This window comes from Haliotis asinina, chromosome 10, assembly GCF_037392515.1.
Source record: "Haliotis asinina isolate JCU_RB_2024 chromosome 10, JCU_Hal_asi_v2, whole genome shotgun sequence".
NCBI classification, from domain to species: Eukaryota; Metazoa; Mollusca; class Gastropoda; order Lepetellida; family Haliotidae; genus Haliotis; species Haliotis asinina.
In genome coordinates, this window is record NC_090289.1 from 55,305,350 (window position 1) to 55,377,438 (window position 72,089).

General features: G+C 39.3%; 2 protein-coding genes across 3 annotated transcripts; both read right to left on the reverse strand.

Moving 5' to 3' along the window:
* Window positions 1-694: 694 nt before the first annotated feature.
* Window positions 695-12,679, reverse strand: LOC137298793 (putative uncharacterized protein DDB_G0289263). The gene is made up of 2 exons (XM_067831068.1): window positions 12,657-12,679; window positions 695-2,258 (listed from the first exon to the last, which is right to left on the reverse strand). The coding sequence occupies exons 1-2, from the start codon at window positions 12,677-12,679 to the stop codon at window positions 695-697; spliced, it is 1,587 nt and encodes a 528-aa protein (XP_067687169.1).
* Window positions 12,680-15,466: 2,787 nt separating this feature from the next.
* LOC137298845 (motor neuron and pancreas homeobox protein 1-like) lies at window positions 15,467-44,052 on the reverse strand. Of its 2 annotated transcripts, none has more exons than XM_067831171.1 (3): window positions 43,453-44,052; window positions 24,381-24,538; window positions 15,467-17,213 (listed from the first exon to the last, which is right to left on the reverse strand). In XM_067831171.1, the coding sequence occupies exons 1-3, from the start codon at window positions 43,919-43,921 to the stop codon at window positions 16,869-16,871; spliced, it is 972 nt and encodes a 323-aa protein (XP_067687272.1). In that variant the 5' UTR covers window positions 43,922-44,052; the 3' UTR covers window positions 15,467-16,868. The 2 variants fall into 2 exon arrangements, with proteins under 2 accessions (XP_067687272.1, XP_067687271.1); XM_067831170.1 differs by having other exon boundaries at window positions 16,864-17,213; window positions 24,381-24,553; window positions 43,453-43,921.
* Between the last annotated feature and the right edge of the window lie 28,037 nt (window positions 44,053-72,089).

Below are 72,089 nucleotides of genomic sequence, written 5' to 3' on the forward strand. Positions count from 1 at the left end.
GCTCCTCTAGGTGGCGTCTTGGTCACGTGAGCTGTCGTGTTGTGCACATTTCAATGGCGATGTCACGAATGGCGACTGGAGTTTAGACAATTTGCGCATTTAGTTTGAAAGATTGCATTAAATGAGTTGGAAAATCATGTCAATTCATTAAATTGGTTTCCATTTCACTGCTGTGCTGTTTAGGTCCCCTGAGCTTAAAAAATTCTCGCTGCTTGAATCCTCTTTATTGGCCGTTGCCTCTTTGACAGTTTTGTATTAGCCGATGACGGAGAGGAGAGTTTCTTAAAGACATTCATATTATGCTCTCCGATTCTTTATGTGAGAATTTCCTTCCGCGGTGGCAAGAGGAAACAGAAAATAAATAGCGCGTTCTAATCATTAAACCGGTGGCCTGTCAGAGGTTTAGCCCTAACAAGTTGAAATGTAATCGTCATCTAGCGCCCTATAGGTAACTTTCCTTAACCAGAGGTCTATACATAACGTTCTTTTAACGAGAGTTCCACAGTTATTTTTTTAACTTTGCCCTACACTCAACTCTCGTTCATTAGCTTGTCTTGTGTCATTGTTTGAACTAAACTCGTTTTTAATGACCAAATAATTTATTTTGATTTCGAAAAATGTTTGTATGTAATCATCTTTTTGGTAATGTTATATTATTCCTCAAAGTTGGGACTGTACATATCACTTGTACAGGTTACTGTTTCTGTTTTGTGTTTGTGAATGTAATCTGATTGTTGTTATTGTACAGCGTAATGTCATACCAGCGGTTCTGATTGTTGTTATTGTACCGCGTAATGTCATACCAGCGGTTCTGATTGTTGTTATTGTACAGCGTAATGTCATACCGGCGGTTCTGATTGTTGTTATTGTACAGCGTAATGTCATACCGGCGGTTCTGATTGTTGTTATTGTACAGCGTAATGTCATACCAGCGGTTCTGATTGTTGTTATTGTACAGCGTAATGTCATACCGGCGGTTCTGATTGTTGTTATTGTACAGCGTAATGTCATACCGGCGGTTCTGATTGTTGTTATTGTACAGCGTAATGTCATACCGGCGGTTCTGATTGTTGTTGTTGTACAGCGTAATGTCATACCAGCGGTTCTGATTGTTGTTATTGTACAGCGTAATGTCATACCAGCGGTTCTGATTGTTGTTATTGTACCGCGTAATGTCATACCGGCGGTTCTGATTGTTGTTATTGTACAGCTTAATGTCATACCAGCGGTTCTGATTGTTGTTATTGTACAGCATAATGTCATACCGGCGGTTCTGATTGTTGTTATTGTACAGCGTAATGTCATACCGGCGGTTCTGATTGTTGTTATTGTACAGCGTAATGTCATACCAGCGGTTCTGATTGTTGTTATTGTACCGCGTAATGTCATACCGGCGGTTCTGATTGTTGTTATTGTACAGCGTAATGTCATACCAGCGGTTCTGATTGTTGTTATTGTACAGCGTAATGTCATACCGGCGGTTCTGATTGTTGTTATTGTACAGCGTAATGTCATACCGGCGGTTCTGATTGTTGTTATTGTACAGCGTAATGTCATACCAGCGGTTCTGATTGTTGTTATTGTACCGCGTAATGTCATACCGGCGGTTCTGATTGTTGTTATTGTACAGCGTAATGTCATACCAGCGGTTCTGATTGTTGTTATTGTACAGCGTAATGTCATACCGGCGGTTCTGATTGTTGTTGTTGTACCGCGTAATGTCATACCAGCGGTTCTGATTGGTGTTATTGTACCGCGTAATGTCATACCGGCGGTTCTGATTGTTGTTATTGTACCGCGTAATGTCATACCAGCGGTTCTGATTGTTGTTGTTGTACAGCGTAATGTCATACCGGCGGTTCTGATTGTTGTTATTGTACCGCGTAATGTCATACCGGCGGTTCTGATTGTTGTTATTGTACAGCGTAATGTCATACCGGCGGTTCTGATTGTTGTTATTGTACAGCGTAATGTCATACCGGCGGTTCTGATTGTTGTTGTTGTACCGCGTAATGTCATACCAGCGGTTCTGATTGTTGTTATTGTACAGCGTAATGTCATACCGGCGGTTCTGATTGTTGTTATTGTACAGCGTAATGTCATACCGGCGGTTCTGATTGTTGTTATTGTACAGCGTAATGTCATACCGGCGGTTCTGATTGTTGTTATTGTACAGCGTAATGTCATACCGGCGGTTCTGATTGTTGTTATTGTACAGCGTAATGTCATACCGGCGGTTCTGATTGTTCAGTGATGCTCTAAATGGCAGATACAATACACGTTTCTGTAGACCTTTCAACCAGAACGTATGTGCAATAGATGCAAAAGAATGTGTCCTTAACGATATGTACAGCTAGTGTAAAATCACGTACCTCGTCAGTATGTGCAATGCGTGTACATCAAACGTTTAATCTGTATTTTTGAAAATTAAAATAATATCTTCAAACAAACACACCAAACCATTATTCTGTTTGCAAATGTAGTTCGTAAGAATACTTCAAGCTGTCATTCAATATGTTGATACATAAAGACATAAAACTATTATCCAGTATGCAAATGTAGATTTGTGATGAATTCAAGACATTATTTGATATGTAACTCAAGTGCATATATTGATCAAACCATTATGCAGCTTGTAAATATAGTTTGTATGAAGGTTCAAGCTATATTTCAATTTGTAACAGTGAAATACAGGTACTTGTAATTGTTTGATCGGCATTCAAGAAGTTGGTGCCTCAGAATACAACATACAACTCTATGGATGACAACTTGTGAGGTCTTGCATAGAGTGAAGTACATATAAACATGAAACCATTATTTTGCATGTAAAGCTTGAATCAAATGATCATACATTTGGTAAATATAGCTTTCTGACGACTGCAAGCCATTATTCAACATGTAACTGTGAAATACTAAATATATAACCGTGAAATGCATATAGACATCAAACCATTATTCAGCATGCAATGTAGTTTGTATGACGACTTCAAGTCAAACTCAGTGTGTAATGGGGAAATGCAAAAAGACATCAAACCATTAGTCAATATGCACCTATATCTTTTACTTTAATTAACGTGTATGGTGACAGCACAGCACATTAAGACGTATTTTCACATGTAACATTAATGTCTTATTAAGATTCTCGCTATACTGTTGTACAACGTCTTGATCATAATATTGAACAGGATCAGACCAACATGAAACAGTAAACTCAAATATGCATGAAACCTTAAAAGTACTGTTGTTAGAAGAAAACACGACACTGTGGCATGAATCACTGCACTGTTGTAATATAGACAATACTCCACTGCTGTAACATACATGACACTGCACTGTTGTAATATAGACAATACTCCACTGCTGTAACATACATGACACTGCACTGTTGTAATATAGACAATACTCCACTGCTGTAACATACATGGCACTGCACTGTTGTAATATAGACAATACTCCACTGCTGTAACATACATGACACTGCACTGTTGTAATATAGACAATACTCCACTGCTGTAACATACATGGCACTGCACTGTTGTAATATAGACAATACTCCACTGCTGTAACATACATGGCACTGCACTGTTGTAATATAGACAATACTCCACTGCTGTAACATACATGGCACTGCACTGTTGTAGTATAGACAATACTCCACTGCTGTAACATACATGGCACTGCACTGTTGTAATATAGACAATACTCCGCTGCTGTAACATACATGACACTGCACTGTTGTAAATTACATAAAACTGGATTGCTGTAAGGTGCATAAACTGATTCTGTTTTGGAAACATGCATGTCAAAATCCATCAAATAGCCTATTACCTATTACTGAATCGCCCCTATAAAACTAACATTAATTAAACAAACTGTTTTATATTTAGAACTACATCTAAAGATTCGGAGTGAACTGAAAAGCACTCTCCACAACGCTGTATGACAAAAACGATGATTCCAACTTTCCAATAGTCAACATTCATTGCATGTCGAACCACGTTGCATTTTCCCAACTCTTGAGGTACAAAAAGTGCCCCAGTAGAACTATCAATACATTTTGTGGTGGACATGAGAATGGCATATCTAAATGTGATGCAACCATGACATCCCTGTGATTCCCTACTTTGTACTGTAACAAACCATCCCCATTATATTTACGTGAACAGATGACAAACATGTGTTTATAACATGTGCGATCGGTTGAGCAGGATGAGTTAAACTTAATGCGATTCATAAACACATACTATGTTATCGCGTCTTTTGATTCCGATCTCTGAATTGCCGGCTGCATTTTCGATTCGATGGTTTTAAGACCCCGTCGTACTGCCGCATTACTGCAGAATTACCTACTCATGATTAAGTCAGAGTAAGCTTTAAACAGATGCCTTTTACTACTTCTGAAAGGGTTTTGTCGTTTCCATTTACATATATCATTTCTGACTGCTGTTTAACTCGCATAACACTGCACGGTTGTGACGGACGTGTCACTGTGCTCTTGTTACATACATAACAACCCACTGTTGTTACATATTAGCCCTACACTGTTGTTACATGACACAGCAATGTTGGTACATTGTAGTTAATGAAAATTCATTTGATATTTTATAAGTTGCATCAACTGGGCATCCAAAGAAACATCTGGGTACTACTGCACTGCAGTTATACAAATAATCATTCTTTGTAAGATATAAGGGTGAGAATTCTGACAGGTATCATGTTAAGCAAGGTGTTGACCAAGGCAGAGTCATATCGCCCTGGTTCTTCTTAGTGTTTATCAACGTTTTGATTTCTTTTCTGATACAGGCTAGTAATGGCATACTATTTGTATGGTCTGTGTGCTCCGGATATCTATTGTTTGCTGACGACATAACACTTGTTAGTTCTTCATCAAAGGAACTGCAAATAGCTCTCGATATAGTGCATACATATGACACTATATGCCACTTATCATACAATCCTGCAAAAAATGTAGTCATCATTTTAATAAAAGTAAACGTAAACTTAAAACTGTGAACTCTACTCTTGACAAAGAAACCATTACAGAGTATTAACTGACTTATATGCTTGGGACTAAATAAAACTGACAAACATCCGGCTACCAGTATTAAACTATGAGCAATACTTACTTTGAAAATCAGTTTATGTGACTGCGAACTATTGTCTGACACTAAGGGCAGGAACTTTGTTCGCCAAAAAAAATCCACACAGCGGTACATTGCGTGCGACGTGCAGGGACTAAATACGACATCTCCTTCTGAATCCACTATTGCAAACTTAGGATTTTGGACCATAGTTGGTTACGTTAATAAAAGTAAACTCCAGTTCTTGGGCTTTATATGCAACACTAGTTGTGACAATCTCAAAAACACATATTCTGTGGTTCCGTGCTTAAATACGCTCTCCGAAAATCAACTGTTTGTGGAGATCTTCAGTCTGTCTTGTGCAAATACAATCTTAGAAACTACTTACATGTATATAGTTATTTTTACCATGGTTCATTTTCCCCAAACCACCAATGGAGAAGGATTGTAAACAATCAAGTACATAAATATGAGGCAAATACGTAACAACGTATCACTTCATGCAGGACTGTCGTTACATGCGAGCTCATACACCACTGACATAATATATACGTTTTAACTAATGCAGGACTGTGTCGTTACATGCGAGCTCATACACCACTGACATAATATATACGTTTTAACTAATGCAGGACTGTGTCGTTACATGCGAGCTCATGCACCACTGACATAATATATACGTTTTAACTAATGCAGGACTGTGTCGTTACATGAGAGCTCATACACCGCTGACATAATATATACGTTTTAACTTAGCATTTTTATATCTTGAACACAGTGTAGCCTTGCAACTACGCTTGACCATTTAGTCACAAAAAATCTGATTGCTTTGTAACAAACACGCTTATGATTATGACACCTGTATGATACAACCCTGTGAAAAATCATTAACTCATCAAAGTAACTTTTTCTCATCTTTCATTGATCTACTTGATACTGAAACTTTTGAAAGTTGGGAGACAATGAAATTTTGCCGCTGCTCCAAGAACACGATCCCTAGTCCCGGGCACATATCATGCTGTCATTATAAACTTGGCAACATATCTTGAGTTTGTATTTTAATGGCGACACTCTGTGTTCAAGTCCATGTTTCATTATACTTCTGTTCACATCCATTGTTAACTATGGATGACGTTGTCCTGTCTGTAAATGATGTGTTTCAGTTCACAAGTAAGGCCTTAACCGAAGACATCTGTATTTGAGAAGACGGTCTTGAGATTATGTAACAGTGAAATATTTAGGAGACAGACATCACGTGTTGGCCTATTTCCGGCTGTTATTGAGTAGCTAAGCCTCGGGAATTCATTTGGAACCGACGGCTCTCGTCTTGGTATTTGGAACTGCTCACTTGTTACGTCATTCCGACTTTACGTCACAATCTGACGTCACCACAGCACAATTATAAGCGTTGTTTCTACACGTCAGTACGCAGCGAATATTCGTGCAGTTTCTGGAAATCGAACACCATTCGATCATGTTTTTTAACCAATCAGATTACAGAACACGGTGACTTTTGGTTTACATTCTACCATGACTTCAGTAAATACTGGATTGTGATTGGTTAATCAAAGTCATCCAGAGGTATATAATCACGTTATATACCTCTGATTTTCAAACACATCATGTACTTGTTTAAAATCTGAATAACACGGTTATGGTAGAATGGAGATAAACGTATTGTGGTGGAAAATCAGCGGTATATAACGAAATTATAATAGCTCTAAATTTTGTATTTTAAACCTCATGCTACGCGTTCGGTTTTAAATCAAATTTAGAGCTATTATAATTTCGTTATATACCTCTGATTTCCCAACACAGTATGTTTATCTCCTAATTATATTAAGTTACAATATTTCATCATATATATTTGTACATATTAAGAAATACAAAATCATAAAAATGATAGAATTAAAAGGCTAGGTTTTTTCTCAGACACACAGTAGCTTTCACAAATTAGTTAAAAAGCACAAAATAGCATGTGTATCTAATCTGAATTGCGAATTTTCATTTTCAGTCGTGGCTGCACATATAAGGTATATAATCACGTTATATATATATATATATATATATATATATATATATATATATATTTCTACGTACATTTCAGACATATATATATACACACACATACATACACATACACACACACACACACACACACACACACACACACACACACACAATATTAGCAATTGTAAGAGGTTACGCTAATGTTCCATTTCCACGCTGTACATTTGTACGTTATAACACCTTCAGACACCACCCAGACATTTGTAAAGATAAGATACACTAATTTGGATATACACTATCAATAAAATGTGCCACAGGAAATAATTAATATAATATATGTATGTCCGTGTGTGTGTTTTGTTTCAATTTTCGTCACGTCTACACACAATACCGATATCTGTGTTGATAACCATAGATATGTGTGTGACGGCGGTGATGGGAACACTCAAAAAACACAAACTGGATCTTTCTCAAATTGTAAATATTTTTGTCAAAGAAGATAGGTACTTGATATGAGTAGATTGATCATACTCCTCATCAACTGTAGTTCACACGTCAAATTCAGGCTTGCTATGACTGCCAGATGTCGTTTCCCCTTTAACGTCTCTCACTACACAATAACGACAATACTCTCTTTGTCTCGTCGTTAGTAGCAGTAAATCAATATGCTCGGACAGCTTGTTTAGGTTTGTTTCGATGCTATAGCGGGTGCACTCCTCTTGTCATTCTCACTCACACTGAAGGACAAATAAATCACTATATTAGTATGACTTAGTATGACTAGTATTATCATTACTTAGTTTTTATACAATACAAATGTATGGGAATGGGGGAAAACATGTATAGTCTGGTTCATAATTATTGAGAATTTTTCTTCTTACTTTGAGCTATCCTAACACCTCAACTGATTCACTGATACTTAAAACTAAGTAATGGTATAAGGGAGGTAACTCTTCTTGGCCTACTGAGTATAGTACAATTAGAGTTACCTCCCCTGAATTTGTAGCAGACGTCATTTTCCTCAGCACTGTCAACAATGTCTGCTGAAGATAAAAGAAGGTTGATTTTTGAGTTGTGTAATCAAGGAATTGATGATGTAAATACGTTGGCAGAGAGAACAGGAACTCCTCTTTCTACTGTGTATAGGATTAGGAAGAATTTTAAAGAGGGAAAGGATTTGGGGCACCAGAAAGGAGCAGGGAGACCCAGAAAATTGGACTTCTCAGATCGCGTCCGGCTGGGAATTTTAGCGTCTAAAAAGCAAAGGGCAAGCATCTCCAACATCAGGTATGAAATGATAGAAAGGGGATCAACAGTTGTATCAAAATCTACAGTTAGAAGAAATTTGATTGATCTTGGATGGGAGAAAAAGACTGGAATTCCTTCTCCTCTCATGAAACAAGAACATAAAGACAGGCGTCTTGAGTGGTGTTTGGCACATGAAAACTTTGACTGGGAAAATGTGATTTTTACTGATGAAAGCTCAATATGGGTATATCCCAATAATGTGAAAATATGGACAAAGTCTGCGTCAGCACCGTTGTATCGACGACCTAAATACAGCCCAAAGTTTCATGTATGGGGAGGGATATCCTTATTAGGAACGACCCCGCTGTGTGTGTTTGAGGGAAATCTGACAAGTCAACGCTACACTAACATATTAGATAATTTTCTCCTTCCAAGTGCACATGTGTTTTATGGAAATGACTGGATTTTGCAGCAAGATAATGATCCTAAACACACCGCAAAACATGCCAAGCAGTGGTTTCAGGAGAAAAATGTGACTGCATTACCATTTCCTGCATATAGTCCTGACTTACATCCCATTGAGAACATTTGGGGGATGATGAAGGAATGTGTGAATCAAAAGGGGTTGACAAAAATTGAAGACATGAAGAGAGAAGTGGTCCGATACTGGGACAGTATAACTCACGAGACACTAACCTCTCTGATAGGAAGTATGCCTACCCGTCTTAGACTGTGCCGTGAAGCTCAAGGAGACTTGATAAAATATTAAATTGTTACCTACACAACATGAAAAGGTCAGTTCACTTTCACAATACATTCAATTTTATCTGATTTGTTCTCGTTTAATAATATGAAATGCTTTAGCTATTCTCAATAATTTTGAACCATACTGTACATCATATATAAAACTATGATGCCTTATATAGAAGTTTATTTCTAATACTTTGAATGAGTGATAGCAAGCATAGGGTGAATCGTTTGCAGATCGAAGACTTCTGTACGAAATTATTACTGTTAAGTTGTCTGTCTGTGTGATATATGTATGAATCTCGCGTGAAACTCCCTGATGCGAGGTGGCAGTAATACAAAAGTTAAGACCTTTGACAATTGTTAGGAAATGTGGTGGAAGACACGTTTCAAAACTAAGCAAAGTGATGTCCGAAGCATTTGCATATTTGACGTAAGTTTGCCTGTGTTTCTAACGGGTGTCGGTGAACATCTGTTGTCGTGACTATTTTACAGTTATGCCTGATCAAGGTTATCTCATCTCAGTATCGGGACAGTGCTCGATGCCTTTGGTAGAAAATTCATATTACTAAATGGTGTTTGTTGGTTTTTATCAACAAGGCAGGACATTTATTATTTGTATACAAATATACTACTTTGTTGCACATTATTAGAAATTTGGAAAGAACATAAGCCTTCATAAAATATATTGTAGCTTACATTCTAACACATGATTAAGGGAAGAATAGTGTCAACAAATGTATGTGTAACGTGTATACCAGCATAGAAGTGTTTTGCAGGCACCATCCGCTTCCTGGAAGTGTGCGATAGATCAGCGTCTTTCTGCTGCCCCTGTCACTTACAGCAAGCTGCACCATCAAGGTATTAGGAAATCAGGCATGTTACATCGACATTGTCTTAGCTGTGAAATAATTATGTTATTTCACTTTTAGCTCTGATAAAATAGCTTAGACTCATGAGAACTGATGACATACCTAAAAATAACATTGTTTGATGGAGACTGATTAAAGCAACAAATCCTGTGTTCATTTGTCAAACGTGTCTTATGATTTACTGTGCTGTAATCAAGTGTTGCTGCAGTCTACAGTGATGGCGACCTCTTCCCGAATGGGGGAACCTCTTCAGATTAGCTGCCGGAGTGTTTGTCAGTGTTTCCTGATGGCAATATGTAACACAGTGTTTTGAAGACCGGCGTTTAGCAGAGTGTTACCGGAATGTTAGCAGAGTGTTAGCTGAGTGTTAGTCCCTTGATGGCCCAGGATGCCGTCCCGACATTATCGCTCTCTGTATTTTGATCACGAGAAATTGCCCATTGTGGATCATTTCACTTTCATCTTGTGTGATTTCCCGGCGTTCTCCTCCCGATCAATCACCACCACGCTAGCCCATTCCCCCGACTCGCCCGTCGTCTTTACGTGTGTGTTTTCCAATCTTTTCATGCTTGACTTGGGGTCCAGCGGCTACTGTTAGCTTTATAGTCCCGTCCAAAGAATTCTAATGGCCCCTTGTCAGCGCGGAGCCCATTTGTCTATGAGGGATAAGGCAATGATTGTATCGGATTCCTATTTATTTCTAATGCTTAGCTGGGCAATATTTTGGTTATGATTTTACACGAACTTTCCCAGAATTAAAGCACTTAAGATGTAGGCTGGTGCCATCCTTGAAATGATTTGTAAGCAATTCTATAAACTTGTTTTGGCAATTTACAGCGATCACGTAGGCAACAGAGGACTAATTAGTTCGATTCCGTTCGCACTAATCGGCGGCGGGATGAATCTACACAAGTGGTTGCACATTGATATTGGTATAAATATTCACGCCCCTCTACATATATCTTTACATCCTTCCAACTGTCTCCACATCACAGTAAGTTTACGATGCGTATGAGTGGAATTGTGAGCTAAATGTACCCGTGTGAGTATACATCAACCTCTTCCGCTTAAATACTTTAATATCCGGATAGTACAGAGACTTAACAAACCTATAAGCTAAGTTATACTCTGCGCGGTAATGTGTAGATCGGCAATATGTTGTCAACAAAAGCTGTTTTAAAAGAATGCATTAACAATATATCACAGTTTTATATGAACGAAGGTGGATGCTGATCGCGGTCTGTTCCAGGAACTTACATATAGTTCGATCACACCAGGAGTAAACCCAAGCCTGTATTTGCATGATGCCACAGTATGAGGTGTGTAACTATTACACGTGTCATTTGATAAAGACGTAATATAACCATATATTATCAGAATAAATCCCTCGAATCAGACTCGTATATGGATAGGCTAGGTGAAATCCTAGTTCTGAGCTTTTGGAAAGACAATAACAAAAGTAAATAAACCGTATAAGTCTAGATTTAAAAGCAAACGAGATGAACGGGGTATATGTGGTATAAAGATAAATCACAACGTATGTCTTTGCACGTTAGATAACGGCACTCGCTGTGTTTCAGTTGCAAGGCGTGTGTGTGTGACGAACCTGCATCGAAATGAGCATTTACTTTAGATGTAATCAATGTCCAGTATAAACTGCAGATTCTGCAGAAAATTCTATTACCGTGGATGCCTCTCGCGTTGTGAATGAAAGCGAGAAAACATATCTTTAATCAACCAGTAATCATTATCCATAAGTTTCGAATCTCGATAGCATGATTGCTACCCAGCCATGTGTATATGAATCACACTTGGTTCCAAGTGTTAAGAGAAACCTACAGCAGGTGATGGACTTCTGCACACCCTACTCTGTTGGAACCTTGTATCATACACCGTAGATATTGGCTGTTTAAACACGCATAGCGAGTACAAAGTGACTGACTGAGTCAGTATGATTTTACGCCGTTTTCAGCAATATTCCTGCAGTACCACGGAGGGGAACGCCGAAATGAGCTTCACAAGGGTTTCCAATGTGGGGCATCAAATCAGGGTAAGAGCGTACGCATTAGCCATTCGGCACGCCGACACTTCCGGGTACAACAATTCTGAGTCTCCTTACGAGGGTTTTATTCTATTTTATTTTTTTATCAAAATGAAACGCGTATACGCGGAAATAAAATAAAGCCTCAGGGCTCTTCTTTCTTCTAATTACATTTCTTACACACCTATAGCAAATGTTAGAGAGGTAAAGACAATGGCTAAAAAGTTTAGTAAATGGACCAACCAAATGGAAAACAGAACTCTAATTTGATAAGATTGTATTTCCCAGAACGTGTCAGACTTACTTCAATACGTTGATGGTGATGGTGATGGTAAAACTCCCTTACTCACCCACTCATCAATGAAGAAATATAAAGAAAAACCTGTGAATGCCCCAGTGGATATTTCCTTCACCTAATGTATACGTGGTATGTTATAAACCCGTCATCAAAGCAGCGGTAAAACTGACTGTGCGGCTCTGCTGAACACTGTGAGATACGTATGTATGCCAACAAATAGTTTTTTCATTAGAATTAGACTGAAAAAAACGTCTCGACCTCTACGCGGGCGACTTGACTCCTTCGGGACCTGGCAGGCACGGGCTATATATTCCTCGGCAGCTTTAATGGCGGAGGGTTCGAATCCCAGAGGTCCTCACCTCTCAAGCCGCCGTAGTGACATTCTCGTTAATCTCAGAGACTTTTCTCGTTACTTTAACTTAATGGTGATGGGCTAAGTATTGGCGGTGCTACTTCACTCTGATCTCCGTCGATTTCGGGTCTCGTGTGGCGAATAACTATCGACGAATAGGTAAAGTGATCGCAATTTGTAGGCTAATATTCTGTCGATACGATCAGAGAAGCTGCAAGTGTCGAAGAAAATATCTTTAAAAGTGCCGTCTTCTACTTTAGAGGTCAGTGCGAGATCGGAGAAATTCCACAGTCAAATAGCTATGGACGTCTAAAAACTCTTATGGAATTAGAAGCATACAAAAATAAGGAGAAGTGGCGTAAAATGACGATGTTATGTGTCTGAAGAAGTTTGATTTTATTGAGAAAGAATAAAACCTGCAGTGGAGTATTCCGCATAGATGGAAACTGTCGCCAAATGTTATCTAATGCTATGTGCAAGTGCTGTGTAATATAAGCGAAGTATCGCCACTACTTAAATAAACAGCAAACGTGTTATATTAGGAAACTATGAAATTATTGATCTCGATTACATTGGATTCGGTTGAATTATTGGGTCCCAAAATGAATGGTTTTCCTGCTTTGATTTAGATCAAAGTTCAAAAACAGTCCGTGTAATAAATGTCAGTTGATGAAATGTCGCAAGTAATATTTAACATGGGATGGGTATAAGAGGATGCGAGGAAGAGGATCAAGTAGATGGTAAAGCGTCTTACGATGGAAAAGACATTTTATAATAAAATAGCGTTCTCGTGACAAGGCGGGGAGTTCAGGGATGGAACAATTGTAGCCTGAAGGTGACGATCATGAAGATTTAGAGAAGGACTGTTTAAGTTGGCAGTTAATGTCATAATAGAGTGATCTATCCTGCGACTACATGTCTGCATTGTAGTACGAGATTATCTTCATGGCTTCAGAAGTCGATAGATTGGTACAGTAAATGATACTACAGGGTTACGTGCAGTCTAACGACTACAGTTTTAAGTTTAGTTTTGCCAGCAGCATCACTGATGGAGTACCGACTCTTGTGCACTTTGATGCATATGCTGATGTGAAATTTCATTTCAACTCCTCTTAAACCTGATTGTATTATAGATAAATGATAGTAGCCGTACTTCATTTGTGTGTAAATACATGTGTATTGCTAACGTATGTCTATCAAGAGTGTAAATAAGTAGCTTGCGTACGATCAGTGTAACCATGACAAAGTGCGAATGTAACACGTGGCGTAGCTGTAACAGGACTGTGACCTGATGCAACCGTGATGCCGATGTAGCAAGAGTGTATCCGACATGTCTACGTAACAAGAATGTAACCACCATGCCAATGCATTAGAACTGTAACCAGTGATTCCAATGGGAAAGGAACGTAATATGTGATGCAACAACACCTATATCAAACACCAGAACTACTCGGATGACTTCACTGGTTTTACAGTTTCATTATCTTGCCCTCAAGCCCTTCAGAATTTTACTTCAAATCACCTTATCATCCTAGCATTTTAGAACTTTATAGCTATCTATCTATTGAGCAATTTGGCATCGTCCTCTGCTGTCTGCCAGGTCACGTCGGCATAGCAGGTGACACAAAGGCCGATGCTGCAGCTAAGGCAGCTCTTGACAAGCTTTATCTTCACTGGTGATCCTGTACAGTGACACCAAACCCACTGTCAAAAGTTATACTCGGGGTTTATGCAAAAAAAGGAGGGACGCCCAGTTAGGAAGAAATAAACTTCATGAACTGAAATAAACAGTTGGTTATAGGTACTTGGGTTGGGAGTCAAGACGTGGTGAAAACGTTTTATGCGATGTATTGGCCACGGCCGTCCTACCCATGACCGTCTGCTGAGGTGATGGACCTCTCATGTATGTCTCTTGTGATGAATTGTTCACCATCAAGCATAGTTTTGAGCTTTTCAACTGCAAGGAACTTCCACTATGTTGCAAGAAATCTGGAAGATCTCTTTTCCCGTGAGCGGGCATCTGATCTTAAATTACCCGAGGAAAGCTGACGTGTATCATAATTTTGTAAGGAGAATAACAAATTACTTGCTTTTATGCTTGATGCTGTGACATTTTCTGCTTTTAAAATGGTAGTGAAATGAAATTATATGTTTCTGAAGCAAAACGTTTTTGGACCATGGCCTTAGAACGGTATTGTATGCAAACTTGATCTTATCCGAATAATGCCGATGTGATGTAAACTCAGCTGTAACCCGTGATGCCGATGTAACACCAGTGTAACTATGATGCTGAAGTAACAAGAATGTAACCAATGATGAAACTGGGTTGTAACCCGTCATTCCAGTGTAAGGGCGGTGTGACCTGTGATGCCAATGTAGTAGGATTGTAACCCGTGATGCTGATGGAACAATAGCGTAACCCATGATGCCGATGTAATAGGACTGATACAAAACCCTTGATGATGTAACAAGAGTGTAACCTGTGATGACTTTGTAACATGAGTGTAAACCTTATATTCATGTAACAAGATTGTAACCCATGCATTGGTAACCAATGTGGTTCTCGGGCACGAGCCTCGGTAACAACACGTGATGCCGATGTTTCGGTAACCAAGGTGGTTCTCGGCCACGAGCCTCGGTTACAACACGTGATGCCGATGTTTCGGTAACCAATGTAGTTCTCGGCCACGAGCCTCGGTTACAACCCGTGACGCCTTGGTTACAGTGTGACCAAGAACAACGTGTACACAATATACATCTGCATGAAAAGAATGTCGCAGAACCTTCAACAGAACACAGACTGAGTCACAAACAATGACGTAGTTCTACATATCAATTTATTTAACACATAATATCCGACTGCCATGCATCGGAAAATATACACATGATAACAACAGCTAGCAGTGAGAGGGCTCGTAGCTCACCTTCTTCAATCATTTAGATCATATATACATGGAGCATTACTGCTACAAAGATTTGTAAGTCCTCTATCCCTTAATTTCAAAGAACATCCTTCTAAGACTGCAATAATTCGGAACGTTCCACCTCTTGGTCGATGCTCAAATGCAACAGGTGTCTTAAACCCTGAGAAAGATATCACCCACACTTTACAATCTTTAGACTTTGTGAAGTGGTTGCAAATGACTAAATGTTGCAAAAGCTACAATGAGAAACAATACATACTGCCTGCCAAGCCGGGAGAAATACTGATTTGGGTGACGTCATCACGTTGGCACTGATGATATTAAGTAATCGTTCAAGATATTCATCATCTCTCATCGAAAGATTGCTTTCCAGCAGACGTCATCTTGAACCTTCTAAAATCAAGATCTGTACGTTAGGATTTGCTTACTCTGTTAGGTCCTACATTGTTCATGCACATAATCGTTGGTTCTAACGTCACATTGTCTTGAGCAGAACAGGCCATCACTGCGTTTGCTAACGTCATTTTGACCTGATCCACAGACCACACGGCTCCTTGTGTTAACGTCATCTGGATCGGATCCACACAGCCTACCACTGAGTCTGCAGACGTTCTCGTAGCCTGTTTCACATACGACACGGCTGCGTGTGGTAACGTCATCTTGTCTTAATGCACACAGCCTACCACTGAGTCTGCAGACGTTCTCGTAGCCTGTTTCACATACGACACGGCTGCGTGTGGTAACGTCATCTTGTCTTAATGCACACAGCCTACCACTGAGTCTGCAGACGTTCTCGTAGCCTGTTTCACATACGACACGGCTGCGTGTGGTAACGTCATCTTGTCTTAATGCACACAGCCTACCACTGTGTTTGCTAACGTCATTTGACCTGATCGACAGACAACATGGCTTCTTGTGTTAACGCCATCTTGTCCTCATCCTCCGTAGACTTGTACTTATTCCTCAGTTTGTAGTCCACGTGGCCAACTACAAACACCTCCTGCTGTGTGTGATGCTGTCTTCCAGATCAAGACGAGACACAGATGCTGATGATAACGTCAGCACGGCCTGTTTAATCATCTACATGTTTAATTGTGTCTGTCAGACCTGAGACACACACTGCAGTCGTGTGTCATAGTGTTTCTGTGAGATTCACTTTGTCATGGAAGAATATGTGTCCTCCTGTAAAGACAATGCTGTAGTCCATCCAGATTCAAGGAACATATTGCATTGTCTCTCTTTATCATGGAACCATGATCATCAAAGAAACCGAATTCGCATTGCATCCATCTGCATCAAGCATGTGCAGGCTGAACTACAGAACAGCGGCCATTTGACGTTGGTATTGACACGCCGGAAACAAGGTCAGAGTTTGTGGAATTCTGGGACACACACATTTCGTTATCACTGTCCTCGTTGTCGTCTATTTCCGTCTCCGCGGAATCATCCATATCCACTTCCGTAACGTCAATGTTATCACCGTTCATGTCGTCCCCGGCGTCCGATAGTTTGTGTGGATCTGAGCGTGTATCTGTTCCATCTAACCTCGCCTTGTCCTCCTCCTTTCCACCCTTAGCTTCCATGGCGGCCTTCTTGCTCCGCTTCCACTTCATGCGCCGATTCTGGAACCAGATCTTTACCTGCAACACGAAACACTGTATTAGGCTAAATAAAAAAGTGTAATGTTTCTCTCACATCGGAGAGTGATTTGTTCGCGTAACACTTTTTTATTGCCATTTTGCAAAAAAATAATTTTGACTTTGCCACATCCCGACCATCATTAAGAATCGGCGTCTGTAAGAACTACTGTGACTGAACCTACAACTTATTAAAACGTGCTAAACGTTCCAAACTGTATTTCTGAGAGATAAAAAACAAAAATGTGTTCCTCCCTCGTCACTTTTTACCTTTCAAAAGTCTACAAAAAGTCCAACCGCCCTCGTCACTTTTGAAATAAATGTGCCTAAGAAGCATTTATTTTTTTATGGAACCTTATATATCTACATGTGTTTAGAAAGAAAGCGATATTTGTCATGTTCTTGTTCTGCTTTCATGACTATTGACATCAGGAATGAGTATCTAAAGAACAGACAACTCATTCATTTCAATCTTTCAAAGAATTTATACAAACTTCATAAAATCACTTCCATAAATGTGACATTTAGTGTTTCTTGCACCACGCGTTTTTAAGATTTTTTTATAAAAAACTTTTCATTTTCATTTTTTTTTTTAATTTATCTATTTTTTGGGGGTGGTGGTGGTGTTGTTTTATTTATCGGAAGTATCTATTTTTTATAATATGTGTGTGTGCTTTGTGCTTGCCTGTATTTGGCTTTGACTTTTTATACCATAAGTACTGTTTCGCATTGGTTTTTGAAAGTTTACTTTGTCGTCGGTTGTGATGAAGACTGGGTAGTGGGGGTGTTGGAATTGATTAATGAAAGATCCAATCCTTATCACTGGAACCAATCATTTATTTTCAAAACAAGTGCAAATATTCCTGGGGTCCCATTTTTGTCCGGAGTCATGATAATCAGATTCTGATTAGAGCGTCCAGTGAGCAACTAGTCAGATGGATACTAGCAGCCATCACGTGTCCGAGGCAGTAAGCGCACATTAATATTCCCTCGATGCGGTGTGTTTATATATACGAGATGCCGCTGTTGCGCCATGCAAGCCTCCACATACCACTCTCGCATAGTTGAGGCCATTAAACCTACACCCCCTAATACTTTTCAACTACTAACCCTAAACAATAAATCTGATTCTAAACGTCAGTAAACAATCAAGGCAAAATGTCGAGTAATTTATCTAAATGTTGCCTTCATTTGCGAAATAAGTACTGGTTTGTTCTACTGAAATTTCACACCTCCATTATGGCGTGACAACGCCTCCGTAAAGGTGTGAGATTGAGTGATAACCCGCCACCTACCCCTCGACCTGCTGTGGCGAGTGTTAACCGAGACATTATCAACGTGCCATTTATCCCCCGGGTGAGTGAGATCGGTTTGAGTGTGGAAACTCGGCGACCTATACGTATGAAGGTTCATAATGTAAGCTTCTGTTCAACACACGGACAAGCATATATCCTTTATTGGGCCCGAGCTTTTGTTGAAAGTCTGCCCAGTTATTTAGTTAGGACTTACACGTAATGCCTTGTATCGGCGAATAGGCCCATTTATCGTTAATTGTCCACAATTTGTGACATTCGCTAATTCTAACAACCCGATGATAGCAGCCATCAGCTGTAGCTAGTTGCGGGTCTGAGGCTGGGTGCCGCAGCACAGGTGTGCGACAAGGAGCGGGTGTCTATCAGACAGATCGGCTTTCTCTCCGTGCTTGAACCGGGGAGATATCCCAGGTCTGGTAAGAATCTATTATTGTGGGTGTTACCTCTGCTTACACGCCGTGCGTTGTCGGGGTACCGCTTGTCAAAAAGCAAACTAAGGCGCTAATCCTACACGATAAACTAGCAATCTTAACTGTTGCGGGTTTTAATTAATCCAATTAAGAGTGTAATTTCTCTCCTTAGCCCTTGTAGGCGAGATAAGGCATGCCACATGCTATAGACGAGAGGCACAACATCGGTGGCCATATGTGCTGGAGTTAGCCCTGAGATTACATCCTGCAAGTAGGAAGACATCACTGGTGTTTACCACCGTTTCTCCACAACCTCCAATAATCTACCTCGCCCTTGTTGTTAAACCATGTATACAAGAGATTTTGATTAACAAGTGACGGCCGGGTATGGTATTTAACACCTTGAGGAGTTTATCAATTTATTAAGCCTTGAAGTAATCCATTTAAATGCATCATATAGGGGATCAGAGCGATTAATCAGCAGCTGTTTACAAGGTTCGCCGCTCATCTATCTCTGACTTGAGCGTACAATATGGGCGCTCCACCACAGGCAGGTTATACACATAACCTCAGAATTGCTTCAGAGAAGACAGCAAAATCTGTCACTGTAACCCATCCTTATTAATTGTTAACCACCCGACTCTCTATTTCAATCAGTACCTAGACCGTGTTGTTTAATTCCTATGTGTATGCATGCCCTGTCTAATGGACCAATGACTCCACACTATACACATTGTCTGAATATTGTTTTGGCACACATGCAATGTACATGTATTTATATGTGATACTTCAATAAACGTGTTTCTTATTATCATTTCTTGTCTTCCACACATGCGATGTTGTTACATGGCAATTAGAAGGGTTGATTATATACAGAGGATAACCTACGAAACATGGTATCAGGTATCGACTGTTATCAAAACATAGTTTTCTTCATCGTACTATAGTTAATTTGTCATGGCAAAACATAGTTTCCTTCATTGTACTATAGTTAATTTGTATGGCAAAACATAGTTTCCTTCATTGTACTATAGTTAATTTGTATGGCAAAACATAGTTTCCTTCATTGTACTATACATAGTTAATTTGTCATTTCAAAACGAAACGAAGGGAGTGACAGCTTCAAATCGTAATATGAAAGAATCCGGTATTGTTCGACTCCATTAAAGATGTATATACATTTGTATGTGGAAATGATATACATATCTGTATGTGGACATGAGACACGTGTGTGTATACATGTATATCGTTTCCACATACATACATGCATATCATTTCCACATGCATGTCTGTATGTGGAAATGATATACATGTCTGTATGTGGAAATGATTTTCATATCTGAGTGTGGACATGATATACTTGTCCATATAAAGAATGTATGCATGTAGAACGGATGTGCATGTCTGCATGAAGAAATGACACACTCGGACATGTGTACACGTGGGAGTGATATACATGTATATATGTTTTGTTCAAAGCCATACAAAAATAAGCACGCATTGGTTTAAAGTTTTGGTTATATGGCTACGTGGCTCGACAGGCGATCTATGACAGATACTATTGGTCCTAGACAATAGCTATTCATTATTGCCTCACACATCATTAACCCCGTGATGATGTACATGATCTCCATTCTATGAGATCTTCATAACCTGAATGATTATTCGCGTTCAAACAACTGAAATAGTCATCATTATCAAAAGCATGGCGCCTTGTCTGTTAGGAGGAAGATTTACCAGTTTGACTGCAGCTCTATGGCGGAGACAGAGCATCATCTAATCATCCCCGAATGATGAAGCTCTTTCAGGTTTTACATCCGTCAAAGTGCCAAAAGGAAACGATTCTGTGAACAGGATATAATTTGTTTACCGGGTGAAATTGACTGCCCCTAATTCAAGCAATGGAGCAACGACTCCAATAAGGGCTGGGTTTTCATTAATTGAAATTTGATCGTCGGTGAGGGCACGGCGAGATGGGTATTACAGCGAACCTCCATTCCTCCTCAGATCTGCAGCACTAATTAATTGCCCATTGAGCAAAAATCTGATTGAGCGAAGACGCCTATAACCAATTAGTAAATTAATTTGCGCATTGTAAATATTTCCTCACTAGTGTTATGTTGTACTTAATTAACCATTCCAATTGCATCCGTATCGCGGCACGCAGGTTGGTGTCGCGAGAGCGTCTCTGTCTGTTTGCTTAACTCATCAAACATTCCCAAATCGTCAAAATTGATCAAAATTTAATCCGTGAATCTTATCATAATCACCTATGATCTGCCACGTCATTTCGCAATCACCCTGTCGTTCTCTTCTCGTTTTCTGAGTCTGTTTAGAAACGCCTGCAATTTGCATGAGAACTCTTTTGATCTCGAAATAATTTTGTAAGCAGGATCAAAATGTTTCACCAATGGGTTTGTGAATAATTTCTCGGTGCGTCCCCCTGATTCCCCACCGTGTAAACATACTTGCAGTAGCGAGCCATGCCACACACAGACTAACTGCTTCGCTAGCTCCAAGTAACAATGTGAATACTTCAACCTGTCATTCCAGTGGAGCTCTCTTTGTGTTAGTTTGTCCACAATATTGTTTGTGACTTGATTTCTGAGGGATATTGTTCATAATGTAGAAAAATACGAAACGATGACTGAAACACAACGCTGCTATTGTTCTGCTCGTGCCACGCGTAGGGAGGTGTCGTTTTTGGCAAACTTGTATCTCTATTTGTTGTTTTCCGAGGACTTTCAGCCGCTCTATTATCAAGGTAATGGCCCCCAGTATTTGCTAACCGTTGTTGGACAGGCCTCTTACACTCGTGCCTGTGGCGAACAAATTTGAAAACTTGCAAAAAACGTCAAAATAGACAACAGTGTTCAGTGGCTATGTTGATAGGGAAATATTAACCCTCTCTCGTGCGCACGCGCTCTTCAACCTGAATCAGACTAGCCATTGTCTCAGATCAGGAACAAAGGAAGAAAGATTGGTTTGTTTGTTAAAATGTGCAGATTATGTTGAACATAATCCAACAAATGTCATCTTTCTTTTCATCGTTCATGATGCAATGGCATATTTACTGGAAATCATTTTTTCAAAACATGCCATCAGTGACATACGCTTTAAAACAAGTTAGGGTTCCGATCGACAGAGACAACAGTAATACGTCTGATTTCAAACAGTGCTTAAAAGAGCAGGCATTTCGGTTAACTAGCTCATTTCCAGTTGATTTTCAGGAACTAAGCCCTTCGTGGCCATCAAAGGGAAGCAACCGAAGTAGTACAGGATAACAAATGATTCTGATACTCTTCAGAACAATGGTTGATATTGTTTCCGATTTCGTGTGCCTTCGTACCGGCTTTGTTTGCAGGGTAAATTCCCCTTGTTGCAAGACGTGCCTGTTCCCGTATCCCCCCCTGGCGCCCGACCCACGGAGCTGGGCATCATTTACACGCGCTTATATCTCTATTATCCTCCGTGACTCCGCGCTCGACCTCTCCAGCCAAACACCAAGGCCCATTGTTCCCGCCAAATTTGACAGTGGGCGACTAAAGTTGATCTAATTGGCCCAGTTGCTTGTGGCAGTATAAAGTTAAAAGGCCATATACACATAGCTAAACGCTTCTACACACATACAGTTTGATCGGGACTCGCCAGTCAATGAGAAGTTTGCCAACTTAGTCAAAGTCTTTTGAGGGATGTTGACTTGTTGGCAGTGAGGTGCGCTTGAAATTCCATTAAATGACATTTACAAGTGAGGTGCTTGATTGCCTTTAGCACAGGAACCTAAAGAAGACACTCATCTGTGCCAAAAATTTCTTTTTAAGTCCATACTTTCAACATAGCGCATTAAGATTTCACAGAATTAGCACTTAATAGGTATTAAACCAGAGACATAAACAGTAAAGCTATCAGTTCAAAATATTGCATTCACATACACAAACTTTGAGAATGGTACACTTGCGATGTTTTTGATGAGTGAACCATTTCATGCATAGTTAATATAAGTGATATGCGTGGAACTGAACCTGGCTCATGGGTTGGATAGGCTGCAGCACTACCCACAGGACTATAGACCTGTTCGTCACTAAATACAAATGAGGGAGGGAATCACAGGCCTTAATACGCCTCTCCCCTTACTCCGTCCTCTCCCCACCTACATCTCAGCGATACAGGTGCCGTCTGTAGGTTAGGACGACCGGGCTTGCGGTAAGATATGCATTCACAATTATTACCAATAACATGACACGGGTTATCAAGTCCTCAGTAGTGTTCTCATGGTATATTCAACCTTCGTAGTTTAACCCATGGCTCTCGGTTAGGCCGAACACAGACTTAAATCCACGTGCTTCCGTCGCGAGAATCATGCGGTAATATGCGAGATGAAGGATTTAGAAACGCATTAAAAGCAAATCAGATGATTATAAGAAAGTCTTTCGTACTTAAATTGACAACAAAACCAATAATATTATGTTTAATGTGATTTAACTACAGTGTGGTCGCAGACAGACCGTTGTCTCTGGGCCGTCACTCGGGCTGTGTACATGGGGAAGACAGTAGGTGGAAACAGAAGAATGTTTAATAAAGAGATGTGTTATTAAATCCCATTTTATGCATTTTAATCGGTTAATATGTTGGGATTCCTACGAGGCATTTCGGTGTTTTGATTCTGCATTTTTCTCTCTGTCATGAAGTGCGAATAGGATACCAATGAAGACCGTTCAGTTCTCTATCGATCCAAGGCTTATTGCAACCAAAGATTTCAATAATAATGTTTCGTAATGGTCTGTACTATTAAAGGATGGCCGCTGGCTCACCAATTATATTATTTTACATATATATCACATTTTAATTTTCTTATTGTGTTACTTGCATTTATCTGCTGTTTAAAACTGGGACTACATTCCTCTCTTTAAAACGGTTTGGGTGTGACATATTTTTCAATCTGTTTTTATCAGTCATTTATATATAACATATATAAATATGTTTTTAGAAGGCACTTATCTTTTTCAATTCTAACAATTATTTATTTAACACATTAACTGTGTCATTGCTATTTTATACATATATTTTCATGTCTGTTGTATACACTGTTATCTTGTAAAGTGATTCATTCATAACTCAGAAATTGGCTGGTACTTAAGCATATTTTATCTCTTTCGAATGTGTTTTTACAATGAATACTTAGTATGTGACACTATAATCACCCTCAAAACTGAGGTGAGCCAACTCGGCTTCCATGGCATGAACCGCCTCCGCCTGCCTGTACAACGCTTAGGCGTAAAAGGAACCGACTGCACAGGGTGAAATCTCGTGTAATGATGTTGACACAAAAGCTGTGATTATGCCCTGGTGGTTTCATTTAATTGCTTGAAGTGATATGTTTTGTAATTGTGTTTTAGTGTTACAGGAAGGGAGTGGTGCGTGTTTGTATATATACGATGCATACACACCTGTGTCTCTGTAAGCATGAGTGAGGTCGCCACCTCGAATCTCTTGGGTCTAGACAGGTACTTGTTGAGCTTGAACTGTCTCTCCAACTCCAGCAACTGCTGCGACGTGAACGCCGTCCTCGGCCTCCGTGTCTTCCCCAGACCTCCTTGGCCACCACCTGCATCATAACACACTGTCGTTCAAACATAGAACACACCGTCCACAACATGTTGGTCAAACATAGAACACATCATTCACAACGTGTTGGTCAAACATAGAACACATCGTCCACAACATGTTGGTCAGACATAGAACATATCGTCCACAACATGTTGGTCAAACATAGAACACACCTTCCACAACATGTTGGTCAAACATAGAGCACACCGTCCACAATTTTGGTAAAACATTGAACACACCGTCCACAACATGTTTGTGAAACACAGAAAACACCTTCCACAACATGTTGGTCAAACATAGAACACACCGTCCACAACATGTTGATCAAACATAGAGCACACCGTCCACAATTTTGGGAAAACATTGAACACACCGTCCACAACATGTTTGTGAAACACAGAAAACACCTTCCACAATATGTTGGTCAAGCTCAGAACATATCGTAATAAATACATCGGTCAAACATAGAACACACTCACAGTAATATGTTGGGAAAACAGAGAAGACACTGTCAGGGAATATCGGTCAAACATAAAACACATCTACAGTGTGACGGACAAAGATAGAAAACCTTTCACATAATGTTCAGTTTTAAGCCATATCAGCGATAACAGTCATAGTAGTAACAGTATATATGTGGATTCCAGGACTGGTGACAGTCTCTCAGGGCAATAAATATCCGAAGGCAATATCGTGTCATGCTTATATTATATGGTCTGGCTGTTCTGTTGGCTTTGTTTCTATATTTTGATTAATCGTTTAACGCATTATTCCAGCTTCTTGACGACTGACTAAATATTAATCTCCAGTATTTGACATCTTGAGCATCACTGTGTACAGTTAGCATACGAGCTGCATAAAAGTCACGCAGACCTAAATCTTACCCTATGCGTCTGCCTTCGCGATATCCCGTATATCTTGGTCATACACTAATTTTTAAATCGCCACTGAGGTTAGTGATGAGGTACATTTACAGAGATAAAAACAGGAAGAGGCCGCATGCATTACAAATTCTCGTGCCTGTACGTGGAGAATAGTTATTCTCAAGCGTAGACTTATAGAAGTAACTAAGCACACTACAATATAAAAATTATTAAACTCAACAGTCTTTGATGGTAGCTTCCATAAAAATGAATACAAATATGTTGTAGAGACATTTCACAAAGTGGTAGTACACGGTTCTAATATTTACAACACTAAATGACATTAGTACACAGGACAGCATGTAATATAACACACTAATTATAGAGATGTGTACAAATCAGATGTTTGTAGACTCTGATGCATTGTAAATATTATTCATTGTCTGTTCCAGCTACGGTATTTCACTTACCTAGGTTTGGGAATTTGTATAAATATTAGAAATTAAAAATAAAAAAAACGTAGCTGAATCAACTTATCAAACAATATTAGAATGAAATTGTTGAACCTGCAGAAAATCTGCAGATTAATTACGGCCACCTGTTTCTGTGTGCTCTAAGCCCTCAAGAATATTCCAAGGCGAGATACAAAAACTGCAGACATGAAATATGATGACACAGAATGAATCCATGCAGGGTAAAATAATAAAATAACCCCCCCCCCCCCCCCCCAGTAGCCAAGAGTTAATTATCGATTAAGTTGCTCGCCTATATGCCGGTTGATTTTTAAACAAAATAATGATGATGTTTCTCACTTAAAATATTGTTGCTACATGAAAATAACATTTTGGTTTTAAATAAAATAATTCCAGTTTCATTGTTGGCAATATTGCATCACACCCACTTCCTCTTAAAGCCTGTTTGTAATCTGCCTAGTTACGGAATCAGTTGTACCTCAGGTTACTGTCACGTAAACTTCCACTTCGTGTATGATATAGAAATAAACTCATATGGCCCCCATGACGATAACCAAGGGAGCTGATTACTATCAGATCAAGCTTTCGTTACGCTGGAGCAGTCGAATACAGGATGCCTCTTAATCCCACTGAATGGAGATACTTCATGCGGGTAGGCATTCCACAACAGAAGACGGAGGGGGGGGGGGGGGGCTCGGTAGCAGTTGACTCGATTTATCAGCAAGAATAGAACATGTTCAACAACTTCGAAGAGTTGATTGACTTGATTAATCCCCCAACGACGTATACAACAACGGCGGTGGAGTTAGAATATTCGGTAATGAAGGGCTGGCTTTATATCTGTTCATGAATGCTTCAGGAAATATGTTTTTCTGTTGTGGTGGTATGTTTGGAGTGGGTATTGGTTTGATGTTTGTCATGCAAGGTGACAGTCAGGAGTGATTAGCCTCATATAAAAATATCTATTGGAATGTAACAAATATAGTCAACGTTATTGCAGTCGATGTTGATATAAAAACTCTTCTAGGAATGCCATTTCTAAAATTCCGAACATATTGATTTTCATACCTGGATATTATTATAAATACGAGGGTACGTATAATGGCTTCTCCAAATAAAATAGAAAACAAAACATATAGATAGTTTGTCATTAGGATATTATATTGCAGGTAAATACTTCTACATACAAGTGTAGCAGAAGAAGTAGCATTCTACCCGGATTGATATTTGCTAAAATTGTCGTTTCTTTAGCAAGTTCCTGAAAGCATATATGAATATCAGGTCATTCTCTAAAACAGTGTTTGACACACTAACAATTCCTCTATTTCATAGTGTAAATGAATAAGCTGAAACAAAGAAATCTGGGTGATTTTACAACGGAATAGTTTTACAACAAATGGTACCATTTTTTATAATTATTTAAGGTTTGTGTTTGGATTTTTAGTCTGCGGAAATGAACTTCAAGAAGGCCTGTCCAAGCCAGGGCGGTGAGTCTTACACAGAGGACAATAATTTCTGTCGAGTCCATCTTAAAGTTCCAACATGTCATTGACCAGTGACATTAAACAAGAGACGTTAGAAGTTAAGAGAGGTGTTAAGTGTTGAGCGTAAAACAATAGGTGCGATGTGTTGGCAATGAGAGGAACTGAAGGGAAACCGTCGGGGGACTACGATGTCGTGTGTCTGGTGTTGACAGTACAGATGGGGGATCACATGCCACTGACGCCGCGCGTGCACCATGCTTGGGAGGACAATGAAGCCCTGTGTTCAGGGGAACCTAACAGGATATGGCAGAGCTTAGAGGGAGGGTTACTAGAGTGTATGTAGGTGGAACATAGTGAAGGATTTGAGACTTAGTGGACATTTTTGTCATTGACGTGGTGAGCAAGTTGTTGTAGCGGTTAGGGTGATAGCACTTATTTATTCACTAACTGTCTTCAGGAAATGTTTACATAAGTAAGACATTTTCAGTATTTCACGTCTTTGGAACTTTTGTGTTTTTTTATGGAATATAGCTAAGTGTAGTTTTCCAAAGCGAGTGTTCGTGGTAGGATCTACCCGTACACCCATGGCCGATCGATGTCACGAAGGGCCTGTAGTTCTATATTTGTATTAATACCTGAAACCTGTAGTACAATTACGTTTTAAAAAGTGTTTTTACATAACACTGAACTGATTTTTCTAAAGAAAGAACCTGTCAAACATCTGATCCTTAGACACACACACTGATAGAAAAGCCTGCAGGACTGTATAGTATTCTAGAGCCAGACTTCTGCCTAGATGTTCTTATGCATACATTATCAGTTATTAAATGTCATCAGAAATGATGCTATCCAGGGACATAAGTATACAGAAAATATACATAGAGCTATTCTGTGTAGTACAGGTCAGAACAGGATGTCGTTGTCGATCATGCAGATGAACCGCTGCTTGACAACGGTAATATTAAGTCGGTGTCGTAGCATATCTAACTAGCTTCCATACGAGTGTACACAACACACCTAGGTGCCAAATGTGTTTACCACGACCCGGGGTACACTATACATCAGCGCTGACACAAACGCTAGAAGCATTTCAACCGTTATTGCCTATCTTGAATACTTTAGTGGACTCAGACAATGAAACCTCAAAGACAATGAAGCCAATAGATTACGATTCACAAGTGTTGCGTCTCAATAGCAAGTAGTAAATGGAGGTGGCAGCGCCCAGACCCATACACACAAACATAACTTGTAGTGTATGTCAGAAGTAGAGCGAAATGTGTGTACAGACAAGTTTAAACTGTGACTCACGTGACTCTAACTCAAACCTACACTTTACTTCCAAGACATATGGTCGTATTATGTTTAATCTCAGTCGATTTATTGGTGAAAGTAAACAAAACTTTTCTCATAAAAGTAATCCAGTCTCAACAAGGGCGCCAGGGAGTAATTGGCAGGGGGAGGAGTAAGGGAAGAATTCTAACTGGACATTACTGACACCTAACGGGGTAGAGATCTCGCGAGATCAAAGCAAATATCCAATCAAATCTCGGCATCCCTAGACGTCGGCTGTTCTAACCCCCTCCCTCTTCTCAGAGGCAAATTAGGTTTATCAGCAAATCGCGGTGACTATTACTCAATTATTTGCCGCCACTTATCACTGATTTATATCACTTGGAAGATCGCTATGATTAATTCATTGCTCTGCAGCGTGCCACACAGCGAATTGTGAACGCCAAGTCCGCGGCTCCATTTAATCATTGTAAAAACCCTTCGCCTTAACATCAATATAAAGAAATCTCTCAATGGAGTGGAAAATTAGCTCCCGAGAAGCTTGCTAGAGAGTCCCAAGAGAGCAGCCTAACTTGGCGAGTAATTTAATCACGTTATATCTTTATACTGTCTAATGACTTGATATCATTTCCGACGCGGAGACATCTTATTATGAGATTGCCGCGGCCATTTAGAAGAATACAAATCATCAAGGAAAATAGTCTATTAGTTTAACTTTCCCTTGACTTGTTTTCCGCAAGTTGGAGCAATTTTTCGCTCCATTACCCGCTTTGTTGATGAATGGCAGTATTTATTTTCCACACGGCGGTTCGTAGTTCGCGCGGCTCTCAAACCGTCAAATACCATATTAATTCGCCTGTATTTATCGAATACTTCAATTTAAATGAAATGCTGCAATCCCGTGTCCTGCGCCATGGCCTTTAATAGAGCTATATTCGTTTGATTCATGCTGCCAGCTTCATTTACTTATGTGTTTAAGTGGCGATAGAGGGCTCGCCTTAATCAATTATGTTCTGCTGACAATACCAACCAGGCAGCTCGGGGCGAGGGGTCTAGCGAGGCGCACCACCCTAATCAGGGAAATTGCTATAGCGGTCAATTCCAGAAACAAGTGTTTGTTTGGCCAAATCTTCAATTATCGGTCGACAGGACCCCAATTGACGAACCTTTAAATAAGTTGCCTTTTAAACGCCGAACACTAATAAGAAATCACCGATTTACAGCTTCGGCTTGGGGAAGTTGGGAGTTTGACGGCCAACGATTATAGGACAAGGAAATCGATTGCTGCTAAAAGATGTTGTTATTAGAGTTTCTGGCGATCACTTCCCTGTGCCCTCCCCTCTAAACTGAATAGAGGAAGAAATTGAAAACGCCAGTCGATGGCAAAAGCTATGTCTATTGGATTAGGTGGAAATGTATATTGAGCGCTGATAGAACATCTTCAATAGGAGTAGAAGCGAGTCGCAATTGGATGCGGACCTCGCGCCAGGCCATATTGCTGTAATGGGCCAAATTTGGCTTGGAGGATGATATGTGAATGCCCAGCAGGTAATCATGGAAGGGTTTTAATTTGCAAGATCAGTGAAATTTGGCCACGAGGGGCCCTGCCAATTCTTTAATTCCACTCATCAAGGCTGAGGAAAGAGCACCAGACAAATGTTCTCTTGTACGCTTTCAAACCAGAACCATGAGCCATTCACTCGGCCATTTATTTGATAGAGTAGCCGGCACCACGCTCTCTATCTATTCACATGGTAATCGTATTAATCTAGCCGGGCACTCGGGCTCAGAGCGGGTGAATACAAATCGACAGTAAATGTAGCGGGGAATCACACTCCGCTTTGCCTAATAGCAGCGAAATTGAAAATTAAATTAGCAAATTGCGATCTTTTTCATCGAAAAATGCAGCTTTAATCTCGGGATGATGATTAAAACTGTTGACATACTGGAATGAGATGAGGCCTTCGCAGCTGCCAGTGTGGCATACAAGGCTAATCAGCTTCCCTGGTCAATTACTCCACTGTCCCCGGCCCCAGCGACGGCCGTCTCCCGACTCTCACTACTCCCAGGGACCAATCCCAGCACCGACAGCTTCCCCCATCCAAAGGGGACGTATGCCCGGCTATAGCAGCCTAACCACACGAGGCATATAAATATTCGCAAATGAATGCTCTCGGGTCAAAGAGGAAGAGATTAGGAATTAAACTGTTTTCAAAATATTCACTGTGCAGAACAAGGTACAGTTGTAGGGACCCTTCATGCACAATATGTCTGGAGGCGAATAAGGCGTTATGGTGATAATGACGACTCGATTTAAGAATATTCAAAGATAGCTTGTGGAGGTGGCGAGCCTTGATGGTGTTGGGAGGGAGACTGTCAGACTGCTACAATCATTAAAACAGGCGATAAGTCAGATTCATTCAGGAAAATAGTTCGTCTTTCTAAATAAAATATACTACTTTACTGCTGCTTACACTTTGTGTCAATGGCACGAGCGTCTAGTTAAGGTGGACTGTCTAGAAGTATGATGAAAATAAACTTGCTCATCTTTTGTCATTGGAGTCTTTGGTGTGTAGGGAAAAGGTGTTAATAACATCGACATGATTGTATTCTGACGAGGTAATCTTGTAGTTGGAATGTTAGTGTTCAATACAATGGGATTTATTCATTTTCCCCATTTTATGTAATATATGCAGTAGTAAAACACTTTTGAAAGTTTTGTAAAGAAAAACACAGTTTGTATCTAAAAATGGACTTAATATTGCAGAATGTGATACCACGTGGAATTACTCTAAGAAACATGTATGTGTTAAGGAATTAACATTGACGCATTCAGCAAATATTTCACTGGTTATCATATATAGTAATAGGTATGGTGTCTGGTAAAATATGGAATGTGTACAAGGTACTGGGAAAAGCATTTTCATTAAAAGTTCAAAATATGCATTAGAATTTAATGTTTTGTGTCACGTTATTATAAAATACGTGATTGCTCGTCATTATGTATGATCAGTAATTATCCTTTTATTATCAAATGTAACATATATTTCCATGATACATTACTTATTTTAAAATAAGTTCAATACATTACTGAACAATTAAATATTGTACATTATTATAGAGAACAGTTAGTATATTAAATAGATTACAATTTACAATACAGCGACGATACACCTCAAGATGTGGACCAGTCACTTGAAAAAGTTCAAGGTGGAGCAAACTGTAATACGCAAAGTATAATTTTTAGCGGACAAAGGAACACATTGTCACTGTGATAACTAACAGATAACTAACATATTATTTACTGGCTCATCACATAACGGCATATACGATTTAACGTTTTATTAAAATTTAGATAAAGTATTATTTTTTTTTGTGAAAAGATGTATTATTCTAGCATGACCATAAGTAATCAATTACCCAGAATGTAACTAAGCACAGTGGAGCAATTGAACATGTGTCCACATTACATTACATTACATTACATTACATTACATTACATTACATTACATTACATTACATTATGGTAACTAAACTGTTTTACAACGACGAACACACTGAACATATTTAACCTGATAGTAAATGAATATCAAACATTGCTTAAATTCTTAAATTAGTTTCAATATATCTCCAGGATCATATGGAAGCATATCTCCCCAATACTGAACATTAGCAATCAATCTATCAATAAACATAACCCAATCAGCCCCTCACAGAGGGATGTAACAATCAGACACTTTAAACAACGGCACAGAGGGATGTAACAATCAGACACTTTAAACAACGGCACAGAGGGATGTAACAATCAGACACTTTAAACAACGGCACAGAGGGATGTAACAATCAGACACTTTAAACAACGGCACAGAGGGATGTAACAATCAGACACTTTAAACAACGGCACAGAGGGATGTAACAATCAGACACTTTAAACAACGGCACAGAGGGATGTAACAATCAGACACTTTAAACAACGGTTTATTTAGTTTAAACATATCCATGAGTGTTCACTTTGACGAACGACAACACGGTACAAAAATATACTGGGAAATATATTAGTTGAAATATTGTCTGCTCATACACGGAAACACTATAAGATTTGGTTGCTTAGCCTGTTATCACAAATGACAGGAACAACACGAAAGGACAGCAACAACTGTACAGCAAGATGGAATGTGTTGGAATGTGTCAAAGTTTTTACACGTTGAAGGGACTTTGACAGGTACATGGTCAATAGCTACTTTAACATTTAAACACCATTTCCTATATTTGACCATATGTGTTCACAGTGTGCAATGTTCATTAATGTATTCAGTGGTCAAGGCTGAAAGAGAGTTATTTGTGAATACACTGTGCTAATCTGGAATAATTACTTAATGATTCTCACAGCATACATACATGTCCTTTGTTCACATGGTATGTTTACCATCTGCCGGTTTCTCTTGGTAGTTTTTTTATAGCTCCTTCACTAGGCTATAGCGTGTATCGTTTGTTTTGTTTTTTATCCTAACATTAATTCAGATTAATGCATTCTTCCACTGTTTCCCCTTTTCACCGCCAGTTCGATTACAATAATCCTGGATTGAACTGAGATATTAACTGAAACCTATTTTTCAACCAGATACCTTAGGATTAGGCCTTGCAATCTGCACCAGTTAATGCCCACAACCTGTGAGATGCACATATAAATGCATTTCACAAAGAAAAACGCTGTCCACGAAAATCTGAATGTGGATGCATTAATCTCTGGTCCCTTGCAATTACAAGGTTATTTCCAGACGCTTTTGTTTGTCGATTCCATCAGACATACCAGCAACTACCATCCCCTACCATTTTTCCAATCTCTCAAAGCTAGCGCCTCCGACTAAACACGCGAACATGACGTTGGATGACAAACCAAAAATGACTAAAATGGCTAATTTTTCATTTGCAAATATCTCACTTAGTTGGATGTCATGTCTGTGTTTGTTCTCGCGACTCCGGTGCTCCAATTTGAACAAATCACAGCTTGGCTTCTCCTCGACTGTTTATCTACGTCCGCCAAAGCACGAGCTACGCGTGCATCATGCTAGCTGCCATCAATCGCAGTCCTGTCTTAGTCCGACTAATGCACCCCAGCCTACACAACCATGCGTGCCCTGCCCGAATACCGACCCGCAGCTCAACATGGAGGCGTGTGTCATACACATTGCTCGCAAGGTCGTATAACCAGGGATATTTATTTCCGATCCGTCTTAAAAATACTTTTATTGGAACTAAGGGTGTGTAATCTCAGAAACTATGAGAGCACAGCTGAAATGACGTTACGACAGTGGCTTAGTTTCAAGGGAGATCACTTCGGGGTCATTTATATGGTTATGTTCTATTCACTCGAATTTATTTTGATGATGTATTTTTGCTTGAAACCTTATGCTCAGGACGACTCAGCATTTAAATCAGATCCCTCTGCTACCTCTCCCTTAGTCTCTATGGACTCGGCCCTTCTCTTTTATTTTATTTTTTAAAATATTTTTAAGGGGTACCGGATCTGTGGCAGTCGGGTATCTGAAGTGAAAGGGCCCGATTCGATTCCCGATTCGATCTTTTTCAATTTTCAATTACAGTGAACATAAAACAGTTTCCCCACGTGGTTAGTTAGCTGGCCGGCCGGGTGTATACTGCCTGACCCTGGCGACGGTGTAATGTAAGGAGCTGGGTTCGACCCGCAGCTTGTAGCGACCATCTTGCCTCTCACAGTTCACGGAACATCAAAGTGTTCTCGCCTGGACATATTTCTTGTACCTGCGGTCGCGTGCTCTGCCCCAGGTGTAATGAGCCCAGTAACGCATTACACCAGCAGGGGGCAGCACCTGACACGCAATTCCCACTGTACAGCTGGCCATATAACTGACTCGCGTTCATGTCGGGCTGTGTATTGCTGTGCTCAGATAACTATCTGTTTCACCACATTATTAAGAAGAATTAATCATTTTGTCTTCAGATTAATTCCAGTGAGATAATGGTTGATACGTAGGTTATTGGATTATGCACGTGTGAACATTGCCATATCGAGCACCGGGTAGATCATCCACCCGTTATAGGGTCGGTGACGATATGTCCCCGTTGAACAACGAGCTTCTGCTAATTTATCTACCGTCATGTCATGAAGTATTAAACAAACACCTAAAGCCAATCTGACGGTTGTACAATACCCTTCAATGTTAGTATGAATATGAATAATATTAAAGAATTTTCTAAAAAATAAAAAAATACTAAATAGATTTATTTCTTCATCACAGGCAATGAGTGTGTAGATATGTGTATCATGTTTGCACCTAAGAATGCATCCTGCTCAATCACTGTAATAAACCTATTCGTTCAGTGAGGATATTTTTAAGGGACATTATTCGACAATTCGTTACACACAGACACACACGCGCACGCGCGCTCGCACACAGGCACACTTTCTCTCTCTCTCTCTCTCTCTCTCTCACACACACACACACACACACACACAGTCACACACAGCACGAATTTAAATCCGTTTATATGTGATGAGTACTCAAGATGTTATAAAGTGAGGTATTGGAAAGAGCAACGTATGTATGTCACTTTTTTCTTTTTCTTTTTTTTTTGGCAATAACGTGTTAACATTAGAAAAGAAATGCATTGTTCGTATTTGGTGTGAAACAAATGTTATTAGGTAGGCGGATGTTAAACTGTAACTAAACTGATGCATCAGCAACCTTCGCAGACACAAGGGTGACTTTCATGGGCTGGGACTGCCTACTGGCGGAGCATGGTACTTCTCTAAGTGGTGCAAACTCAGGTACAAATTATATCCTGCTTAGAGCAAGACCAAGTAAGAACATTGCAGCAAGTCAGCTGACCATAAAATCCAGACTGACCATTTGTAGTGTGTAGGTTGTATATTAATCTAATATTTTGCAGGAAAGATCGAACTTTCTGCCTGTTCACCTTGTCACATTTGTATATTTGTAATGCTAACATATCAAAACATGCCTGACAAGTTATTTTGCAGGATATAATCAGACTACAGAAATTTCTTGTCGAAGCTTCGGGGACGTCACTTATACCATGGCTGCAAGCACACGTAGCAGCCTTTCTGACATGATCTACCAATGGAAATAAGCTGCCTGAAAGATAGATTGTTTTACCTAGTCAGTATTCTTCGTGGTTGACTAATATGTAAGAACAATTTGTGTGATTTTATCAATTTTAGTCCTTTCAACATTATTAGCATCACAGTTCTGTTGGTTGCAGTAGATCGTATATACCACGCGACTGCTGTCAAACGTTTTCACAGTATATGAAAAGACCCATAACAATAAGTATCTGATTTTTCTATACGTATGTATGTACGTATTGTCTTTGGAAGTGTTCAAGACGAAGAATGTACAAAAGTACACAGAATGGTAATTCATTACACGTGTACGGAGCAAGCTATAGTAGCTGTTTGTATCAATAACTCTAATAAAGTTTTCTCTAAATGTAAAAGAAAACTATTTTACAAATGCCAATCTGCAGTCAGTGTATGCAGTGTACTGGGGACAAAAAATCTCTTCTCTGTTTTTCGAATTTATAAATGTATCACTTAATACATTCTGAAAGCAGCGGTAGATGGGAAAACGTGATTTGTGTGGCGTTTGTAATCTAGAGGTACTTACCTATACACACATTGTATCTAAGTTATGTACTTTCTGTTGGTACATATATAACACGTAAGAAGGTGAAACCGATATATATTTACAAAGTGTCATAAAATATAAACTCGCACCACCAACTATAAACCTCTGTAAACACGGTGTAGCAAACTTTCATTTTAAAAGCCTCATTTGTTGTTATTTACATAGTATAAGGTTGGCGAAATGACAACAGCGAGGTCAATCCCACAGAGGGGAGGTTGTAAATAAACTGCTATCATAGAGAGGCCAATTCAAACTTCCTATGCTGTCAAAATCACCAAATATGTCATCCATATTATCGCCACATTTGTTCATAATTTCCCCGCTCTGTGTCTGTTCAGTCACGTATTTCACACGGTTACTGTAAATCACATTCCTAGCTCCCCAGCCCTTGCCATCTCAAGGGGTTCATCTTTAACATCAAACGTACCGCCCACCGAACTCAATAGATAAATCCGGAAAGCCCAATAGAAGCTCTAACAAATTTGGATGCATTTCGATTGATCATAGCGTTGCTATGGTAACACACGTGTTAACACTGTTCTTTTAACAAGTCCTTCTGTTTCCGCTCCCTACGAGTGTACATAATTAAAGTTGTCAGCCGAATCTGCTAACGCAGTCCCCCCTCCTCCGTTACAGCTAATCCTCAGAAGCTGTGAGCATCTATATCACCGTATTGATGTTTTTAACCAGGAATTAAAACTTTATCTAAAACAGATAGGACAATTTCAAGGAGATTTGCCCCCCAAGCATATCGCGATAGGACAGATCTTTTCTGACATAATAAGAATTTGTCGCTGAGACGCTTACACCATTATCTAAAGACAGGCTCAGAGGAGCTTAGTGTTGGGATAATTGCTTTATGACATACCTGTTCCATACCTGGGGACCGCGGAGGTTGATAACGTCGGGGACAGGTGTGAAGTACCTCCTTCAGTTGTTAACTAAGCCGTCTGGTAATGTTCGCCACTGTTAGTTACACAACCATCATACAACGACCACTGGCTAGTCAAATACTTGTTGGAGAAGAAGTGTTTACATTTATGCCTCCAACTTTGTGATAGGTATTTGTAGATAATAATGCACCAGATAGAATTACCACAAAGAACATTCATGTCTCTTCTTAATGTAATAATTTTAAAATTCTTCATTTTCTAAATATTTTAATTATTGTTAATATTTCTTATATTGGTAATATTGTTGATATTTTAAGCATTTGAACTATTCTTGCTATTCTTCATATGGAATCATATCGTGACAATAGAAAACATTTTTGTAAAATGTTTAAGAAAATTTAATCTGATTATCTTTAAAGATGTGAATCTTTACTATCAATGAAGAAAACATTTACACTGTTCGTAATACACTGTTATTTATCACTTGAATATTTTCCCCCGTTCAGATGTTATGAATTAATATTAAACACAAGCTAAGGCTGTTTGAATGATAGATGAGAGGAGTACTTAAAATAATTTGACATACAATTTTTCATTATTACGTAGATAGTTTGTACGTACATGTACTGGTTTGGGTGAAACGTGGAGAGCAGCCTGTGACATGTGGAAAACAGGTTACTGTCGACTTTAATTCGACACGACGTCGACAACTCAACGATAACACGGCGCGACAAATTATTTCTTGATTAAAATTCTATGCATCAGAATTGATTTGCGAACATAGGTCAACAATTTATCACAAGTCGATAAAGAGTGTTGTCAAGCATTCCCCATTTATGGAGGAATTAAAATGAGTTCCTTAAACCTTTGAATAGGGATTACGGTGTTGCTTAAGAGGAGACCAATGTATTTAGCTGGCATCAAATTATTGAGATAATTTGTGTATGGGGCATAGTGACGTCGTGAATCTACACCTATAGGATTGACTCAGACAACTTCTGAATAAACGCTGATGTACCCCCCCCCCCTTTCCTCCAGCACTTCAGTGACGGTCAGTTGTACAAAGACCGCTGTGGTACCACTGCTGATAGGTTGAAACATTCACACACACATGGCAATGCACACGTGCTGTAAATGCATGCACGCACGCACAGCCAGCAAATGCATTCAATACACACAAGACAACACACACACACACACACACACACACACACACACACACACACACATACACACACACATACATACATACATACATACATACATACACACACCCCATTGTACATACATACATACATACATACATACATACATACATACATACATACATACATACATACATACATACATACATACATACATACATACATACATACATACATACATACATACATACATAGAGAATAAATAGAGAGGATGTATACATATAGAGTGAATATATAATCATAATAAATACATGTATATATGTATATTTGTATATATTTAGATTCTTATTTGTATGTTAGTAATAATCGTAGTATCCACATTTGTATACAGTGTCCAAAGTCCCACATTCATTATTTAATGTTCAGTCGATACAAGTGTCATTTCCGTTTCCTTACCATTCGTTTACTTTTATACGTTCCCGCCAACTGCTTAGTTCGCGTGTGAATGAATGTGTGTCTGTTTCAAGTGTACAGTACAACGGTTCTATTGTAATGTTAACACACAAGTTATCGATTTTTCTAGTTCATTGATCAATATGTTAAATCCACACGACAGATGTCATATTTTACATCTAAATGATAGTGTGAATCAAGAAACACATCTATGTAAATGTATATGTATACGGAGAGGAAAATGTCAGCAACATCGACTACAGCAGGAAAATTCGATCAGCCAAAGCGTACAATGTATCTGCCGTGCCAAGATCTTCCTTAAAGTTATATAGTATTATTTCTTTTTTCAAAGTAACAAACATATAAAGCAAAGTCTCTGAGGAACTTATGTCGTAATACAACAGAGGGTTAATGGTTGAATATTTAGTTAAAGGTTCAACACAGAACGGACTATATGGGAATTAATTGAACTAAATTTGCATATATCAGCAAATATTAATTTCCCAGCTTCACATAGCCACCGTATATTTCTTTCCTATTTAGTTAAATAATGTCCTCTATTCGATTGTGCCGGAGTTTCGCACAATCAATTTAATGTATTAATTACACTAACCTAATTTTGTGTTTTGAGTCGGCTGAAATGCTATTTTCGTATTTTTCTTTATACATACCTTGTAACTGGACATATGAGTTTGATTACTTATAACTCATTACAGTTTTATCAAAGAAATATTAACCGAAAAATTGAGCTCAGTTTTTACTAGTTTGTATACTTTTGTAGCACGTTTAACAAAAAATATTGAAGCAATATTCCCAAGATCACATATAACAGTAGATTACGTTTTAACACCATCACACATGTATGAGGCTTTTGTTGATGATCATGGTTTTTAAGTAAATGTAATTCAGCGACCCATCCAACGTTCGCAAGGTACGCCTTTTCCTTGGTAAACAGGGGAAACACGATAACAACAAACTGCTTTACACAAATCGAAGATCGATATAAGTTGGGATCCTTCATTGGCACACCAGTAATGAAAACCAGTCAAGGCACCAGAAAATGAGCATATGTCTATTTCGGAGAGACACATATGTGGTCTATTGTGTTTCAGGTTTCAAAACCTCACTCCAGTAGTGGAGTAGAAAGCATATAATAGTTTCCAAATTGTAATTTGTTAACGTTGTCAAATCTACATGAAAACACTGAACTGTATAATACTTGCTTGTATGATTGATATACTATTTTCACGTCTCAGCACAATGTACGACTACTCTTTACATCGGTACGTGTACTTCAAGCTGTTTTGCTTTGGTGTTCTACAGCGTCATTGTCCTATAGGAAATCGTTCGTTCACCCTTGTTATGTTTCACTGAATATGGGAAGAGGGCGTCAATCAGTCTTTTGAACTAAACAAATATACAAACCAAAAAGCTTCTTTCTACAAGTAAATAACTAATACACAGAAAAAAGAATGTTCCTTGCATGGGTTCATAACAATTATTTAAATATTCAGTGACGTGCTCATTTTATCGTGACCAGTTGTTTCAGTAAGTTTTGAATAATTTGGAGAATGTGTCATATGCGTTATAACGTGATATATACCATGTGTCTGTCTGTGTTTGTGAGGGGGAGAGGGAGAAGAAGTCCAAACAATCCCTGCATCTTCTCACCATCAGTCACTGACGTCGCTGTTCACTTGAACTGAGATGAGATATGGGTTCAAACATTTACCGATTAAAACCGGATTAAGCCTTGATTTACAAATATGCACTGTGTCTCTTCTAATTAACACCTACCACGACAAAACACATGTTTGCATTCGGTAATGCACTGCAGAAGCAGAATTGTGCAACACAACATAAAGTCCACTTTCAAATTAAGAAGTTTTGAATTACATACAATATCTCTGCTCAGCCAATAGCGTGTCTTTCGAGGGAGAATTCAATTGGTGGAGATGCGTATGCATGTGTTTACAGTGCATGAGACACCTAACATGTCTTGCACAACACATTAGTATTGTACAGTTGACACGATAGTTTATTAAACACTACCGTTGTACGGTGACATTATTATGAATACACAGACACTCTAATTATCACATTTCCATCGTGATGAAATTAAACAAACTGGGAATATATTCATTGATCTGAAAGAAGTTGAAAATCGATAGAATATTGTGTATGCAAAGTGTAACGAACGCGATGACGTGAGTGCTCTTCTTTTGTCACCATGTTTTTCACACTATCTAATTAGCCTACATAACTATATACTTATGTACACCAGGACTTGATTTTATCGTCATCTGATTGCCATCTCCGACTGCTTGTCTAGCGGGTTGAAATATTTAATGAAATTTTAATGTGACAAAATATAAAAAAAAACATGATCTTTAAGTAAACGTTACTTTTGTAACTGTTTGACTGTTTGATTTATCCCCCCAACTGACGATGCCTGGCTGTAGGTACAGTATCCTGATTATGACCCCAAGGTTATTAACATGCAGTTAATTTGTATACCTACAGAGGTTACAGAAAAATCATTAAAACTGATTATAAAGTTTGTTTGTGAGCAACTGTTTCTTCCCATATAGCGCTTGGTTATTCCAGTTCTGGGTTGTTACAGACTACCTTATCATGCTATACTGTAGAAATAGCATGCTATGGCAGATGGAATTAACAAACTGAAACATGTCAACCTGTTGGTTTCTGGAAGGAGGAAGACTAAGTCCCGTGTCATAACCCGCGTGCTCAGGTTATAAATACACCGAACACACCTCTCCCAAGTGTCTGGACACAATGACACAATGTTAAATCGTTTTACGACCACACTATAATTTCAACACATTTTAAGGGTATCATCAATATTTTATGGAATTGCGTTCTCTCACTACAGCTGTGTGATATATGAAGGTGTATTTACCCTGTGTGTTTTGTTTACTAAGCTGTTTAACTATCCCATCCCATGTGTTAGATATGAAAGCATGGGTGGGGTGTGGAACAGGTGGGTTTAATGACCCTATATTCAACCTAATCCTGCCATCTGAATTATGTAAGATAACGAATAACAGTTCATATTGCTCACTTAACATGCAATAATAATTTTATCCAGTGCACATTGAAGGAAAATTAAGCAATAAAATTTGGAGCCGTTAAATATTGTGTTTCTTCAACGAAATTATTGTTGATTTATTTGATCAAAATGTTTCAGTGTATTAAAGAATATTTTATACTTGGTATTTGTTACTTCATAAAATCACAGGGAGAGGAAATGTGTTAACGTTATTTTGTCATTTCAATAAAACTTCATTATTGATAAATCTAATGATTACATCATAGCGACAGCTATAAAGTGAATAGCATCTGTTAAAAAATGTATGATAACAACATCCGTTGAGTAGTTTATTTCATAAGAGCATGTTTAAAACCTTTACATGTATTTCATAATGGCATCTGCAGACACTTTTATTTGATTCTTCGTGTAATAGCCAAGTGGAAGTTACAATATTTCCGCACACTGTCTTAAAGTCTCGACAAAGTATAACTCGGTATTACCTTCAAATGAATTAACTGTTACAAGAAAAATGCATCAGTGCATCATGGCTTTGAGTAAGATTATAGAAAAGGGATTCAAGGATTGTTTTGAATCCTTTTCTATTCCGTTAATACAGCGGAGCTTCTGCACAAATAAAAACACTCTCGGAATTGCTCCCCTGCTGTTGATGGTTTCCAACGTTACCTTGTTTTGACATTTCAGATTTATCCTCTGGCTAACTTTCAGGAAATTCAAGCGACAAAAACAGATTTATAATCATACGAAATATCTGTTAAAGTAGAATGGATTGCATAATTCCAACTATCACGGGAAAGTGTGTATTAAATTATTTTTCGAGAAAGAAGCGTCAATATGAATGGTGGACTAGAATTAGGTTTTATCTACAGTATTTCATAGCGGATTCTTAAGTTTATTTTCAAAATGCTGATACAATACCTGCTGCATCGGACAAGGACTTTAATATGAACACAATGACATTACCTCTTTAAGATAAATCAGCTTTTACATTAACTTTGAAAGGGAATCCCAATGTTTTCTAACGCTGATAGATACATGTGTATTGTAGAGAAAGTTACTTTTTAACTGTTTACCTGTCGACAATATAATAATTATAATCTATAATAACCCTGATTTATTTATATGCTGTTTCAGGATCCAACCCTAATGACCGTATAAGCACACGTTAACTGACAGTCACCTTTTGTTTCTGTGTATATCAACACTCTTGCTTAAATATTGTAAAATACGAACCAGCATATAATTCGCATGAGCGTTACAAACAGAAAGTAAAACGTGATAATTGCTGGAGGTAACAGAGCACAGCAGATGATGCTCTTAGTCATAAACTGTTGTAATGAAACCATACACAATGTCTATAGATCTACCTGACACGTCAGTTTCATTGGAGAGCGTATTTGAAAAGACATTTTGGTTTCATATACCTTTTTTTTCAAATATACAAAAAATATATTACACATAGGCTGAGTTCGGTTCAGTAGTATACTATTGTTTTTAAATATTCCAGATACAAAATATTAAATTATAATAATAAAAACAATAATAACACTTACAACTTCCTGGATAGTCGACAACTCTGGGCATGTACATGCCAGATCGAGCCAACCACTCGGCGTAGTTGATGCCCTGTAGTTGTGCTAACTTGAACGCCTGTTCCGCAGGGGTGTGGAAGGCGCTCCCTGGGAGCATGGGTATCTGGGGGTGCCCGGGGTTCTGACCGGGATACGAATACAGCGGGTGGGTAGAGAACATGCCGGGTAGTCCGAGGCTGGTGGGTTGTAGCATGGCCGGATGTTGGATGTTCAAAAGTCCAGGTCTGGGGACGAAGCTTGTGTTGGGGGACATCCCCGGCCCTGGGGGTGACACGCTAGACTCGGGCGTGTGTGTACCCATATGACTTGACCCCGAGGATGAGGGTCTGGGTGAGCTGCAAGGGGGTGATGGAGGCACCGGGCTAGAGGTCTTACCCGACGTTGTCTTTGATAACAGTGCATCGATGCTAAACGACTTCCGTCCTTCCATACTTGGTAGCGCCAGGTTTGAAATGTCCTTTTTGCCAAGTCACAAACCTTATTCAACTTAGATTCACAACCGATGATTTTCTCTATAACAGATTGAGGCCTAGTAGGAATTTTGATCGTCCTCGAAAGATTATAACAATACCCGTGAGCAGATTATTTGACTGTGTATAATTAGAATATCGGGCACGGATTGGCTGCGCAATGTCAATAGCCGACATATCTAAATAAGGCCGTCCCGGCGTGCGATAGGCTGTGGGTTAGGGGGCCGGCGTTACCCTGTTTATTGACTCAGAAAGCGGAGAAAAAGAAGCTAAAAGAAATTTTGATCCAATCCGTCAGGGAAGTCGTAGCCTTGGTTAGCCCCTGTCAATCAATCCTCTGTCATGTACATTACGCTTATCGACTTCTTTTTCTTTGGCCGTTGATTTATTTCCGCTTTTGTACAGTCGTTAATAGCGGTAATATCCTTAATTCTATTAATTGGACGAGGAAGCAGGTTTACTTTTGTGGTGATTTCTTTACAAGAAGCCTGTGTTAATTAGAAGTGATCTGTGATGATGCCCAACTAAGGAGCAGACCCCGGCGGGTGGATATGGACAGAACTGGTACGGCACGATCAGCAAGCAACTCACAAAATTAGTCTCACAAGATCTTCAACAACAGATAAGAGATCTGAATTGGTTTTAGGTGAGCCAGGAAAACACTTTATCACGGGGGCTATTGTAATTACAAGCTAATAGTGGTAAACACGAGCGAGAGGAAATAGACCGATTTGTAGTTTGCATCTTCTAGTGAAAACGGCATGCACGCGCCCGGGTTCCTGCAGAGGTTCTGTGACGGGTTCAGGCCACGTAGAGTGGGAGTTTGTCAACAACACTGGGGACAGTGAAAGGAATACTATCTGTTGTGTCCGTGTGTTTGAACATCTGTGGTTTACCCCCTGTGACAATTGCCAGTTTGTAACGCTGTGTTACCAGACTGGCCTGTTGTCACACCTCTGTTACCAAGGCACGCGGGGAAAACATTTGGATGACGTCACCACACGTACACACACAAATGACTCAAGAGACAGACACAGCAAAAATGCAAACTAAACTCTTTTCACTTTCGCATTAGTTTATTTCTTATAAACAATGAGCGATTTAGTGTTACATCACTTGAGCGTCCACAAGTACACGGCGTTAGACAAATGCTCATTATCACTACTGTATTTATTATGAACGCAACCCATTGTGAGACCTACTTGACATTAAACAAAAACACACTATCTTAGAGACAAATGTAGCCCAGGTGTCAGATTGGGATATCCCACTTAAGAATTTTTTTTCATTTGTCTGGACTGATTTTGGAACATCGCTATCAATGTCGTATTTGATCCCTGAATGGCAATGTTCTGTTAATCGTAGAACACTTCACCATATCATTTGCATTTCCAGTTTAGTCTGTCATAAACTGCTGCTCACAAAGTCTGTTCAATGACCAAAGCGTTGAATGGTAATATAGGTTATGGACATGCAGTCAGTGCGTGTGTTACTTCTAAAAAGAAATAAGTGAGGTGATGGTGTTTTAACGTCATGCTTGGGAATATTTCATACATATGACGACGTGCATGCGTATGTATGTGTGGCTGCTTGTACTAGCCCAGTCTTACGCTGGTTTTATAGTCCTAGCTCACTGAGATACTATGGCACAGTAGAGCACGAATACCCCACTCAGACATCTTAAACTGTTTCCGTCCTTCTTGTAGTCATGAATGCCAGGCGCCAGGTAGCAACCAACAAGTACCATACTTTAATGTCTTTTTGGTATGACGCGGGCAGGTATCGAACCCGGAACCTCTAATGTCCCAGCTCTATAAGGAAATTAAGGAACACTCGAATTATTGTGGAATATGGTAGAATCGAGAATTCTCCAATTTCTTCAAATAGATCATTCTATATTTGAACTACATGTAGTTTAAAGACCATAACTGATAACTAGAAATCTACACGTGAGATATCCATAAGAGCATATCTGTAACATAATACCTAAATAATGACACGAATACTTACATTTTTAATTTATATTCCTTTATTGCTGCCATTACAGAAAGCGTGTATAGGGATTCCTGTTTTGGCAACAGAAGGACCGACCCACCAGTGGTATAGAGATTTTGAGTGCAGTGCTCTGACATACACCTCAAATCAATTTTTGAAGTGATACTATGTGCTTTGATGTTTTTTCGAGAAAACAAATCTTCGGAACAATTCCGTTCAACAGCAGTCTGAAGCATAATTATTGTTTCCAACAATTTCGTGGAAGAATTATTCTTTTTTTCTCAGCTACTCAAATAATGAAACCTTCACATGGGGTCATCTTTACACAAAATATTATTTTTATATAAGTGTGTCAATCTCGATACATGTGTCTTCAAAGGTCGTCATCGACTAAAAATTACTGTCTTTGTATATAGAACCTGAAACTAACACATTTAAAAAACAGAAGGAATGAAGAATTATCAAAAGGTTTGTTGTTTTGCTCCTACATATGTATATACAGTACAACCCTGTACAATCCGTTCCGTGATTCATCATTAAAAGGGAATGCAGAACTTCTGCCAAGTTTTCAGCTGAGTCCTATAGCTACTACAGGAATCATTGTTTTTGCCTTTGTCTCATTGTAGTCGACGTGTACAGTCTCTCCATAAATGTGTACATACAGGATCTTAAACACGATATCAGAGATAACACATATTTCACACATTACAAATGTAACAGGAAAACTATGAAAACAACAATGCTCATGCCAAATTAACATGCCGTACGTCCAATTTGAACAAGGCATCGATCTGCTGGATGGGTTACACCAACTCAGTCTGCGGTTCTTTCTTACCACTCCCCCCTTACCACTGTGTGCAATGGTGCTATGGAGATGTTCTCAAACTTGACTTCACATTACGCCTTGTGGCTTTATATCCTTCCTACATTTGGTATGTTAAATATTTGGCTTTGCGTTTTTCTTTCATTTGGTATGTAAAATATTTTCACATTCTACAGCGCAAACTTCCAACCATCCAAACTTCAAATCTGCAGCATAACAACCACACACGTATCTGTAAAAAACACGCCAATACGGCTAATGTAACGCAAAAACCTCACCGATGCATCATGTACAACACAACCACCTCACCAATACAACATGACCACAATAACACAAAATATACAACATAACAACTGCTCCAATACAACATGACCACAATAACACAACATATCCAGCATAACAACTGCTCCAATACAACATGACCACAATAACACAAAATATACAACATAACAACTGCTCCAATACAACATGACCACAAAAACACAACATATACAGCATAACAATTGCTCCAATGCAACAAATACAACTCAACAACCTCACCAACAAAAACAATGTTCTAGCACTCTAGCACAACTCACCACCCACAATAATACAAATGACACAACTACAATCTCGGAAAATGAGATAAACAACCGCACAGCAGAAAGAACGATGCTGGAATGTCTAATGGTTAAGAGTCACCACAGATCGGAAGAGGAAGTTTTGTCACTGACCACTCAAACGTCGAAACTTCGGCCACATGTCTGCGAAAAGATATTTTGAAATCTTCACTGATGCAGCATTGGTCGAACTGCTTCCGGGTCGTGTGAAATCTTGGTAGAAAGAACATGTTCAGTTCTGCCTCCATTTGCAAGATGATTTCATGAGTTTTGTCAAACAGCCTTGTCGACAGTGTGTCTGTTTTGTTTTGTTTTAGTTTTGTTTGTTGTTGCTTTTTTGTTTCTTTTGTTTGTTTATTTCTCTCTCTCTCTCTCTCTCTCTCTGTGTGTGTGTGTGTGTGTGTGTGTGTGTGCTTTTCGTCTGTTTGTTTTAGATATTAGATCATCGATATACCTGAGAGTCACGAGACCTCTTAACCAAAGACAATTAACACATAGGTAGAATGTTGAGCAGAACACATCGTGAACCTGTAGGGTCAGCTCATTGTAATAGTGCATGGTAAGCGACTATATTATAGCGCATGACAGGTAACGGTGTTGTAGTGCATGGCAGGTAGCATTGTTGTAGTGCATGGTTTGTAACTATATTGTCGTGCATGGCAGGTAACAGTATTATTTTGCATGGTAAGCAACTAAAATTTAGTGCATGGTCGGTAACAGTGTCGAAGCACATGGTATGTAACTATATTATAGTGCATGGCAGGTAACAGTTTGATAGTACATGGTAGGTAACGGTGTTATAATGCATCGTAGGTAACGATGTTATAGTGCATAGTAGAAAATAATGTTATAATGCATAGTAGATAACAGTGTTATAGTGCATGTGAGGTAACAGTGCTATAGTACCTGGTAGGCAACGGTGTTATAGTGCATGGTAGGCAACGGTGTTATAGTGCATGGTAGGCAACGGTGTTATAGTGCATGGTAGGCAACGGTGTTATAGTGCATGGTAGGTAACGGTGCTATAGTACACGTTGGGTAACGGTGTTATTGTGTATGGTAGGTAACGGTGCTATAGTACATGTTAGGTAACAGTGTTATAACGCATCGTAGGTAACGGTGTTATAGTGCATAGTAGAAAATAATGGTATAATGCATAGTAGATAACAGAGTTATAGTGCATGGCAGGTAACAGTGCTATAGTACATGTTAAGTAACGGGGTTATGGTGTATGGTAGGTTACGATGCTATATTACACGTTGGGTAACGGTGTTATTGTGTATGGTAGGTAACGGTGTGATAGTGCGTAGTAGATACCAATGAACAATGTTAACCTTTCATTTTGCTGTAGAATTCTAAAGACGAGACATTACCAAACAAGACAATGGAAGTGATAAAGTGGTACCGTGCCACGTTATCATCAATGTGATACCTAGGAGTGTCTATGTAGCTGTTAGGTACATAAGGAATGATTCGACTAACCCAGCGTACATCTTTCAGGTACAATGGCTCGCTCACTCTCTCAAACAGTCAACCACACACTCAACCACTCAACCAGTTTTATATCTCGATGTGCTTCTCGGATAGTGTTTTCCCTTTGCAATTTAGTAGGGTGCAGCGCTTGACCTTTTCGTTGGCACCACGCCCTTCCCTAATACAATAATTGATGTTAACAGATAATGGGTTTTACGTTTCCATTTCATGTTGAGGTTAAGTGAAATAAATGGGCTCATTGAGTTCTTAGGAATCATATGCATTAGTAACTTAACATAAACTCCGTATTCGCATGCGCTTTTTGAAATTTGGGTGCCCCTTTTGAAATTCTCTTGACCTGCTCTCTTTGTTTCCCGGGGTACACAATACAAGACATCGTGATACAGCCGATCGCTGTCTGGTTTGTCTGCATCACCTAATACAACTTACTGCGATTGGTTTCAATTGTACAGATAATATGTGCATTTTTTGCTTGAGAAAACGATAATTTGTTTGACAAAGACTAGTCATCTGTACAAAACAAAAGCATCACATAGATAATGTATTGATCAGAGAAGCTTATATGAATCGTATGTTTCAATGCATTGAAACAGTTAATTAAAAATAGAATTACGATTAAGATACTCTGACAAGTATCGTGGACATTAAATCGTCTAGTATCACACAATTACTACATATATACTGTGAAAAAGCAATGTCATTAAACAGATTAATTTAAAAGCAACATAAAGTGTAAATCTAAGTTATTAGAATACATTTAGAGGTACGTAATGGTGAGTTCAAACTGAATGAAAATAATGAGAAACAAAAGGTGTATTTCATATCATCACTGTCTAATAATACATCATAAACACAGGTGAAGGTGGGGAGGTGGGAGGGTGCTGCATTTGTTGAATATCTTTTATTTTGCATAATAATGAGAAGATATGATTACCCGTAATCCCTGACTGGCCAACAGGAAACTTGTCCTCCAGTCGTCATCCGCTATCGATTTACCTTCAATGGCCGCTCACTCAGTGCCAATCTGACACGCAGTTATACAACAGTGAAACCCACATAATACGCCAATATTTGTGCAAGATACTCAAGAACTAATATAAAGCAACTTTTCAGTTGTAATACAGTAAGGAAAAATAATTTACCATGTTTACGAAATTGTCTCAAATAATTCTGAGTGAATGAAATATTTAACACGAATACATGTTTGGGGCGTAGTACTAGCTCAGCATTATAAGGCTGTTAGGTGAAATTTGTGTTAAACACAAGGAGCTATGCAACTCATGTCAAACATAGGAAATAATATAAAAACTTCGAGAGGAGATATTGCCCTCATTTATATGTAATCTTGATAGTAAAAATTTCATTTGACAGAACTTTAAATATTAACGGAAAATCGAACCACATAACACTGACAATATTTGAATCCCTGCTATTTTTGTGTTTTCCACTTATCGTTCTTTTCACGGCAGTTAAGTAAATTAGAATAATCCATCAACTCATATCAGTTAAAGTGTGTATGTGAAATATCAAATTGGAAAATTTGAAATATGTTCTAAAAATTAATTTCATGTTTTTCTTGTATTAACTATTTTGCAGTATCGATCAAGCGTGCTATGAATTACATGCCGATGCGAAGCGTAGGGTGCAGTCTTTCTGAGTGACGACAACAATATGATAGAGACCCGCTGTTCACGTGTGATGAACCAAGGGTTAACATGACACCTGTCAATCATTTTCATTTCTTTACATTTGTTTATTTCAGTTGACTTTTCGGGACAGGAAGCAAGTCATATTTTGTAGTCGCATCTCAATAAATTTGCAATCAAGGCGAACCGGAGGGCAGAGAGTCACGTTTGTTGACGCAGTCAGGACAATATGAAAAAGCGAACAATGACCCTTCATTAACATTACACACTGAAATGGAGGAAATAAGTGTGTGCAACTTCAGATATTATTTTCCAGTTGTTCATAGAGTACATTCCCTGTAGTATTATCACCCACCGTTCCCCCATTGTTCTTTGTTACAATGTTGATCGGCAATATTCGTTCCATTAACAAAATTGGCACATTTTCTTTTTCGGGTTATTAAAATATTGAATATTCCAGAAGAAGAAGCCAAAGGTCAACAATTTATCAGAGAGCGTCTTTTCATTGCATCTTAACCTTGCTAAAATTCAAGTCAAAAGGTGATAATGTCGGTGTTCACGTTCTCTGAAAAAGAGCGTCATGTTCCCGTTCAAATTTCCGTCAGATGACCACATTCAAGACTTTCTGTTGTGCATATACACACAATAAAATCCTGTTATTAAAAACCGTAGTAAGATTTTTCACTTGAATCGTCACATTTTGTCATTCTTTTCAAAGAATGTTGTCGTTCAGCATCTTTCTTTAACAAATGAGGTTATGTTAGGATCACTGTTTAACGCTATAAATATGAATTCTTCCATATTTCACTCGTTTAATATGAAGGATATCTTTCGAAATAAAATGTTGTTAACAAATCTATTATGCGCCAAGTATATTTCACAATACATGGGCAGATATTCTCTTTAAATATGTTTTCTAACTTGAACCTTTTTTCTAAGCTGTCTTATATCCAATAACAGCCTGCGTAATACCATTCATGATATGTGCCACCATTAAATCTCTACATGTCAATAAAATATATCAATAAAATGAATGGGCAAATTGGCGTTGTAAAATTACGAAATGAATTCAACATTTTCACATCGATAGCTGTCAACAAGTGTATCACCAAACACGTGCTAGTTCACATTGTTCTGCCCACACACAGGTAAGGGCAGGTAGACAACGTGTGATGTCCCATCACAAATCTATTACAGGTAGTTAGGTCGCCTCAAGTAGCGGGCGTGGACTATCTGTAATCACCTGCCTTATCACCTTTGAAGGATCGGGTACTCCTTCTCAAGCACCATCACCTGGGCTGAGCACCATACCTACGGGTTAATAATTCATAAGAAATACTTCCCATATCTATAATGTAAACACGGGGTTATAAATTCAGATAGCGGAGATTTGACCAGTTTGAAGAGATGTCCGGTTGCGGTTTAATGAAATGGCCGACAGTTTACAGTGTCCGATGTTGACATTTCCCTGACGAAGCAGTTGTTTGGGACGTGGTCGTATTCACAGTCCTATTTACACCCTTACGATAAAAGGTGTAATCGAGCTATCTCATAATCATAAATCAAAAATTGGTCAAAGGAAATTGATTCTGTGTTAATACGCTTGGTTTATATTGCTTTACTAATAAAAGCCTCATAGAAGTAGCTGTGTATGTGGAGATGCTGTGTGCGCCATGATGCCTCCATGCCAAACATGTGGCCACTTGGACTATTTCATACTCGTCTGAGAGGAAACAAACACTCATTATTTGCTTCTGATGGTCTTATAATCACGCGGTAACCGACATGACACATTTTAATGTTAATAACGAAGAGTTTATTGGAATTCACATGAATATGTCATTTTTATTCCGACACAAACCAAAGATGGGTAAACCATTTGTTATACATGATATATTTTAATGACAGCAGTAACTACTTGTTAAACACAAGGTGGGCTTTACGGGGTGGGTGTGTTTTGTGAACGGCAAGTGTATTTGTTGCCCTCAGAAGAACTTGTTTAAGGGTTTAACCCATATTTCAGCGTGTCGTAAAAACATCACCGAAGCCCTGGCTCTATTCACGCGGCCAAAACAACTCAACAAAAAGTAGGTTTGACTGTAACTAAACTTGCCCATAATTTGTAACACAAATGGTTTAATGCAGGTTGAGGTTTGTTAGGCAAGCTCCTGTTATGACAATGTATTGATGTGGCGATGTCTTATCAAATTATATAATTAAATTGAAGTGTAATTGAATACTAGCTACAGCAGTTGTTGACATATCATAATGAATCTCTGCGCCTGATCCCCTTCCGCCGTGCAGAGTTGTCTCCCTTGCATGTGTCACAAGCCTGTGTTTTGGAGTTCGAATTCTAGTTTGCTACTATCATGTTCCTAGTTGTTTTCAGCACCACATCACTGCCTGTGCAATCCCTTGGAAACATGTTTTATGTTTAGACGTGTTGGTCAGTAATCGAGCTGACAATCATGACAATGAGATGTTGTATTTTGTAAGTGTTATATTTTCGAGCAAATCTTGCAAGTTTATGTGATTCTGTATTATATTATAGCAAGGTCTTTGTATTGTTGTAGCTTTTTGTGTGCAGAGGTGGAGTAGACATGCCTTCAATAGTCAAGATGAACTTTTACCATGGGTACAGATATTCCTAGGTCGGCACTTAGTGAAAATATGTAGCTAACGTGTGTAACGGTCCGATTTCGCTTGTGTTTCTTCCCCAAACCCCCTCGCTAACGATCACCTCACATTCAAACATTACTTAGAGGAGATGTACCGAATCACTGTGCAGACAATCTCCATGAACGTATCATTCATATTAACGTTGACGTTTTTCTCGTACATGAAAGCTTTATTTTAACACGACTGATAGGACGTTTATCCTAAAGAATACGTCATTTCTATACGTCAGTTTAGTTGTATGTCGCATCTGGTACCGTTAAACCCTGCCTTGACGTCACTGAACAATCTTACGCCCAACCCATACGGCTGCAGTCGATGTCGTAACATTTGATTTCAAACAGTTCATTCACTTTCCCTTTTCGCTGACGATTGGTTCGATATTCACCGCCTAGAGACGACCGACCATAAATGGCAGTTCAAGAATATAAGCAGTAACTGAATAAAGAGAAGTCATCCTTCGAAAACAATAACGTAGTGAGTGAGTGATTGAGTGGGTATGACTATGACACACGGGTTTTTTTCATGTGGTTGAGGTATTTGTATAGTAGTTGCATAGAATTCAAGCTATGTTCTACTTGTATGGAAACTCGTTCAGCAAGGTACAACTGCCGGTAACGAACACTCGGTTGATATTTCCAATACTGGTGCAAATCATAATTGTGTATATTTATTTGTGCTCCTTCAGATATAAACAAATATTTATTTATTTATTTTTGTATGATTGCTGCTTTTCCTAAAATGAGCATCCTTCGTGATATATGTGATGTTAGTGGTGTGTTTGATATATGTGATGTTAGTGGTGTGTTTGATATATGTGATGTTAGTGGTGTGTTTGATATATGTGATGTTAGTGGTGTGTTTGATATATGTGATGTTAGTGGTGTGTTTGATATATGTGATGTTAGTGGTGTGTTTGATATATGTGATGTTAGTGGTGTGTTTGATATATGTGATGTTAGTGGTGTGTTTGATATATGTGATGTTAGTGGTGTGTTTGATATATGTGATGTTAGTGGTGTGTTTGATATATGTGATGTTAGTGGTGTGTTTGATATATGTGATGTTAGTGGTGTGTGTTTTCATTGAAAGTATGTCAAGTATATAAACTGCTTTTAGAGTTGCGGATGTTGACAAATATTTGAATGCCAGTAGTATCAGCTGTCGTGGGTATCAACAATTGAAACACCGTCTTATCACACACTAAATAGTACCCGCAAAATCTAAACTCATCTAATGCTTTAAACATTAAATGTACAAGACGTTTTGGTTGTATTGTTCAATTTTATTGACTATGGTTTTCTGAAACAACTTTGACACCATTCTTAAATACAGCAACGTTGAATACAAAATCTCAACACCCAAACTTTCTTGCTTTGTATGGTAAAACCCAACATGCAAAGAAATTTTGTCAAGTTTTAATATAACTTGATATAAAAATAAAATATTCATTTCGACATTCTGGCTGGTTAGAAAGTTCCATCGCGGATCCGTTTGTCATAGGTTTGTGAGCCTTTAACACATTGCACTGTGCATCATATTGTGCATCACAGAACTGATGCCAGTACTGAAGCGATATGTAGCGTCTGTCTTCCATCTCAAACGTAACTATTGTCAGTCATTAAAACAAAGAAAATTGGCTTAATAACAGTTTATGAACTCTCCACAGAGCAAGACGTTTTATGGTGTTGGTTCTGTCCTCGTTGAGATGTTTGCACTGAGAGAAAGTTTGTGCTTGTATTGTGATAACCTTTTTTCCCCTAGTTATAAAGATACAATTAGTTGTAGGCTATCACTATGTGACGACTAATGGGGCACTAGTAGGGAGAAAATGACAAAGCAAAACAGATGAGATTGCAGTTGCTGAGTGTTTGAATTACACCCTTTATTGCCCCTTCCAGGTGCAGGTGTTCAAGCAAACGCAATCAGTAAATCACCCGTGGCTTCAAGCTAAATGAGCTTGAAATTTACAAGGTGTGAAACCAAACACTCCCAGACCCGCTACTCAGTACTGCAAGATGAGCGCTTGACCAATGCTCCGGAATTGTTATTTTTCTTTCACAGATGAAATTTATAATGCAATAACGTGGCAGAAATGGACACGCTCTGTCCGATATCATCGCAGTGATACATGGTTAAGTGGAAGAGAAATTGACATTCCGCGAGTTTTTCAAGTGAGTCGTATATTTTAGCCCCACAAGTAGCAAATTAACGTATCAGCAGACATCATAAGACAATTATTTGCTCAAGTGGTTGTCGCTATCGGAGATGTCGTGCTGATAAAGCGGTACCCCGAGCTCATTTACGGCACCACGTGTTACGGAGGTGCGAATGGGCGTGGCGGACGTTCTGACTTAGCTTAGCTACAGACCCCCTTGCCGGTCTGACAACGCCACCTAGCGGAGGCTCTTACAGGTGCAAGCGATAAAGCTATTGTGAATCATGGGTAGAAGATATTATAGTGCAATATATCAGTTGGAAGGTGGTGAGACGTACATTACTCGCTCTAATGTTATTCTTCATGGGAGATAATTGATAGGGCATTCCCCACATGTTGTGGGTTGTCGAGGAGGGAGCACAAACTGCGGTCATTTGAACAGTGGACAATCCCACTATACTTCCCCTCCCTGTCCCACGTGCATTGCTTGTCGACTGGGAACGAGAGTATTGGCAAAGGGATACCCTAGCCTTCATATGTACGTTGTGGACATAGATATCGAACATTGTCTCGTCTTGGTCGGTGTGAAATGTCCGCCTATACCATAAACATTCCATTTGATTAGATTAGGACCGGTTATCTCCTCCTGGCGACAGTTTTGATATGGTTTGGGAATATCAGAACTGTCACAGGCCATGTACGTAAAGTAGTCAATGATTGGTGCAAAAGACACATAGACATTAAACAGTGACATCCTCTACCAGTACACAACACCCCTTGTTCTCCCAGGGGTCACCACAGTTTGCTGTGACCCGTGAAGCTCTGGGGTGGAATAGGTCTTCAGCCACCCACTCTTGCCATAAAAAGCCGACTGTGCTTATATACAAACCACCTCCATGTAGCTGGAATATTGCTGAGTGCGACGTAAAACTACACTCACTCACTCATAGTTCGGTGTGCAGAAACCCGCAGTTGTGGGATCGAATCCCGATCTTCCAGGTGTGTGAGCACTGTATCCGAAATAAACACCATACGCAGAGGTCTAGGACCCCATTATCCCAACTGATATCAACACTGCACCTATGGTAATGTTTAAGTGAAGTGAAAGGATTACCACGGTCTTAGCTGTTATAAGAATAGGATGTGTTGGTTAAAAAGTCTTCTTTATTGCATAGAATTATTTCCTTGTAGATTCGTACACCGTTTTCAAGGTAAAACAGTGTCCATAAAATCGTACGCTTTATCATTCAGGTCCAAAATGCCACTGAAACAAATCTTAGATCTCTTAACGATTAATTTTAAAGGGATCTATAAGTACCTCAGCCTTGAGCAAACAGTTTTATGAAATTTTATAAGCAACGCTCAGTCAGGCCTTCGATCTAGACCACTGAATCCAAGCAGGCGCCAAGATGTTCATCAGAACTAACTAACAAAGAAGAAATGTATATATTTCGGTATTTGAGGCTACATGGCCAAGAGTACAGACATTTAAGAACAATATTGCGCAAATGGACAGAAGTGTTATAAGCAATCATTGAATTAGTTCATTTTCATACAGGCAGCTTACGCTTTAGAAACGATGCAATTGATTTCAATAGGTGTGCATGTTTTGTTGTTAAAGGTTGTGTATATATATTAATGGAAACGTGTGGTAATGACTAGGTAAATGTAGCTTTCTGTGTACGGAATAAAATTGACACACAAGTAAAAAATGAAATTCATCTTGTGCAACATTACAATCACGTTTGTCACATACCAGGACCTTGTAATAATTATCATAAGGTTGTTGTTGAACATTTAACTTATAGCTTTAACAGCGGGACTAGTATAAAATGCGTATAAGGCCCATGTTGTGACAAGTTCCAATATGTATTTTTCTGGTCCCAGGGCTGACTCGATTTCTCCGTAGTCTTGAAGACAAGATTTTGCCAATTTTGAATTTAACATCTTGATATCTTTGTCTAAATTTAACTGTGAACGGTTATACATTCCCATGTTCCTGTGTTTGTCAAACGTAAAAAACTCCAGTTTGGAATACGCGCATATGTGTAACCCAGTTGCAACTTTAGCATTTCATAACATGATTAGGGGTATAGATTATCGTCCATATATTTTTGTAACAATATTTCATACAACTGCCGTAATATTTAACAATTTGTACAATGTCTAAAACCCATTTCAGGTGTTCCTCGACGTGATATTGCTGGAATATTGTGAAAAGCGACGTAAAACCACACTCACTCAATTATCACAGAGCCGTTTTCACAAAGGTACGATATCTACAAAGGTACAATATTGTGTACAATATCTAAAACCCATTTCAGGTGTTCCTCGACGTGATATTGCTGGTATAGCCGGTACTCTTCCAACTCATTTCAACTGAAGTACACAGCAAGTGACCGTGGCCAGATATATCTCGAGTGTCAGATCGTTATGAGCGTGTTCGTTATAAGCGTAGTTCAGTGTGTATCACATCTCGAGGGAAGTGACAGTTTGAACCAGAGTCATCACGTTCATCCATACCACACTGAAAGCATACTTCTTTTGTCAGCGATACTTAACAACATCTAGACAATCACTGAACCATTAGGATGTGATTCTGTTAGTTTCCTCATGAGTGTTTTCAGCAGTTTTTACACAAATCTCAATGACAGTCATCCACGAACTACACCTGACCAGTACAATATTCTTGAACCTTGATGTTCTATCTAGAAATTCCCGAAATTCACTCCACAGGAATGTCCTCGTTCTCCTGAAGTGTCGTATGTTTAGTCTGCAAGTACAAACATGTCTCTTATGAAGAACCTTTATTTTAATAACCCGACAATCACATGTTTCTCATGTAGTTCCTGCCAATGAGACATACAAAAGCACAATGCATATCTTTATTGAAAAACACCACAAACACTAGTATGTCTCTCGTAGGGTCTGGCTACAGAAGGTTTCTCATTTATACTTCTCACGTGAGAGCGAACAACCACAGACTCATCTGCCTTGAAATAAATTGATCTTTCTTCTTCTATCCGCTGACCAGAGATGCATGTCTGTGATAGATTACAGGTGTCCAGATACAAATGTCTGTTCGTACACGATAACGGTACCTTACACCTTCCAAAAAGCAGCGACAGTGATTCCTGTTCGTACAAGACAACTTCAGCTTATACTTTCTAGCAAGCAGCATACTGATTCCCCTTTGAACAACACAACTACATGTTAACGCATGTAAATGGACACGACAACCAGAAACACAACGTCATGTTTATGTTGAAACAGAACACCTTCAGGTTACGCTTTCTAACTGTACACGGCATCCAGAGATCTATTTTTACGATAAAATGAGACAACATAAATATTTCCCAATGTACCAGACAACTGTTTATTTCGGAGTACCGTATATAATCGGGCGTCCTTTAGTGAATTAACTGTTGGTGTGATCTAATGAGTAGGGATTCTTCCGGGAGAGGGGAAAGTGTGGGAGTCAGTCTCCGGCTGGGTTTGATTTCCCTCGTGGGTAACCAATGTCTTGTGTCCCCTGTGTGATATATTACAGCATAAAGCCATACTCGCTGGCTCACTCGCTCGCCAAGGGGCGTCACTCCCGTTTGTAACGCGAGGCTCAAAGTCAGATGCCAGATGCAGGATGCAGTTAGCTTTCCACGTACGAACCGTGGTAATACCACGATATTTTCACCGCTCCATTTGCAAGTAATACTCCGTCTGCTCTCTCCACTCAGGAATCCGCGAGGATCAGGGATGAAACTGTTCTTCAACAACCAATGTTTGTCGTAAGAGGCGCGTAACGGGATCACGTCGTCAAGTTCGCTGACGTGGTTGAAACATGTCATCGGTTCTCAATTGCGCAGATCGATGCTCATGATGTTGATCACTGGACTGTCAGGTCCAGACTCGATTATTTACAGACCGCAGCCATATAGCTGGAATATTGCTGAGTGCGGCGTAAAACTAAACTCACCCACTCACTCATGTAGCAGGCAAATGTGAAAGTATTATATGACAAATAGCATTTGTGCGTGGTGAGTGAGTCTGTTCACGTCGGATGTTTGGTGGATACCAGAAGTGTAAATCGGAAGTAGGTCATTCGGCTACAAGGACAATATACAATGCAAATAAATAAGAGCCACCGTTTGAGAGACTGCCTGATGTAATTCGCACGTATGTTACAGGACAGTGTTTAATAACGGCGGACTTTACTTGCATGGTCATCTCTTCTTTGGTGAGAAATGTACGTCCATTTTGATGTATCTATCCGACATCCGATAATGTACCCGTTTCTATAGAAATACCCGACACCTTGGTTGTCCACATTACTCCAGATGAACACTGTCCCAAAATACTTATCTCCAGAAATATATACTGCCTACAAACACTGTACCAGAAGCACATGACATTCAGTTATTTGCCTTAAAACTTAAAGGTCACATGCAACGTAAAACATAACTTTGCAGATTCTGGTACCTTTCGGTATGCACTTACCGAAACAAATCATCAAAACTGCCAATTCAACCTATTAAGTTGAAAAAACGCGATGAAAAAAAAGCCCGCGAAATCGGAGTTCAAACGATTCACTAAATTTCCCCCAGCGCTGGGGGAGGGGGAGTGATTGCAACAGCTGTGCTACGCTGCGCATATTAACGCATGCGCAGTGAATAGGTTCGGGGAGCTTGAAACAGTATGTATGCCCGGAGTATGAGGTCGTGAGCAGTTGTCTAATCTTGGTTGTGTACACAAATAAATAATCTACTCGTTACATAAAAACCTGTTGATTGTGGTAAGCAGCCTCTGTCACAGAGAAAGCTCAATGTCTGGTTTATTGACACCTATATGTCTGTCTGCCTGTCTGCTAGAGACAATATGCAATACACAGCTTCAATCATTGACCACATGCAATTTGAACTTAACACCTAACAGTCTATACGCCATAAGCAAAATAAATTGATTTATGACTCGTGCACCCAAGTCCAGTCTCTGCCACATTGTGTAATTAGGCAGGTGTGACACTTGTACACATGTCATGTTTTTATGTCTACATCCAATTTTCTCGGATGACTGGATTTGACATTAACTGGTGCAAACTCTTGTCAGTTTAAAATTCTGCTTTGTACTTTGACGAATGACAGTTTCCAGCCACGCCGTAGTTCACCATCTGTGCTGAGATAATTTTTGATTGGATCAAACGCAAATTCAGAGAACATGTATTTACAAAGCCCAACATCTCTATATACATTTTATGGACAATAACTTCTTCTAGTGTATATGATTTTGTACGACAACGGTATATACATCCATACTGAGATGATGCATCAAGTACACAAAAAGAAGTTGTTATCCATACAGAATCTTACTTTCTTGTGACTGGCTACACTTCTAAACTGCCCATCAAACAGATCATCTTTCTGTACACACAATGAGCCCTCAGCGTATCAACAAATGAAAGTCGTGCACTTGATTGCATATGACTGGGTTCGGTCTCCCGAGTGCTTCGTTTCGAAGGAAGTAAGCCCACGTACAAAATATTGCACTTTTGAATCGCGATTATACGCTTATAATTTTGTTTATGTTTATATAACATCGTATGATATATGTCATGAATAAGTGATAATTGTGTTTCAATTATGTTTGATTTTTTGGTTGCATGTGACCTTTAACTATACACACGTGTCTTTCTAGAGATACGTATTATCTACCGATGTGTCCACCTAGAGGCACGTACCATTCACAGATACGTCTTTCTGACCGTATTTTCTCTCCACCCATGCGCCTCTTCAGAGGAGGTAATTCGAGAGGTACGTACTATTCACAGATACGTCTTTCTGAAGGTACGCACCATCCACAAGTACGGCTATCTAAAGGTACGTACTATCCACAGGTATGTTTTTTCTATGTTTTTCTATAAGCCCGCACTACCCACGCACGCATTTGTCTGGATCTATCCACTATCCATAGATATGTCTCTCAACGTTTCTAGAGCAAGTGGACTTGTTTAAATAATATACTGCCAAAGGATACCTCATAGTACGTAATATCCACAAACAGGCCTTTCGTGAATTATGTACTTCGAGCTGACAGACTGTTGTATCAAGATACATCTGCTATTTTAATCTGAAGATTATCTTCATCAGTCACTATAGATAATAGCTACAAAGTCATGGTGCAGGGGATGTCTTTCCGTTAAACCTGCTAACATAGTCAATTATTTCGGATAATAAGTAGTAAAAAACCTGCAATGGCAGCAAAGAATTCAGATACCAAAGTGGATGTCTTGAGAGGTCACATGAGAACGCAAAGGAAGGCCAGAGGCGATAAAATCAAAGTTTCTTAGCTCTTCAAGAACTCTTTAAGAGTGTTGTGACTGTTTTCAAATCTCGATTACGACGAAACTCAAGAACGTCCCTCTACCATTTTTACCAGCTTTATCACGCATATATTTTGGCAGATATTCAATATGACTCTAAGTATCACTCAGTGATAAATCATTCCTCTTAATGATCCAAGTGATAAATGACACCGACTTCCTTCGTCAATAGGCTGCAAAGTAGCATAATGGATGTTTCTTGTCGAATATAATTTATGACAATTACAAATAGTCGCTGGTCATTTTGTCTGGAGACTACATAGCCAGCATGATGCGTCAGCAGCAGTACCCCATCCGACTTGTGATAGAGAAACAGAAGTATTTCACATCTGTGACTAAAACGTCTGTTAGGTGCATTAATGAAACTGGAAATATCCCTGTCAAATGATGCGTTGCAGACAAGGCACCTTATTCTTTCAGACAATGAAACAAGCACAAAATAACATTCTATTTTTCATCGCGAATACAAAAGATATTTGTTATTAATATGCATAGATATGTCATTAGCGAGTCGCTGTGTCCCCTGAACAAACATGCACCTATCCCATCTGGTCAACTGAGTGCCTCAAATTATGAAGTCCACGCTAAGGTTCCTGCCCCTTCCCCTTGACCACAATAATGGTCAAGGGTCACTCTTGTCTGGTGATAATCACTCCGCGCGATGCTGCTAAGAGTGATTCTGCGTTTGGACTGACCATGGCTGACCCCAGTACTCGCCCGTCCAGGTCAGTTCATATACACTACAAACAGCTAATGGGCTATTTATCATCTGGTCAAACTGGGATCGCCCTTCCTTCCTCGTGAGATATATGACTGGTGACCAACTCTGCCTAATAGAGTTTCCTATTTGTATAAGTCACTTACAACATTTGCAGAAGTGCCCTGACCTGGCGTTTTGGTGTAGGTTCCAAGAATAATCACTGCTGTTAAGTATCAGTGTTAAGTGGCCCGGGAGATTACAGTCAGCCCATACACTGGTATTTGCCGTGTAGATGGTGGATCGGAATCATTGTGTCAGTGTTGAACATCTATCTATTCTGTACCATCTTATTATTACTTAAGTCAGCGTCAGTTAAAGTGTACTGGATTCGAATCCAAACTGAATCCTGCTCAAGTGTTATCGCTGAAACATCTTTAAAAGAGGCGTGAACCCATTCACTCACCCACCCACTCACTCACTCACTCACTGTTCTGACTTGGACAGAAGCATATCAAACACACTGTTATCAGTTGATGAAGTGAACGTTTCGAATTCAAATCAGGAATACAACGACGTCACATTACCCTTCCACACTTGGACACTATTGTAGTAACAAAGAAACCACCATATTTGTCTGCATCCTGGATTGTGTCTCTCATATCTGACAGTCAAACGTAATATGGCTCAGAGTAATCTGGGTGGACAGAGTATTGTTTTCAGACAATTTTTCAAACACACAATTTCTTTCCATGAAATGAAGTGGACCTGGGCCTCCTTTCACAAAGCACTAAGTGATCGTAAGTCACTAAGGTAACCTTGGGGCAGTGTTAAAGAATGGGAGTTAATTAAGGTTAACCTTAGTTAAGGTTGCTACGTGAAAGAATGTCTTTGAAATTCAAACATATGAAATTTAAACATAAGAAACATTACACATACATTGTACATGGAATTACGAAAGTAAGTTACATCTTCTATGCAGTTTCTTCAAACCTTCTGACACCTAAACCAAATTACAGTAGTTTTTTGTTAATTTTTAAAAAATACAACCAATATTGTAAGCTTTCTTAATATTAAATGCTGAAAGAGAATGACTCCTTTAGAATATCTGCCCTAACAGACTGCTGTGCTGAATATATGCTCTGTACAACCCTTGTCATCTGTGTCTTCACTGTCGGGACATATGGTTTGACAGTAATTAACTGATTTTTATACCAATCTATCTTACGGATTTCGCTATCTAATATAACCGATTGATTTCCACATTAGCAGAACTAAACAAATCACACGTCAATCTTGTTCTTGTGTGAGGATTATTGCGATATATGACATGTCTAATATATACAGCACATGGAGGCATTACTTTACCACAGAATATCTATATCAGGAGCATGCCAGTAGAATGCTTCAGCACACGATGAAACGTGTTGAAACAAAGGGAATTCTTCATGCGTATAATGTGCTGTCTATTGATAGCACATGTTGAAATCGTTTCTCCCAACAATATTTCAGGTGGATGACGGTGGTCTGTACAGAATCGAACCTGGACCTGTCAATCCAGCGACTGAAATTTTGATACGCGATTACAAGCATTACCCAAGCCAGCTAACCTTACACTCCCCCACCCGTCACCTCCACCCCAACCCCTACCTCCACCCATTTGCATGACAAGCATCATTTAACAAACACAAATGCAGCAGAATATGTTCTGTGATAAGAGTTATGATAATTATACTATATAATAACTAGTTCTATTTGTAATGACGTTTTTGAGTGTAATTTTGAGAAGTTGGAGATTCAGACAAGGACAAACTGTATCGATGAACAGCCCTTTTTGAGGCAGCGCGACGTTTTGGTACAGATTCTTGTATCGTTGTCAAGCTGGTATAAGAAACGACGTATCACCTAAACAAAGACGTTGTTCATCCATCAAGTTTGTCTTCATCTCACTCTTTGTAATGCTTATTTCGATACACGACGTCATATCGATATTTGCTTTGCTTTTGTTTAGTTTATTGTTTGTTTTGTGTTGTTGTTTTTTCTTCTTCATACTGTTGTATTTCTGTTGTTGGTGATGTCAGTTTGTGTCTATCGTTTTGGGTATTTTTGTTATTCTTTTGACAGACGGATATTGAAACTAGATGCATCTTAAAACCACACCACGGTTTCTGGACAAGGGGATAGTTTCCTGGGAAAAAGACAACTGAATTGTCACCAAGGCACAAGTCTGACTGGACTTTACCAACAAAGGTACTTCAGGGATAACAACTCGCCCCCTGTTCCTGGGGCCATTACCCATCTGGTGATCTCAGCACCCGCAGTAACAAAGTACTCAATATGTGTGTCACAAGAACAAGCTCCACTCCAGTGAGATCTTGTGACAATATTTCCAGGAACAGGCATTATGAAACATGTGTAATTATAATGTCTGGTCACGTATATAGCGTGCTCGATGCAAGGTAATACTGCAAGGAAAACAAATCAGCTGGTACTGGTGACGTGTTATACTTTTGTTATTGTTTGTTCTTGTTTTTTTCTGCAAACCTATCACTCAGTGTTATTTCGTTAATTACTATTATGCGACTGGCGAAATACGTCATCTTATTGACGGGAAACTATATTCTGATATCGCTGTATTTGGACACCACCCTTTTGCGAATATCACCAGTAACATGTATAATACAAAGAATACCTCGGAAGTCACTTATGGTAGTCTTAATCAGGCTAAACGTGTTCACTTCAACCTGGCTGATGGCTGAGAGAACGCAGATTGCAATGTTAAGGAACAGTGACTTTAGGTGAGCGCTATTATTTTTCTTATGTGACCAAGAGCATATCTTTCACCAAAACTGACACTAAAACTAGAAAAAAGTCATGTGTCAGGAACGTCATACTAATTCTTCTTCTTATCCTAAACGTTTTAAGAAATTATTTACTACTCACTTATGTATGTGTGTGAACATGTGAAAGGTTTGCATCTTCATATTGTTAGAAAGAGCTAAATTTTCCTGTCGGCAATTAAACATGCCTAATCATGTATAGAAACACTTTTCAGCTTCTTAAATAGTCCACACTTCTTCAACATATTAGAGAGCTTTCATTTACAGTTTTTGTATTTAGTACAAGAATATAATACCACTATATATTGTGCATGCCGCACTACACGTGTGTACAGGCACTTGTGGCCTCAACAGTAAATATGTTAATAGTTTGACACTTAATACCTGTTATTATAAACTGTTACTAATTTACTAATTTAACCAAAGTAATTACAATGTTTGGGATTACACTTTCTCAGTAAAGTATAATCTAGATCACCGACATGTCAGAGCCTCTTCCAGCTCCAGCTAGCCCTGAATGTGGCGGACTCCATGAGTGAGTGAGTGAGTGACATCCAGTGTTGTGAGTAATATCAGTGTATCATCATGTAGCAGTTAATCAACAGTCAAATCATTAAAAACGCCATATCAGCTGTGAAATATTGAATTTGATGCCAGTATTATGATAGTGAAATGATCTATAATTTAGAATTTAGTACGAGTGAATGCGTTCGTGTCACGTCTTTTCTACAGATGCATCTGAACAAAAAGTTATTTATCCATTTTTGTCTGCTATATTTGTTTCAGATTTTATATGTTTAGCAGAAACGGTTTCTCTCTTAAATTTGTATTGTACGATACTCAAACGTGTGAACACAGAAAATGTTAAAACCGATATGTTCTGAGTTTAGTAGATTTTACATGTACAAGATGCTTCCAATATTTGTCTGATCTTCATCCTTCACAAGCACAGCGGGAGAAAATAGGGTTGAATTTGCAGCAAGCTGATAAAAAAAATTGTAATTAATCTTAAAATTTCAATTTCAGAATAATCGAACTGAAAAGTCTGAAAAAGTGGAAACGAAAAAATAAAGTTTTAAATCTGAACTACTTAAAACACTTTCAATCGTGTTAAAAAACGAAACGAAATTGTTTTTGGTGCTGTTTATTGCAAATTAAAGTTTCGTAAAGAGCTCCCGAGATTGCAGCATTCGATTAGCGCCTGATAGATATCACCCTTGTTATAATGCCCGTCCGGAGTCTTCATTAGCGCTTAGGGGTCCCTCTTCTTTGATGTACACAGGATAAGCGTTCAGGCGACGTGGAGCATGGCCCGACTGACGCGCCGCTCTCCGCGCGTTTAGAGACGCGAGCATTTACTGCCAGTGATTGGCGAACTTCTGGCCCTAGGAATTAACTCATTATCGCCATGTCAGAAAAGGCTTCCAATTTAATTAATTACACTAATATGAAGGACAAATATTTGCCAGAGTGTCTTATTGTTGCTACTTGTGAAACTGACAAGCCTCCTCCGCACCCCAGCATTGATTAAACAAGGCCAAATTCGCCGAGATAATGAAATCAATAGCGCTAATAATCATATCAAGGAAGCTGTGGTTTAATTACAACTGAGCGACTCGTGGCGGGAGAAATTAGTGCGGTCACGTGGTGCGATGACGTCACGCGTGGAGTAATAGATCGGTAGTAATCGATCTGATAATTGCAAGAAATGACTTCATAAATTTTACAAATATTTTATGGTTTGTGCCTCGCTTTCTGACGGCTCTAGTCAGTCATGACAAGCATATTATACAGACCTAATCTTAAACATGTTGTGGACAAATCTACCCGAGTGCGATGAAATAGTGAATTAAATGTACTTCTCAAAATAAGTTCATACTGTGCTATCTGATTCTGAGGTAATTTGTACACGTCTTTAATGTGAACCACTCTCCATAGACACATAGATTAGATGAGGAAAGACTTGGTTCTAGCTGGTAATTCACTGACTGGGCTCTCTCTAGAGGTAGACTATGTCTGTACTAGAAGTTAGAAGAATCGGTTTCCAGTCTCGTTAATATAATGATTCCCCCAGCGTCCGGGGGGATTAACTCCCATGATCTGTATCTTAACAGCTGACAGAGGGATGTTAGTTTGTTTTTCACCAATTACAGCCATTCACACTGAAGTAGAAAGCCAGCTAGCGGATGTGTCTCGTAATTTCTTATTGAGTAATTGGATTAGTGTGGAGACAAGTCATGCACAGTCTCCCACTCACAGATGCGAGGAATGTGAGGGCCGCGCTCGCCAAACAGAACTGGAGTGGCAACAGAGATGTTGGTGGTGCCTGCTGACCCCTGGGGTAGGGGGAGAGGCAGTTGGCTAGCCTGTGGTCCGAGTAGGCACGTCGCCTACATAGAGTTCCTGAACATATCACGTTTCAATCTTTGTTTATCGCTAAGGCGATTGTTCAGAAATAGTTTTTCAAATACACATTAAATTGTTTCGGCAAACATATTAGCCTGTCTTTTGACATGGGTTCCAAAAACGTCATTGGGTGTACAGAACATTAGCTTATCGATCGTTTGACCGGTTATTTCTCAGTTCTAGAAAGAAAAGGTTGCCGGTTACGGAATTATCGAAGGGGGTTGAGTGTCAGAGTTTATGCTGTGTTGCGTGAGTGTAAACATCCCTAAACGCCTTTCCCTACTCGACAGGGCGGGATATCCCGACAGCAGCACGGCTACTGGATCACCGACGGTGACACCCGTTTGTTTATAGCCCCTATCAGATGACCCGGGGGTTACATTCACTCTCCGTCACTTGCACCTTGTTACAAGCATGAGAACTAACACCCACAGGAATTGAGAAGCAAGTTGTTGTGATCAAGTGAATTAAAATCATCACGTTTGGTAACAAATTTAATTTTGATTGCATACAGGTGTCCTGTAATCGATCACATGGTAATAAAGGTAAGCAGGGGACAAGTGGTGTAGATACGTGACGTGGAGCGGGTTATAGCACACAGCACAACAACCCTTGTCAAATGCAGTGCCCACGTCAAGGGGAAGGGGGTTCCACGGACATGTTATGTATTTTATAGCTACTCCTCTCATTCGGTAGACAAGCCTACTAACAGAAAATAGACAAAGTGTGTCTCCGTTGTTGGGCAATCGTGTAATGTAATGGAAGATTTATATGTTGTTAATATATCGATATGACAACAGGGGACATGATGTGCTCCAGTGATTATACCTAGCACTACCACTACATACACTCATTGGCTTCGGCTAAATATACCTAGCACTACCACTACATACACTCATTGGCTTCGGCTAAATATACCTAGCACTACCACTACATGCACTCATTGGCTTCGGCTAAATATACCTAGCACTACCACTACATGCACTCATTGGCTTCGGCTAAATATACCTAGCACTACCACTACATGCACTCATTGGCTTCGGCTAAATATACCTAGCACTACCACTACATGCACTCATTGGCTTCGGCTAAATATACCTAGCACTACCACTACATGCACTCATTGGCTTCGGCTAAATATACCTAGCACTACCACTACATGCACTCATTGGCTTCGGCTAAATATACCTAGCACTACCACTACATGCGCTCATTGGCTTCGGCTAAATATACCTAGCACTACCACTACATGCACTCATTGGCTTCGGCTAAATATACCTAGCACTACCACTACATGCACTCATTGGCTTCGGCTAAATATACCTAGCACTACCACTACATGCACTCATTGGCTTCGGCTAAATATACCAAGAATATCACGGGGCACTACAAACTGTTTTCGACTGAAGTTTTGTACCGGTTTGCAAGAAATATTCCAGCAATATCACACCGGGGACAACCACGTGTGGAATCAAACCAGGTCTTTGAAGTGACGAGTCTAGCCCTTTCACTACTAGACTACCTTAACGATACTGGCTTTAGTGGAATATACCAGCAATATAATGGGGCATTGCCAGCAATATCACGGGGAGCATTTGTTTCTGTTCACATGGATAACAGGGGCTCTCTCCACTGGCTCCAACTTTATACTCGCCACACAACGCCACTGACTTCAACCGAATATTCCACACAATATCATGGGGCACTACCCACTGGTCTCAGCCATTGAGGGTTCTCCAGCAGGAAGTGTATTCTAGTAACTTCACACGGTCTCTAGAAGGAAGTGTTAACGAGTAACTTTACACCTGTCATTGAGGGTTCTCTAGCAGGAAGTGTTAAAGAGTAACTTTACACCTGTCATTTAGGGTTATCTAGCAGGAAGTGTTAAAGAGTAACTTTACACCTGTCATTGAGGGTTCTCTAGCAGGAAGTGTTAAAGAGTAACTTTACACTGTCATTGAGGGTTCTCTAGAAGGAAGTGTTAACGAGTAACTTTACACTGTCATTGAGGGGTCTCTAGCAGGAAGCATTAACGAGCAACTTTACACTGTCATTGAGGGTTCTCTAGCAGGAAGTGTTAAAGAGTAACTTTACACTGTCATTGAGCGTTCTCTAGCAGGAAGTGTTAAAGAGTAACTTTACACTGTCATTGAGGGTTCTCTAGAAGGAAGTGTTAACGAGTAACTTTACACTGTCATTGAGGGTTCTCTAGAAGGAAGTGTTAAAGAGTAACTTTACACTGTCATTGAGGGTTCTCTAGCAGGAAGTGTTAAAGAGTAACTTTACACCTGTCATTTAGGGTTATCTAGCAGGAAGTGTTAAAGAGTAACTTTACACCTGTCATTGAGGGTTCTCTAGCAGGAAGTGTTAAAGAGTAACTTTACACTGTCATTGAGGGTTCTCTAGAAGGAAGTGTTAACGAGTAACTTTACACTGTCATTGAGGGTTCTCTAGAAGGAAGTGTTAACGAGTAACTTTACACCTGTCATTGAGGGTTCTCTAGCAGGAAGTGTTAAAGAGTAACTTTACACTGTCATTGAGGGTTCTCTAGAAGGAAGTGTTAACGAGTAACTTTACACTGTCATTGAGGGTTCTCTAGAAGGAAGTGTTAACGAGTAACTTTACACCTGTCATTTAGGGTTCTCTAGCAGGAAGTGTTAAAGAGTAACTTTACACTGTCATTGAGGGTTCTCTAGAAGGAAGTGTTAAAGAGTAACTTTACACTGTCATTGAGGGTTCTCTAGAAGGAAGTGTTAACGAGTAACTTTACACCTGTCATTGAGGGTTCTCTAGCAGGAAGTGTTGAAGAGTAACTTTACACTGTCATTGAGGGTTCTCTAGCAGGAAGTGTTAACGAGTAACTTTACACTGTCATTGAGGGTTCTCTAGCAGGAAGTGTTAAAGAGTAACTTTACACTGTCATTGAGGGGTCTCTAGAAGGAAGTGTTAACGAGTAACTTTACACCTGTCATTGAGGGTTCTCTAGCAGGAAGTGTTAAAGAGTAACTTTACACTGTCATTGAGGGTTCTCTAGAAGGAAGTGTTAACGAGTAACTTTACACTGTCATTGAGGGGTCTCTAGCAGGAAGCATTAACGAGCAACTTTACACTGTCATTGAGGGGTCTCTAGCAGAAGCATTAACGAGCAACTTTACACCTGTCATTGAGGGTTCTCTAGCAGGAAGTGTTAACGAGCAACTTTACACCTGTCATTGAGGGTTCTCTAGAAGGAAGTGTTAACGAGTAACTTTACACTGTCATTGAGGGTTCTCTAGAAGGAAGTGTTAAAGAGTAACTTTACACCTGTCATTGAGGGTTCTCTAGAAGGAAGTGTTAACGAGTAACTTTACACCTGTCATTGAGGGTTCTCTAGCAGGAAGTGTTAAAGAGTAACTTTACACTGTCATTGAGGGTTCTCTAGAAGGAAGTGTTAACGAGTAACTTTACACTGTCATTGAGGGGTCTCTAGCAGGAAGCATTAACGAGCAACTTTACACTGTCATTGAGGGGTCTCTAGCAGAAGCATTAACGAGCAACTTTACACCTGTCATTGAGGGTTCTCTAGCAGGAAGTGTTAACGAGCAACTTTACACCTGTCATTGAGGGTTCTCTAGAAGGAAGTGTTAACGAGTAACTTTACACTGTTACGAGAGCTTTTTTCTGTAATTTGTATTATCATTGATTACATAATAGTTATTATTGGGTCACAATGTTTAGAGAATGTTTGTATGTGACTTGTGGGTCACTTTTCATATCATATATGTTCGTTTGCAATGGTATTTTAGCGGCAGGTGTCTTTGATAACGCCCCAGTTGCCCGCCCTTGGCAATGCATTGTTCACTTAATTTTCGAGAAAGTTCTATGTGAATGGCGATGCGGCCGCACTGTTCTCGAATGTTCCCGGCACTGTGTCGGTGTATATAAAAGCTAGTTGTTGTGTTGAGGGACACACACGGACATCATCTGAATAATCTGACCTGGAGGATGGACACTTCGTGCCTGACTGCATTGTCAGTGGAAATAAGCTTCAGTTAATACATCTGATCTTAGTGTAAAATACCAAGATTCTGGTGAGTTAATATGCTATCCGAAAAAAGAATAGACGAGAAAGCTGTTGCGGAAATGTTGTATTTTCAAACACGTAAAACTCGTCCACAAATAGACTTCGGTGCATGAAATGTTGCACCAGTATAGACGAAGGTAATGTCTATGCAACCAAGTGGATACTTTTAGATAACGGAAACGATGAGCGCGATGGTGACGACCTAACAGGACCACAACGTCCGGTTCCTTGTATCTCAGCCCAGTCTCTTTCAGCCTGTTCCCTCTGAAGTCCAGGCACTATGGCTGCTGAGCTCTCGCCCGTGACAATACTATCTGTAGAATCCGGATGTAGCGATCATGGGCGGCAGTGGTAAATG

What these genes read in the sequence shown, in the direction of transcription:
- LOC137298845 (XM_067831170.1), bottom strand. Translation starts at nt 43,921, where the DNA reads ATGGAAGGACGGAAGTCGTTTAGCATCGATGCACTGTTATCAAAGACA. An exon ending in TGTCGACTATCCAGGAAGTT is followed by an intron (nt 24,554 to 43,452) that starts GTAAGTGTTATT and finishes TTTGAACGACAG; the next exon opens with TGTGTTATGATGCAGGTGGT. An exon ending in TCATGCTTACAGAGACACAG is followed by an intron (nt 17,214 to 24,380) that starts GTGTGTATGCAT and finishes TTCGTGTTGCAG; the next exon opens with GTAAAGATCTGGTTCCAGAA.
- LOC137298793 (XM_067831068.1), bottom strand. Translation starts at nt 12,679, where the DNA reads ATGTCACTACGGCGGCTTGAGAG. An exon ending in TCACTACGGCGGCTTGAGAG is followed by an intron (nt 2,259 to 12,656) that starts GTGAGGACCTCT and finishes TCTGCCATTTAG; the next exon opens with AGCATCACTGAACAATCAGA.